This window comes from Rhamphochromis longiceps, linkage group LG16, assembly GCF_057381845.1.
Source record: "Rhamphochromis longiceps isolate RC_006_pf linkage group LG16, R_longiceps_female_GT1.1, whole genome shotgun sequence".
Taxonomy (NCBI): Eukaryota; Metazoa; Chordata; class Actinopteri; order Cichliformes; family Cichlidae; genus Rhamphochromis; species Rhamphochromis longiceps.
In genome coordinates, this window is record NC_140572.1 from 12,942,923 (window position 1) to 13,015,011 (window position 72,089).

At 41.2% G+C, this 72,089-nt stretch overlaps 2 protein-coding genes and 2 long non-coding RNA genes across 8 annotated transcripts; 3 read left to right on the top strand and 1 right to left on the bottom strand.

Moving 5' to 3' along the window:
• Positions 1 to 215: 215 nt before the first annotated feature.
• On the top strand, positions 216 to 25,324 carry akap11 (A kinase (PRKA) anchor protein 11). 5 transcript variants are annotated; one of them, XM_085383659.1, is made up of 12 exons: positions 216 to 517; positions 3,355 to 3,463; positions 4,578 to 4,688; positions 4,774 to 4,827; positions 4,976 to 5,107; positions 7,678 to 7,942; positions 9,142 to 13,498; positions 13,746 to 13,886; positions 17,418 to 17,504; positions 20,925 to 20,971; positions 21,418 to 21,617; positions 25,094 to 25,324. In XM_085383659.1, the coding sequence occupies exons 2-12, from the start codon at positions 3,401 to 3,403 to the stop codon at positions 25,271 to 25,273; spliced, it is 5,637 nt and encodes a 1,878-aa protein (XP_085239785.1). In that variant the 5' UTR covers positions 216 to 517; positions 3,355 to 3,400; the 3' UTR covers positions 25,274 to 25,324. The 5 variants fall into 5 exon arrangements, with proteins under 5 accessions (XP_085239785.1, XP_085239789.1, XP_085239787.1 ...); XM_085383661.1 differs by having other exon boundaries at positions 217 to 517; positions 17,421 to 17,504; XM_085383660.1 differs by lacking the exon at positions 216 to 517 and adding an exon at positions 535 to 772.
• A 5,102-nt stretch (positions 25,325 to 30,426) lies between these two features.
• On the top strand, positions 30,427 to 34,864 carry LOC146650736 (uncharacterized). The gene is made up of 3 exons (XR_014907929.1): positions 30,427 to 31,724; positions 32,329 to 32,387; positions 33,526 to 34,864. It is a non-coding gene; the product is annotated as an uncharacterized LOC146650736 (long non-coding RNA).
• A 13,886-nt stretch (positions 34,865 to 48,750) lies between these two features.
• tnfsf11 (TNF superfamily member 11) lies at positions 48,751 to 57,608 on the top strand. Its single transcript, XM_085385293.1, has 4 exons — positions 48,751 to 49,169; positions 51,628 to 51,663; positions 54,917 to 55,040; positions 55,792 to 57,608. Exons 1-4 carry the CDS (start codon positions 48,966 to 48,968, stop codon positions 56,223 to 56,225), a joined length of 798 nt encoding a protein of 265 aa, XP_085241419.1. The 5' UTR covers positions 48,751 to 48,965; the 3' UTR covers positions 56,226 to 57,608.
• Positions 57,609 to 58,442: 834 nt separating this feature from the next.
• Positions 58,443 to 64,260, bottom strand: LOC146650738 (uncharacterized). The gene is made up of 3 exons (XR_014907902.1): positions 63,708 to 64,260; positions 61,981 to 62,038; positions 58,443 to 59,614 (listed from the first exon to the last, which is right to left on the bottom strand). It is a non-coding gene; the product is annotated as an uncharacterized LOC146650738 (long non-coding RNA).
• Positions 64,261 to 72,089: the final 7,829 nt, after the last annotated feature.

A 72,089-nucleotide genomic window follows, 5' to 3' on the forward strand; every position in this document is an offset into this window, starting at 1 on the left:
AGAAGGCAATATATATCTATGCCAGGTATATGTCAAAATCGGTTTGCTATGATGATGCATTTTATTGTTATTGTTGTTGTTTTTAAATAATACTCAGTGTATGTGTGTGTGTGCGCGCCTGTGTTTTCATTGTTCTGTCTTCAGCGGCAGTGCGACACTTATATATTTTTTTTCGGTGTGCGATTGATTATGCCTCATTCTTGTTTTCATGGGAAGAACGGCAGCACGCAGTAGATGGGGATTTCGAGTCAGGTTTAGGAGCTGTCTAAATTAATCTGTAATTTGCCTGAACTCCTCCCGGTGACTTTTGGGCTGTGTTTTGGCGATTGGGAAGAATTGACATAGTTATGGTATTTAATCACAGAGGTCCTAAACACTGCTGTGCTCAGTGTGACTTGAAAGTTCACGTTTTCATTTTGTGGTCGGAAGAGTTCCAAACGGGTGAATCGTTTACGAATCGCGCATCAAACACAGCGGCTACCGTCAGCGCTGCTGGAGTCCGACACTGAGCGAAGAGGTAAAAATGACTTACTAATAGCAATTGCGACGTATATGCTAAACGAAAAATGACCACAAACTGCTGCCGGTTTATCTGGATGTGTCGTAGCGCTGTCATTAGCTTGGTGGCTAGGTGCTAGCTGGCGACGTTAAGGTGACAACAGACCGAGCGGACCGCGGCCTGGTTCTGCTGCTAACATAGTGATTGACAGCCTGTCAACTAACAAAGAGGTTTATTTTGCTGTGGTCGACAGTCTTTTTAAGTGTGCCCAAGGTTTGTTGTGTACTCTGTATGTCTATGTATAATGTGCCTTTGCTAGCTAGCTGGTTAGGCGTTTGTGTGTTCTGGCCATGATTTCACAGAGCCTGAGTAGTCGTGAATCAGCCTCAGCATCCACGGTGTGTGGCTCTTCTGCGGCCTGCTGCTGCGGGGGGTACCAGCCCCGCGAACTGTAAATTAGCCAGCTTTCTTCCTCCAAAGCACCCCAATGCTTTTTTACGTCTATTAAAAATCTAGCAGTGTTTACAGGCATTTATTCATCCATAAAGACGACAAGCATGCAGTGTTCAGGGGGAGTTGTCAATGCCAACAAGTCATGTTATGCGAAATGTTTACATGTAAATGGTTCGAATAGCAGTTAACATGCAGATCAAGTTATCATTTTGTTGAAAAGAAATTTTACATAGAAAATGGCAAATGTGTTATTTTGTCTATAAAATAACACATTTGCACGTGTTATTTCGGAACATCACAGTGGTGGCTATTAAAGGAAGGCCACTGGAACTGAACATTTGCATTGTGCTGTTCCGAAATGTTTTTAAAAAGTCGAGTCCTGACCTAAAACCAACATCGAAACTAAAATAATTAGTGAAAGTTGTGAGAATTATTGAGTTAATGTTTATATAAACTGCATTGTCATATGATTAGCTGTACAGTAGGGCTGTAATTAAATAGTTGTTTTCGTCCTACCTTTTTCTTCTCTTTATATCAATGTATTTGTGTTTTGCACCACATAAAAAGCACAAGTGCAACATTCCTCAGAACAACATTAAAAAACAACTGCATTTCATTTAGATGAAATGAAGTATGTTTAACTACACTGTGAGCAAAAGACGAGTAGGTTATTGAGGTAATGATGAGCCTAAAGCTGTGCAACATTAAGGCTTAATACTTTGACCTGTTTTGTCTACCAATCAAAAAGTAGCTCATTGTGAATAAATTAAATTTGCTGCCCTCCCATTGCAGTATATAAACCTTAATTTCTCTTCCTGCTAAGAGTGGGATAAATACCCCCCCCCACACACACACACACACCTGTTTTGTCCTTCTGTGGTCAGAGTTGCACATATTTGTTCTGCAGCTGCCATGTCTGAAATGTACTGGCCTCCACGTGATTGTCTTTTTGCAATAATGACAGATATTGGAGAACAAAAAGTCAGTTTATCTCTAACCATAGTGGTACCTGTGCCTCAGTAGAAGCTGGTGTCAGATCTCACAGTGAGCTGTGAGTTTTCTTCTCTCCCTGTCTCTGTTTATCCACCCTTCCGGCCACCCACACTCACCCTCAGAATTTGGCCCACAACCAGATCCCTACATAGCCCTCCACAGGTTGGCTTTGTTTTTTTGGGGGTTTTTTTTTTCCCCCCCTGCCACCCATTTTAGATCATCAGCTCCCCCCACCAGACAATCCTCTCGCTGGCTTGACTTAGCTTCATAATTTTTGTTTTTTGTTTTGTCCAAACATTGATAATTGACTTTTATGAATCAGCCCTGGAGGATTTGTGTAAGCCTAAACTTAGTTACCCTTAATTGTAGTTTTTCCTGTAACATGACTAATGCTGAATCCATTTCGCATTATGTGACCACGCTGGTTGCATAAGGTGGTGATGTAGGCCTCCTGAGTCGATTCTCACAAACTGTACCACTGAATGACAAGTCTGTGAGCTAAACATGAAACATAAACAGATTAACAATCTACTTATGCAAATTAGTCACCGCCATAATATACATCACTGTGGCTGCTTTTGTTGTGAGTGAAGTGGGGTGTGCTGCATAGTTGATTTTTAGGCAGCAGTAGCTGCGAAGCTAGGAGGTCCTGGATCACCAGAGGAAGCCTGTGGCATGCACTCTACCCTCTGGTTCTCAGGATGCAGGATGGGCTGATCAGTAGGACCGCCTGCCTGCGTCTAGACTCAACTAGCCACTTTGGCCCGTACCTCAAAGGAGAGGCTTGGATTTCTTGGGAAACTTTTCCTTCTTGTACACTGTAAATATTTTGCTTCCATCACTCGCGCTCTCATGCTGCTTACCAAATGTGGTCGTCCTGCTCTAAGCGCATACACCCCTCTGTTCTTTTGCCTTGCTGTTTGATCTTTGATGCAGGCCTGGCTGTTTAAAGAATAGCAAAGAGAAAGAAAAGAAGCATTGCCAGTACAATACAATAGCTTAGCTTCACAAGCAGGGTAAGTCTAGGTAAGTCCTGCTTTGAGGCACTTGATTCATGTTAGTGGAACTATCATCTTCACAGCCCACTGACTTTGTTGCATCATGCTTCTTATTTTGGCATCTGTATTTATGTGCAACACTAGATAGGGACATAGCTTCTTGCTAATAACACTGAGACTGTCATTGCTTTGTCATGTGATTGTTGCTGTGGTCAGGGGGGTGGGAAAGTGGAGTGGAATGTAAGCGCACCAGAGAGATCACACTGAGCTGCTCTCTTTTACTTGCAGAGGATTGTAGATTAAAATAGAAAAAGACTTAGCTGTGGTATTCAAAGTGACAATAGAAGTCGTTAAAGACGTTGAACTTCACACTTTAACATATTTTTTATCCACTTTTCTTACTCCTTACAGGTGAAAGGCCAGCCGGCCAACCAGCCACGTACAGCTAGCTGTCACTATGGATGCCTGTGCCCGTATTCGAGGAGTCCCAATCAGGTCCAGATCCTCAGTGCGGAAAGAGGTCTGTCTGTCAGGATGTATTTGCATTTAATTTTGCACACATGTGCAGTACACTCAGGGCTCCACCTATTGAATTGCCCAGTGGCTAAGGACTAGCAGAAAGGTATGGTGAACAAGTTGGTGGGCCAGCCACTGGCCCACTGGGAGTTTCACAGTGCTGAGTTCACCTGTGAACCAAACCAGCTGACTTGCCGCTATCAAGTTGTTTTTCTTGCAGTCAAGAATTAGTTGCACATTAAAGGAGTTTGATGAAGGCTATGACCTTTCAAACATTGCAACTCTCTTTCACAGTTCAAAGACTAATTGATGATTCCTGTGTGTGATTGTAAGTGTGAACAGTTGTCAGCCGCGTAAGTTTTGGCCCCCCAACAGTCTGCCGACCTCTCCAGAGCATACCCTGCCTCTTGTTCTATGACAGCTGGGAGGAGTCAGCATGGCACAGTATTTATTCCACTAAAATGTATTTAAAGTTTTGTTTTTTAAGTATGCTGAGGATTAAGATTATTAATATATACATCTACTAAGAAATTACATGATATACTTAAAGATTCAGCTGCTTAGTAGTCTATTAAGTAATGAATAAATGAACTGCTTTAATGTTACTAGTAAAAGTTTTGCCTCCTGGCCTTGGAGATCACTGCCAGTAAGATGCCTGCTTGGTAAGTGTTCACTTTTTCTTAGCTTCAAGTCGGTGTGATGGTTGAGGAATGAAGACACAAGTATAAATACAAACAACAATGCTATGTAGACTCCACTGGATTTCAGTACAAAACTCAGTAACTATATGTTGCGCTTTTTAAAAGAATTTTGTTGCAAAGATATTTAATTTCCTCTCTTATCCCCGCTTGATTTTCATTGTAGTTTCTAATGCAGTTAATTAATTTTCATTTGAAAATGCACAGTCCTGTAGAACCTTATCAGGCATTTTAAAATAATGGGATTGCTTAGGATCTGCGCGTGTACGAGAAGGCAGATGCACACAGTCAAGTTCTTTTTTTGCATTCCTCGGTGCACGGTGCAGAGATGAATAAAAGTATACTCACTGAGGCTGTAGGCCAGTGTGTACTTCTATTTAAAACAAACAAACAAAAAAAAAGCTGCATGTCTGTTTGCAGACTGTGCGAGACAGTGGGGCGCAGAATGTGAAGAGCCTCTTCAGGAATAAAAAGGAGCTCTGTGGCATTGGTTTAGAGCTGCCAGCAAGAGACGCCACCAGGCTGACAGAGGTATGTCACACAAACGCACCAGTGAAGCTCAGCCATGTTTAAACACATGACACATCAATATTGACCATCAGCTGTGCTTTTTCAGATTCACTTTGTGTGTCTGCCTGATGTAAGTGAAGGAGAAGATGTCACCCAGCAGGTACAACATGTTAGTTATGGACAGTAGGTCATACTTTGATGGTAGAGGACACAAAACTCAAAAACTAAATCTCTGAGTTCTATCCTGGTCTTTTAGTTACCACTTTGGCCTTCAAACTGGGGTGATTCTGAGTGTTCTTGTCCACCAGGCTCTGTCTTCTCTGTCAGGGGGGCTGTGTGAGCTTCTCAGGTCCCTCCACGTCCACAGCATTAAGAACGATGAAGTCCTGCTGCTCAAAGACTCTCGCAGGCTGCCAGAGCACAAGGATGCCGGACCTCAGGTATGTAAACGACCGTTTTTGTGTTAAATTAATTTGTTTTGTCAGCATGTCAAACAAAGCACAAGTGATTGGAGAGAATAGCAGGAAATAAGAGTGGGTAAGTGTACAGCACTTACTGCCTATCCTAGTAAGTACAGTCGATTGGAAAAGGAGCTCTCTAAACTGACGACAGACACTTTCTCTTGTTTAACATTCTGGTGTTGTATCTTTTTAAATGCATAAAATTTTTGTTTTAGCCTCTCATTCTGGTCTTTAAAAATGTATTGACTAAAAGAGTACTGCAATGCTTCACTATGCTTATTCAGACCCCAGCTTAGCTGCATTCCTTTTGCTGTCCTCGGGATGTGTTGGGATCTGAATTTATATGTCAGGGCTCTAGAGTGCGACCAATTTGGTCGCAAATGCGACCAAATTTTTCAGTGGTGCGACTAAAAATAAATATTTGGTCGTACAGGTGCGACCAACTGTTCCGGTAACAAAAAAAAAAATCTCTGTAACTCTCCGTGTGGTCAACAACAGACACACATTATGCCCCTATCGTGGACTAAACCAATCAGAGATAGTCAGGGGCGGGACCTCTCTGATTGGCCGTGGTCCAGTTGAAAGTGCAGGTGGAAGAGAGAGGTGAGTAGCTTGAATAAAGCGATATCAATTCATTAACGGATTCCACACAAAGACCTAAACACGGAGCGGACCCAACACATCAGAATCAGCTTCGTCTTTCTCGGCTTTCTCACCCGACGGCCTGAACACTACACGCTGTCGGAGCTTAGCGATTCTTCGGGTCCGCGCTGTGTTTACGTCTTTTTGCGCTGATTCTGAGCTGCAGGTTTTGCCTCTCTCCAACCAAAATTCACCGAGCCTGCAGCAAAAGAAGCAGCAAACTGCGCTTCACATTTGATCAATGTCGTCATGAATTCCCTCTGACTTTTGCTGTTTTGCTTCCACCACGATAAAAATCACACTTCCTGCACAGCTCTCTCTCTCTCTGTACTTCAGGAACAGTTTCCCGTCTCAAATCTGTTTTCTGCATTATTCATTCGCTTATTACCCACCAGTCTAGCGTTGTTTACAGCGCTTTTTCTTTTTTCACTTAAATGACCTCGGACAAGAAAGCCTAATTTCTGCTGTTCAATACTGAAGAAATTTAAATTTCTTAAAATTATGCAAAATTGCAGAATATTTTTAAGGTTATCTGCTATAAAAAGCCAGACCAGGAAAATCTCCTTCATGTTTTCCTGTGTTTTATTCTCAGTTACTTTCACACAAAGGCATCTGCTGTGATTTTCACAATTCTGATGAAGTCTCATGTGTATCAGTACTGATAAATGATCAGAATTATAATATTTCTGACTGTCTGAGGCTAAATTGAATCAAATCAGGACTTTGAGAACCGGAATTGAATGGATTATAGAAATCAGTGATGATACTCAGCCCTAGTGAGCAGCCTAGGCCTGAGAGAAGTGGATGTACTGTAGCTGTGGGTAATAAGAAAAGATGAAAAGAACTATTGATAACTTTTTTGTTAAGTTAAGGCCTGATCTGTCTGAAATTCATAGCCAGTGCTCTGACACAGTGCCATCAATATTTGAATGCTGAAAAAGCACAGTGTATCCAGAAAACACATTATATGCTGCAGTAAATGCACTGCCCAAGTGTCCCCTCTCCCCATGGCCTTTCAGCAGCAGACAGCAGCAAACAGGTCGTCAGAGGAGGCCAAGATGATGATTAAGTTTTTAACATTTTCTACAATATTGACAAAGCACTTTAAGCACAAGTTTGTTAGTTAATAATTTAGAAATTAATATTGTCTGTATGGACTTCCCCCCCAAAGAAAGTGCACATGTAAAACTGCGGTGTTAAGCGATGCGGTTGAAAAATTTGAGTGCGCCTAACTTTTGTGCCGGTACGCCTAAATTTTTAAAGTTAGGCGTACCGGTGCGCCCATGTCAAAAAGTTAGTCTAGAGCCCTGTATGTGTAGGGTTAATGATACTTGAAACATGTCCAAACACAGTAAATGTTTAATTTTAAGAAGATGTATTTTTAACAACCGCTAATCCAGTTCTAGCAGTTGTTGATTAAAAGTTTTCCCACATGAGGGCTATGTAAGCAGATGTATGAGTCTCTCTCACGCTTCCAAAGAAACACAGGTGTGGGATAGGCTGACAGAGAAGTTGCTTTTGCAGCCGCCACTTTCCTGTTCCTGTGTGCCATGTTTGGGTTCACACAGACCCTGCAGCTCATTCTGTGGCTCTCTCGCCCCAGCTTTGTGAATTAAAGAGTGGGCTAGCACTAAAGGATTTTTGCGTTCTGCATATGCATCAATTTGCAATCAGGACACAGACATAACAATATACTTCCAGCCATCTCCCTCCTCCTGTGAGATAAAAAAAAAAAAATGCCCATGTGAATTTAATTTACAAAAGTGATTGCTTTGACTGTCTGTCTGCTTGCTGGGTAAAAATGATTTTCTTCAAATGAGCTGAAAAATCACCAGCCAAACCATGCTGTCAGCAATTCTCATTTCCCCCTTATTCCCCTTTCTCATGCCATTTTCCTCTTCCTCCAGTATTGGTTAAAGACAGTGTGTGTTCTGAGGAATAGTTCCAGCACCAACGTTTACCCTCAAGCCAGTGTTCCAACTTTGGTGGGCCTGCTGGGGTGCTACATGGCAGGTCTCCGCTATACGCTGGAGCTTCAGGCTCTTCAGAGGGGCGCAGCTGACCCCAACCAGCCAGACGAAGACGACACCAACCAGTCGGTCTCATCAATCGAGGATGACTTTGTCACAGCTCTAGAACATCTGGAGGAGGACGACACAGCAGACAATACCTGTAGGTTTAGCAGCCAATGCTTATTGGCATTTAGTGGCCTCTGGTTTTTGAGTCATGTGCAGAAAAGGATTTCTTTTTATTTTAATGCTCTCATAATGCTTTGTGGTATACCACTTGTAATTTCATGTATAATATAGACATTCCTATATTTTCCAAGTAGCACCAACTGGTAAAAAACTCCATAGTTGCGCTTAGTACGGGGAAGAGGAGAGAAGAGAGCAAAGATGCCCCCCCAAAAAAGTGTGACCAAACAAGGACCCGTGTCTGCTTTTTGGAACCTTGTTTGGTTTTTGAGGGGGAATAAAAGCTCTTTTGCAAGTATTTCTGCTTCTGTGGTCGGCTCTCCTCTGAGAAGGACTTTCGCAGCAGGCAGAGATTAGCAGGCCTGACACACACACACACACACGTCCGCGCGCGCACACACACACAGACTGAGACTGGCAGGACAGTTGAATACTTGAAAATACTCAAATCTGAAAATACTTGAAGATTTTTGCCCTCAAACTTTGGAGGAAAAAAGTGACATTATACAGCAAAATGTAAAACACAGTCTGTTTAAAAACTCTAGTCCCGTGGCAGATATTTCATTTTTGATAATACAGCCTAAGAGTAGATTATTTGTTATTTTGCATATTGTTTTGAAATGTAGGGTTCAAATCAGCCAGAGGTGTGAATGTAAGTGTGGAAGGTTGTCTTTCTCTCCGGATTAGTCCTGCGACAGAGTGGTGACCTGTCCAGGGCGTACCCTGCCTCTCATTCAGCATTGGTCGGAAATTAATCAAACATATAGACAGTGATTACTTAATAGGTCTTCAGCCAAATTGTGCTCAAGGTCATAGTTATCATTTTTTCTACATTCTCAACACATCTAGCCCTATGGGAAGACTTACATAGAATTATTAATATTGTGATTTAATGTGAAACAATTAGAATCTTACAAGAATAATGTAATATGTATTTTTTCCATCCGCAGCACTATGCTGTCATAATCTGTGCAAACTTTAATTAAAACGTCTCTAGAATGTAAATGGTTTCAGTTCACTGCTAGATGGCACTAATTAGCTATTTACTAGTTTTACTTGTCTGTTATTTTTCCACAGTGCCATGAGCACTGTGGAAAATCATCTTATAATCCCCTCTTTGCAATTGTTGCATCTAACCACTTTTCTCCTCTTTCTCCTTCATGTCCATCTCCACAGCTGCAGCTCCATTTAGTCATTTTAAAAGGCGTGATGTGGCTTCACAGACAGTCCCAGCCCACAAGAGAAAAAAGGAATTATCAGGCTCCCGCGTTATCATAAGCTCGTCTTCGAAGAAGTATTCAGCCAAACACAGATCTGGTCCTGACGTATCTGTCACAGTGCAGAGGTCATCGGGTGTGGAATCCCAGTGGACTTACTGCAGTCCTGGAGCTCGTCTCCCCTCACCTTTGATTCATGTCAGTGAATCAGAAGAGTCAGACTGTTCCAGCCCCAGCCCTATCATTTTCCTGGATGAAGTGGGCTACCAGAAGAGCCTGCTGGCCAAACTGGACATTCCTCAAGTGCCAGGGGGGCCCAGAGAGCGAGTTGAAGACTCAGATTCCGAAGTTAGTGAGTTTTTTGATAGCTTTGACCAGTTTGATGATCTGGATGAGCTCAACTCTGAGAGCTGTACTCTTACTCTGCCTCTGGATGCGATTAGTGTCCCAGCAGCACAGAAAGAGGCTGATGAATCTGGCATAAGTACATCATCTTTAAAATATGTTTCTAGGGGCTGCTCAACCAAGGGAATGAATCCTCACCGCTTTGATCAGCCCACTCTCCCAGCCAATGTGAAAAAACCCACGCCCCTGAAACCAGGCTCTCCTTACTCAATTCCCTCTGAGGTGCCGGATTCCCCTCGGCCTGTACAGACTCCCTCTGAGGAGAACGGTGGTCCCCTCTTCAGTCCTTTGAGCTCCTCTGCCTTCAGTCCCCTGGTGGACTCCAGCGGGCCACTGGAATACTTCTGGAATACAGAGGCAGATGGACAAGATGACTCTGAGCTACGCAAACCTCAGGATCTCTGTTCTTTGTATAAGACCTACTCAGACTTTGCTAGCAGTCTGTCCAAAGAAATTCTCGGATCTGTCTGTGGCTACCAGTCTGCTGTCGACATCAGTGACAACAAGAATCTCTCCTGTGTCTGCCACAAGGAATTTAAGAACCCTTCAGGATACCTGATGAAACTCTCAGAAATACAGGAGACTGTGACGGTGGCCAAGCTGCAGAAGAAATCCCAGTCTCTGAAAGATGGTATTCAGAGGTTTGCCAGTGACCTTGTGGAAATGAGCTTGGGCAGCGCTTTGCGAGACCTCCAAAAAGGGGTGTCCTCCTGCACCACCACCTTGTGCCACCTAGCTGCTCGACTTACCTCCTCAGTATTTCAAATGGCCTTCCATGAGATTGGCATGCGACGTGCATATGTACTGAAGGAGCGGGCAATCAACGGGCTGGCCACTTTCCTGGTTGGAGAGGCCGTGTCCGCAGCGCTCAAAGAGTTCCTGACTGTGAAGAAGCAGATTTTCCACAGCACTGTATCACGTTTTGCTGCTGATCTGGCTGAAGAGCTTGTTTTTGAAGGTATAATGGAAGTATGTCAGTTCTCCCACCCCTCAACGCCTCTCACCCCAAGTGATTGGTCTTTTGGCCATGGGCAAGAGGAAGAAGAGGAGGTGGTGGTGGTGTCCTCCTATGCTTCAGACCTTTCTGAGTCTGTCATCCAGGAGGCCTTCATAGAGCTCTCTCAGGCAGATGTTGCCTTCACAAGCCAAGCAGCTATAAGTGTGTCTGTGGACAACATCTGTTATGTCAGTGCAGATAACACCTGCACTCATACCTGCAGCACCTTTGCTAACCAGCAGGTTTTAAGTGTAGCGGTCCCAGCGGAGGATGCTTCTTGTACTGTGAAGAAAGCCCTGTTCACTGTATCAGGAATGGCCAGCTGTATTCCTGTGCCCCAAGCAGGGCACGCCCTCTCCAACCTCCAGGATTCCGAGGAGACCACTCAGCAGAGGTCTAGCTTGTCACATACCCCACCGACCAGCCCCAAAAGATCAACTGTGTCATCCTCTGACAATGCCACGTCTCCACTAACGGCCCTTTACAGTCATGGAACTCAGACCTCTCTACCAGCAGGAGAGCCCTCCCAAAAACAGTCTTCATTCCAAAACTTCTCTGGCAACATGGTGGATATGATAGTAACTGAGGCTTGTGAGCTAATAACTGCCTCTAAAATGAAGAAGGGTTTGGGCGACTGTGCTGACTTCCTCACAAAGACAATCAGGAGCCGCAGGGACTCTTACGATGCTCTGGATTCCCCTTCAAAGCAAGGAGTTGTCAGGGAAAGTTTTAGATATGACTATACAGATTCTGGGCATGTTAGGCTAGGTGGCCCTATGGGACAAGAAAATAATCCTCCCATTTCCTTTCAGACAGGCACTCTAAACCAGGGGAGTTACCGATGTGAGCGAGGCCCCAGGACCAGGGGTGTGTCTGAAACACATCCTGTGATGATGAATACTTTGGAAGTGCCGGGTAATGAGACGGGTGGACAAAGGAGGATATCCGCTACTGTGGATGATTCAGCTCCAAACTCTGGACAGAAGTCTGCTGCGACTCCTGGTACTCCTCCGTCCACCCCCCAGCAGCCCAGTGAGGTGTCCAAGGAGAGACAGATAAAGCAGTTCTCCAAAAAGCTGAAAAGCAAGCTGGCTAAAGAATTTTCCCCTGCAACACCACCTCCAACCCCTCACTATCAGCCTGAGCTGGGCCCGGGACCAAAAGACACCATCCCAGATGCAGACAAGGCAGAGTTTATGCTCAAACTGATGAGATCTCTCTCTGAGGAGGCTGATGGAAATGAGGAAGAAGAGGAGGAAGAACCGGCAGAAGAAGGCGGTGTTGGAGTCATTAACACATGTTCAGAGAGAGGGGGCGGCCGACACACACCCAGCCCGATGTGCGCTCGTGTAATGTCCAACAAGGAAGCTCTCCACTATGCTGAGCGGTTGGCGTGCCACATAGTCTCGATGGCAACAGAGATGGACACCCTAGGAGGGGCGGAAGAGGAGCAGGGAGAGATGAACCAGGGCAGTGAGAAGAGGAGAGACAGTGTGGCTCAGTTTTCAGAGCAGACCCTCAACTCATTGTGGGTGTATGCAGGAGAAGTGGCGGGAGAGGTAATTAGTGATGTGAAGAGGATGGTGAGCTCTGGACAGCAGTGCCCGTATCACAGAGCTCTCAGAAGAAGAAGCTGGGACAGATCTAGCTCCGAATGTTTGCATTACCACCACAGACATCACTCTCAACCCGGTACAGATCAGAGCAGAGACTGGAGGTTAGGAAGGCTGGCTGAGCAGTGGTCCAATGACCTGATTGCCTCGGTCTCCCAGTCTTCCACCTCTGCTTCGAGCACTGTGTCTAGCTCCAGCTCTGGTCTATCCTCTGAGTATCCCAGCTGTGAGAGCGTGACAGATGAGTATGCCAGCTACCTCATTAGGGTGCTGAAAAAGGAAGGGGGGAGTAGGGAGTTAGTCCTGGACCAGTATGCAAGCCGTTTGGCTTATCGTTCTATAAAACTTGGCTTGGCTCACGCCAGTCGTAAAATAAAGCAGAGATCCTCTAGTGCACGTCTTCGTTCCTCGAAGTCTCTGCCAGATGAATGGAAATCGTCTTGTAGTAGTAAAACGTCATCAGCCAAGGATCGAACAGAGATGGATAGAAACACCCAGTGTTGTTGCAGGGACTCTGAAGAGCAGAGTAAGAGGGAGTACATGGATCTAGTCCACTTTGCTGAATCTTTAGCATATAATATCACCTGTGATGTCACACGCAAGCTCCATCTCTCCTCTGTACGGCTGCCAAAGTCTTTCACTGACTCCTGTCTTTATAAAAAATCCAAACTGGAAGACATGGCAGAGAATCTCATCAGGAACTCCTTCTCCTGCCCTGTGTTATCCAAGGAGGGTAAGAGCAAGCACTACCACAGCACAGGGAGTCTCTACGATCAAGGTTACAGTAGCAAGGTGATGCAAGTCATTGAGCATTATGCCAGGAAAATAGTGGATGACACGCTGAAGATAAGCGTGGCTTCAGTTGGCCATTCATCACGGGAGCACCAAGACCATGACAGACACACTCACACACAGAGGTTGTCTGAGGGCCCAGTTCTGGTCCGGGTAATGGGGGAGAGGCCATGTTGTTGCTGTCAAGTCCAGGAGTGTCCATACTGCAGCAAGCACAGCAGGCACCACTACCAACCTGTGCTGCAGAGGAGGAAAAGGGGAGGAGACTGTCAAGCAAGAGTGCTCTCTAGTCTGGAGATTCCAAAAATCCACATCGACCTGGACCACAGGGTGGCATTTGCAGAGGAGATGGTGTCCATGGCAATGGATACAGCAAAGCGCGAGCTGAGCAACACCAGCCTTAATGCTGACAGCGGGATCGGCCATGATGGCACCAGCTACGCCGAGAGCCTCACTGCTGAGATCATGACATCAGCCCTGTCCAACATATGCCAGGCTGCCCTTACCAGGTACACACTTCCCAGTTCACATCAGGAAGAGTGTCTGTTTGCCCCGAAATTCATTCCATGCATACGTTTAATCAATGGCCAGGCCATAAACATGTGTTGTAACCTATAATCAGCTTTGTTTCACTTCTTTTGACAAACATTTTAATGTTTTATTTTCCCAGTTTTACTGCACTGACATGTGACTATTTGCATTGTTAGTGAGGCTTTTTTTTTTTCTTTCTCTCTCCTTTGGTTTCTTTGTATTTAGTGCTTCGGGTAGGGAAACCACTGAGTCCACTGTATCCCAGCAGCTGAGTGTTGGAGATGACAGCCTGGGAAGCTGGTCTAACCTGAGCTTTGAAGATGAGCACCCAGATGATAACAGCAGCTTCCTCCACCTCAGCGACAGGTAAACACACCTAACTTTATATCTATCACCTCTAGAGCACAGTCCAACTTGGTGCTTTAAAATATACGTTAGAATGGGGTCTGAGAACATTTGTAGTGCATTCCTTATTATACACTTATTTATGCACAGCTTTTTAACCAGAATTTGAAAGAAAGAATCAGATTGTGATTTATGGAGTGGCTAGCTACTAGTTACACTCCATAAATGTGTATATATGTATATATATATGTTATACTAACATATAAAGATTTTTTCCTATGGATGATTTTTAGCTTCAAACTTTTGTTTGTGGCAATAAAAAACCTACCTAAGGCACTTTCACTAAAACATCTGAAGAATCCTTGAGAGTAAATAAACTACATACGGGGGCACTCCCCTTGAGAATTAAAGGTTTGGTTGTTTTTTTTTCCCTGTTTTGCATTCACACCCACAATAGGAACTCTAATGTCACATAAGAACCAGCTGGTGGTTGGGTTAGCAACTATAGCAACCACAACAAGTCTGAGAACAAAGTGATCATAGCTGTGTGTCGTGGGTTTCATGATTAGCTTAGTTGGAAAGCAGACATGCAGATTTTGACTTTATGGTTGAAATCACCCAGTTTGTGCTCCTTGAGGTGACATTACCAGTAACTGTCTTTGTGTGTTGTTATACCTTGAATGTGTAATGACACAGAAGTCTCTGCAGCTCCCAATAACCCTCATGATCACCACCAGATCCCAGACTAATAGATCATTTGTGCCTGTTTTAACATATGCCAGTGGCACAGTGGTTAGCACAGTTGCCTCACAGCAAAAATGTCCTAAGCTCAATTCCATCATCAGGTTGGAGTCTTTCTGTGTGTGATGCATGTTGTAGGATAGGCTGGATAGGCTCCAGCCCCCCTGCGGCCCTGTAAAGGATAAGCGGAACCACAAGCAGAAGCAATCAAGAAAAGAGACACAGAAAAGAACTTCATAGAGACCAAATTATGCTTTATAAACTGCTTACTGTATTATGGGAAATCTCCCAGTAGTCTGATACTATAGAAGCATAACTAAGGGGTGGTTCAGGGTTCCTTGATCCTGTAAGCATTAAAAAGGAACATTTTAAGCCCATTTTTCAAAGCTGAGGGTCTGTCTCCAGACTTTGTCAAAAATTCCCTTTTTTGATAGAAGGTAAACGAGGTGCGACAAAATGCGACGCACAGCACATTCTAGGAACTTTGATTGTTGCTGGTTGCCGATACACTGAAAACATCATTTCTCAGATGGTGTAATGTTCAATACCAATTATTTTGTATATGATTTAACCCACATTTAATTACCTAACGTTAAATGGAAGAGGTTTACTACTCAGAATAAATGCTAATATTAATATGGGAGAGAAAAACCCCAAAAATTAGTAGACAGTGGAGCTCTTTAATGGTTTATTATTGCATTTCACTGTTTAGCTAACAAAACTGAAATGGTGCAAGCATCATCCTGAGAAGTTTCCGACAGGTAAGCTGAAATAAACCTTGCTGTACAAACATGAACATAAATACTTATTTATTTTTCATGTTCCAAACTCTGCACCATGGCCAAGACTAAAGAGCTTTCCAATGATGTCAAGGACAAGATTGTGGGCCTACACAAGGCTGGAATGAGCAACAACTGTGACGCACTAACACTAACTGACCTTACTGCTCCAGGGTGCCGGCGTTTTAGTGCTGTCGTGGAAGGAAAGCACCGGTTTGCACAATCTGCATTGAACTTTGTTTTCTGTGGAATGCTTTCAAAATGTTTAAAATCTCAGTTTCTATTTTCTTCAGTCCTCCTGTTTTGCTGTTTGTGCTACATTCTTCTTCAGTATTGTCTAGTCTTGGCAGACGATATAGGCAATACTGCCCCCACAGTTTCCTGTAGTGTATTGCAGTTACAACACATTTATTAGCATATGAAAATGTTAACAATAAAATTCCACGTCAAATAATTTTTATAGTCGTTGCAGCTCTGCTTGGTACAGACTGATACTGCATGTCTTGTATGCAGTATCAGTCTACATGTGGGTATGCAGTAAAATGTTTTTTCATGTTTTTGTGACAGCTGCTACCATTTCTTTTGTCACAGCAAGTAGTATCCTTTTTTTCAGCAGGTTATCTATCATATGTTTCTGTATTTAGTTGTTTCAGAATGGACAGTCTGTTAATGTCCAAGCAGAAGACATTGAATGTAATCTATTGTTCTTAATTGGTTTGGGTTCAGAATTTAAAGCCTGAGGTTATACTTTGATCATACTGTGTCACTTTATGTTTTTGGGTTTTTTTGGAGGGTTTTTTGCTCCCGTTGGAGCCATTTAGGAGTGTTTTCTGCAGTTCATTGTAGATGTAAGGTTTCCCAAAGACAGTGCAGATTGTATGTTTTTCCAAAATCATTTAAACTTGACTGCCAGAGTGCAAGTTTTCTCTGATTTATGTTGCATTATATGTGAAGGCTAAAGGATAAGTATTTTAGATCACTGTCTATGTTACCAAGTTCTAAGTAGTTGTAGGCATGACCGATTTGGTCTTCTTGTCTTGGATGGACATGACCTATGTTTGTGTGTGTCAATTTAAAAAAGAAAAAAAAAGTGAGTGAGTCTGATAAAGTCTCTGGGAAATGGGCTGTTGACAGTTCTGGCAGGGGTTGATATCTCTATGGAAGCAAACCTGACAATGGGTTTGTTCCCAACATGCTAAAAGAGCATATTGTGTTAGCATTAAGTTATTTTGGCCATCAGGGCAAAGTTAATGTGTCATAATATTTTCTAAAGGTGTGTCTTTAAGTGCTCACCTCTCTTCAAGTGCTGTTTCTACTGGAACAAAGTCCACCATGTGTAATTCATAAGACATTTCAAAGGCCTGCTGCTACTATTTCCGCTCAGCAGATGAAATAACGGGGGGAAAATTCCTTTATGAGTTTAGCGAGACAGAGATCAGGCTGACTGACTAGATGAATCACCTCTCAGTATGCCATTCAGACCACACCTGCCGCTGAGGTAATGCAGATTAATAGAGGTATTTTTAGATATCAGAAACATCTCTCCCTTTTAGTTAGGCTATAGCATGCCACAGTATGCAGGTTCCAGCCAGCAAGGCTAATCATTCACTAATTATAGCGAGAGTGTATGTTGTTATGCTTCTGTTGCCAGCTGGTTGTCCCGCTGGAAGCCACATGATTAACGAGATTATGTGAGAACAAAAATGTAATGATCTCACATTTCAGGACTTTAGCAACAAATGGGCCCAGTCAACATTAAAGCTGATTCAGGGAGGTGTACAGTGGAAAAAACCTGCATCATTTGAAGAATCCTCCTCTGTTTTTTCAACCTCACCTGACATTTAAAGGATTACCAGAAATGGTCATCCACCTCCGTGTTGTTTGTTGACGATACATGACAGTAAGCTCTTATAGCAAATGTGATGAAACTGCTTATTACATCCTGATCTTTTGTTGCATTTTGGTAGCTCTCTGTGTTAGCCACTTACTGTGTCAGTGTTACAGCGGTGTGTTACCTGCCTTCTGTGTCCAGCAGTAATGGGAATAGCAGTAGCTGGAGCAGTCTGGGCCTGGAGGGGGAGGCGTGTGAAGAGCACTTGTCATTCTCCCCCTCTGACAGGTTGGTCAGCACCCGATTGGCATGGCTATCCTTGGAAAAGAAATGCACACAAGACATGGGGGTTTACCTAGAATGTGACAAAGAATGAACTGAATTTGCTATGAAAGCACCACAAAGTACTGAAGTATGTGATAGATCCACCAGTGGAAAATCTTTCTTCATCGTATGAAAATGATTTAAACTGCCACTCTACAATATTCTGATTTATACTTTGTCTCATACTAGGAACCACCAGCCCCCTAACATGACCATACTTGAGCTTTAAACATTAATAGGCTTGACATGGCAAATGCTTGTTGATGCTAATCTTAGCATGCAATGTGTTGCTTAAGTTTTGTTGGTTCTGCATTGCTTGCATGCAATTTTTTGTCTTTGTGGGAAATATGTAGTGTTATTATTTTGTCCATGTTGTATTACCTCTGAACAGCCAACCAGTCCCTGAAGAACAACGTGGAGGGTTATTTTTCATTTAATTTCATAGTTTTAGAAACTATAATATATTAACTTTCAAATTAAGTCTCTTGCATGCATTATGACCGGGCATCCATTCCCCCCCCCCCCCCCCCCACTTATCTAAAGTCTAGTCACAGAGCAGGTTTCCTTTTGGAAAATCCCGAGATAGACCCAAGCTAGTGAATTCTAGATATACCCTGTGGTCTCCTCCTACTTGGGTGTCCCTGGAAAACCTCTAAGTTAAGCCTCAAGGCACCTTGATCAAATACCCAAAACACCTCACCTGCCTTAAGCATTGGGAGTACTCTGGGCTCCTTCTGGATGTCCAAGCTCCTCAGCCAGTCTTTTCGCCAAGCCTAAACTCATTTTTCTTGCTTCTTTCCTAACATTATTTTTTCAGTGACCACCCAGAGCTCATGATTGTAAGTGAGAGTTAAAATGTAGATCAAAAGCTCTGTGGCTGGTGCGCCAGTTTACCTGTTTCTCTCACACCCCACATACTTTTTTTTTCTTGTGAACAAAATCCGAAGATACCCAACCTTTTTAGACTAGGGCGGGGTCTCTCCCCAAACTTTGAGGTAGCAATCTGTCTTACTTTGTGTTTTGCCGTTTCATGAATGCAAGTGATTCATGAAACTGTAAGGATATGTAAAATAGTTGGAAATGTCATACAAAGGGAAACCTAAAGCTAATCTTAAACAGGTAGTAGACATGGTGGATGTTTAGAGGTGGCTGCATATATCAGTCTTGCAGCTGTTGCAACTAGAGATACCACTTTTTTATGTCTGATACCAATATCATAAATTTGGATATCAGCCGATACCAATATGAATCCTATAGTGTTTTTTAATCAACAAAACTGTTTTTTTTTTTTAATATTTTGTATAAGTTCATACTCAAGTTAAAAAAAACAACAAAAAAACCCCACAAAAATACAGTATGCACCCAAAATATTTCATAGTTCAGCAATACTGATCAATCTAATAAACTTAGACCTACTCCATCCTCCCTATTCTGGTATTTTAAAGAGTAAGCACCATAACTAATAGGGTTCTAAAACTCCCAGCAAAAAAAAATTAATAAATAAGGAACCGCCCTCCACCACATGATGCTTAATTGACGTAATCAACTTCAATTTGATGCAGTGTGGAAAAAAATGCAAAGATGTATTGCCATGTACTACCCAACTGACAGTACTACCAACCATTTATTTAGTCTTCCTTTCTCAGGCTGATGAATGGATTTTCTTTCAGCTTGTTTAGCAGCTTCAACTCAAAATGTGCTTTTAGAAAATTCCAGTATCATTTCAGCTCTAGGTGCTACCACTGAACGGCTGTATTGAAAATCTAAAAAGCTAACACATTCAGTTGTCCTTTTATAAGATATTATTTGACCGGATATATTAACATAGCCGGTCTGTTTGATATTTGAGACCTCTGAGAACAGAGTATCTCTGCATCTTGTCATTCCCTTATTAGTCCATGATCAGAGCTGGCAATAAATATTCACAGGTTTGTGCATTTTGATAGTCATAACATCAACTAAAGCTGATGGCTTCCAAGATTATATCAAAAGTGCAACAGATTTTCCAATATGAAACATGTCAAAACCTTTAGTTAAACAAAGGTGTTACAGGTCAGAAAAAAGAAGAAAGGATAACTTGAAGCTATTCTGAATCCACATTGATGTGTCTTGCTGATTAAAGCAGAGCACAAGGTTGACTTACAGATTTGCATTTTGTATTAGTTCTTATATTAGCAATTGTGCTTTTACTTTGATTTTAGTTAGTGTAGTTTTCATCAGCTTACAGTGGTGTAAAATGTATAATATATTGTAATTTCTTCTGTCTAGAAATAATGTTTATAGTAACAGAATATAATGTCAGTATATAATGACTAGCATTCATAAAATATTTAATAAGTTTCCGTACTGTTTTAGTGGTAATAAATCCCAAGACGATTATTGGTTAATAATTTCTTTGTGATCTAATTAATATTCAGTTACTTGTTAATAATATAACTACTAAAAGTATTTTTTAAATTCAGTTTATTAACATTATAGTTTTGTTTTAATAATAAGCTATTTTTATATATGTTGCTCACACCCACAGTTACTTGATGTGGAGCGTAGTAAATAGCAGTTTTGTGGCTACCAACAGGTGGCAGATTTCTCAGAGTCACATTTGTGGTTTAGTTCTTTTTAAAGAATTCAAGAGATGTTAAAATGGAGGGAAAAAGGTTTGATTCATGCATTGTGTGAGTGAAACCTCAAGTAGACAGACACACAAAGATTTTCTAACTAGGAAGTACTCCACACCTATAGGTTTATACTGTTCAGGCACCTCCATTGATGCCCATATATATTTTGAGTGCATAGCTTTATCGCCCTCCTTCTTAGTTCGCCTCCTCTCCCTACTTTTTCAGTGCCGTCGCTCCTTTGCAGTCTCAAACAGTGAAACACCTTAAACGGTTTTCCTTTCTGAAAAGAAAATGATATCCTTATATCCTAACGTGCAGAGCCTGAGTGTCTGTAGCTGTGGGCTGTGTCAACAGGCCTGGGTCTTTATCCCCTAACTTATAAAGTGGTGAAATGACTGTTTACCTGCTGGCACGTCACACAGCAAATATTTGCACAATTGACAGAATGGATATCAAGTAGCTTTTCAGAAGGGAAAAATCAACTTTCACACTGATCAAGATCTCCTCTTCATCACTGCGCATTAACTGACAAAAGACACCTGATCAGAAAAGTCAATTTACAGGAATTCAGGAAAGATATACGGCATCACCGTGTCTAAGACGTCTTTTGATCAGAATTGCTTTGGTTGCAGTGTTTGTGTGCTTTGCTTTTGTCAAAGGCTATTAGCTTTAGTGTGCTTATTGCCATTTCTATATCTTTGCATGCATCCTTGTGTGTCCGACCTGTTCTGTCTTCTTACTAACCTGTGTGGCGTTTCTCATCCAACAGTGACAATACAGAGGACAAGGAGGCTGAGGTCAAAGAGGAATCAAGTGGTAAGCACGTTTTATTGCCTGCAGCATCTTTCTTTCTTTAATGTTTTTAAGTAGACTGTGGCAGTGCTACAGGTTAATACTTGGAGTTTTTGGGACATCTAATGGAAAAAAAAAAAATTTTTGTGCTCTTGCTCTTTGCTGTCCGAGACACAGTTGGATTCCAGCTGACTGTGTTAGTCTGTCTGTGTTGTTGCTGGGGATTTAACCACCCCCACATTCAGCCACACTAATACTCATGCATGCACTCCATCCACAGTCAGTCACTCTGCCTTCTGTATGTCTCAGACTACAATTGCCTCCACTTAAAGGGGTCCCCTTATTGTGTTTGCTGTGCTATGGAAACCTGGGTTTGAGCAGATCAGGACATAGTGTTCTAAAGAAGGAGCGCTAGAAAACTGAAAAGGTGTGGCTGACGGCTGAGTGAATCTTTTTTCTCTGTGCTGCAGGGACACTCTGTGTGGACAGGACTCAAGTGCAAACTCCCAGGACTGTGCTTGTCATAGCAAACTCAGATGTCAGAGATCCTGGGAGTGGCCCTAAGCACGTCACCCTCGACCCCCAGCTCAGGAGCATGCTACAGTGGCTGGCAGCCTCCATGGCCGACATCCCTCAGATTCAGCTAAGTCCTGACAGAGAACTGCAGCAGGTGATTGTGGCTATATTCCTCACAAACAGGTTCCCTCTGTGGTCTTCATTAGTCAGCACTAAAACTCTTTTTAAACCACGTCATGTCGCTTCAGTGAAAGAAGTCATTCTTTCCGTGATTGTCTGTTTTGAAGGTCAACAATCCTGTAAAGTTCTGTGCTGGTTCCCACCATACTGTGCTTTGCTATGGAGACAAACAGCTGAGAAGCACCAGCTACTGTGACGATTGAGCTGTAGATTTTTTTTGGAAAAATCACCAGTAATTTCACCAGTTTGTTCCTGTTTTCTGCATTTCAGTAAAGGTCATAGTCATCGCTGTTACCTGACAAAACTTAATGGTATATATTGTTATACAATTTCCAAAGCCTGCACAGCCAGTAAAATTGTGGGGTGATACAGATCCTGATGTTTAAATATGGCCATGTGCAATGTTCATATACTAATTTTACTCTTTTTGCTTTTTTTGTTTTTCTTATTTAAAAACCCTGTGTTTGAACAAAAGCACAATCTCAAACATTTAACACTGTAATATTATAATAATACAGCAAAACATCTGCTACTGGGATGAGATTCTCTTTGCTTTATTTGATGGATTTTGGTCTAATGACGCCAGTATATGGATATGTGACCTACACATATTAAAATGAGCCCCTTTTCTATTAGTAACTACTCTGATTGACTTGCCACAGTTTTCAGGTTTCCATTAGGTCATAGTACCTGGTACTAAGTAATAAAATAGTACCTTCTCGGCCGGGGTTCCAAGCAACACATACTAAAATGTGACATCGTCAGACTGCATGCCACCGATTGGCCTGGTCATTGGCATCACTCGATGGGTCATGAGAACATAAATCGCTACAAAGAAACAAGTCTGACAAAAAGCCACAGATCGAGCAGCAGATTGATCGTACTCGATTTTAATGGAAAACCAGTCGATCTGAGTCGAGTCGTGGTGAGCCGTGGAGAGTCAATCCGAGTAGATACTAATGGAAAAGGGGCTTAAGTGTGTTTCAACTTGGGAACGGTACAAGCATTCAAGAGTTTCGTGTTTCAGGAGTGTGTTACAATGACTGTTTAGGCATTACATTTACTTTAGTAAACATGATTACATTACATCATGTTTAATTTCAAACCCTTACAATTCTAATTTAACTGTCTATTATTATTATTATTATTATTATTATTATTATTATTATTATTATTGTTTTATTTTGTTTTTTGAAGCACGGCTCTCTGCTTAGGTTATATTCAGAGAATTTTTGAGTTCCTTTTTTCCCCAGGCAGGAAGAAGTATTAACTAACACCCTTTCACTACTACTTCAGTAGTCAGCTTGTAAGGAAATCCTAAAGATTCTGAAAGTACAGGGTGGGCCATTTATATGGGTACACCGTAATAACATGGGAATGGTTGGTGAGGGTTAGGGGTGATATTAAAGTCCTGTTTGTGGCACATTAGTATATGTGAGGGGGCAAACTCCTCAAGATGGGTGGTGACCATGGTGGCCATTTAGAAGTCGGCCATCTTGGATACAACTTTTGTTTTTTCAATAGGAAGAGGGCCATGTGACACATCAAACTTATTGGTAATGTCACAAGAAAAACAATGGTGTGCTTGGTTTCAACGTAACTTTATTCTTTCATGAGTTATTTGCAAGTTTCTGACCACTTATAAAATGTGTTCAATGTGCTGCCCATTGTGTTGGATTGTCAATGCAACCCTCTTCTCCCACTCTTCACACTCTGATAGCAACACCGCAGGAGAAATGGCAGCACAGGCATCCAGTATCCGTAGTTTCAGGTGCTGCACATCTCGTATCTTCACACCATAGACCATTGCCTTCAGATGACCCCAAAGATAAAAGTCTAAGGGGGTCAGATCGGGAGACCTTGGGGGCCATTCAACTGGCCCGCGACGACCAATCCACTTTCCAGGAAACTGTTCATCTAGAAATGCTCGGACCTGGCACCCATAATGTGGTGGTGCTCCATCCTGCTGGAAAAACTCAGGGAACGTGCCAGCTTCAGTGCATAAAGAGGGAAACACATCATCATGTAGCAATTTCAAATATCCAGTGGCCTTGAGGTTTCCATTGATGAAGAATGGACCCACTATTGTCGTACCCCATATACCATACCAAACCATCACTTTTGTTGTGCCAACAGTCTTGGAGGGATCCATCCAATGTGGGTTAGTGTCAGACCAATAGTGGTGTTTTTGTTTGTTAACTTCACCATTCACATAAAAGTTTGCCTCATCACTGAACAAAATCTTCTGCGTGAACTGAGGGTCCTGTTCCAGTTTTTTTTTTTTTTTTTGCCCATTCTGCAAATTCTGTGCACCGATCTGGGTCATCCTCGTTGAGATGCTGCAGTAGCTGGAGTTTGTAAGGGTGCCATTTGTGAGTAGCTAATATCCGCCGAAGGGATGTTCGACTAATGCCTCTCTCCAGTGACATGCGGCGAGTGCTACGCTGTGGGCTCTTGCTGAATGAAGCTAGGACAGCCACTGATGTTTCTTCATTAATAACAGGTTTCTTGCGTCCACATTTTGGCAAATCCAACACTGAACCAGTTTCACGAAACTTAGCAAGCAGTTTGCTGACTGTAGCATGGGCGATGGGTGGTCTCGTAGGGTGTCTTGCATTGAAATCTGCTGCAATGACCCGGTTACTGCGTTCACCAGATATCAACACAATTTCGATCTGCTCCTCACGTGTTAACCTCTTCAACATGTCAATGGCTGTGAACAAAGAGAAACTTGTAAATAACTCATGAAAGAATAAAGTTACGTTGAAACCAAGCACACCATTGTTTTTCTTGTGACAGTACCAATAAGTTTGATGTGTCACATGGCCCTCTTCCTATTGAAAAAACAAAAGTTGTATCCAAGATGGCCGACTTCTAAATGGCCACCATGGTCACCACCCATCTTGAGGAGTTTGCCCCTCACATATACTAATGTGCCACAAACAGGACTTTAATATCACCAACCATTCCCATTTTAATACGGTGCATCCATATAAATGGCCCACCCTGTAGAATGGAAGGCAGAGCCTTCAGTTGTCAGGCCTCCCATGAAACCAGGTTCCAGTTTAAATTTAGGACAGAGTCCCTTTCTACAAACCCAGCTTACTGTGGTTCAGGTGACCCTGAACATCCCCCTTAGTTGTGCTGCAGTAGGCTTGGGCTGCTTGGGGACTTCCCATGCTGCGCTCAGCAATTCTCCTTCAATCCCCACATTTCACACTCTGTTTTTATGCCACTATTGCATCTCATTAACTTTTATTTACTCTCTCCTGTAAGTTATGTTTTGTTCAGTTTGTTGCTCGCTATCTCTCCTTTTTCCTGTCACTCCACAAAAAGAGGGAGTTCTTCCTCCCTCACATTGCCAAGCATTTGCTCTTTCTAATATTATGAAGTCTTTTCAATACAAGATAAATGCCTTGAGATGACTGTATAATCAATGTGTCCTTTCAGCTCCCAGCGGTAGTCCAGAGGCTTCGAGAGAGGAAGTGGAAGGTGGGTGAGCTGCTGCACATGCTGCTGCGCTACTGTGATGTGAGCCACAGTCAGCCCGAGGCCAGAGAAGAGGCACTTGAGGCCAGCAAAGAACCTCACTGCATCTCCCTCTTCCAGTGGCTTCTGGAGCGCACCTAAGGCCTCTGCTTTTTTCCCTCCTTGCTCTCCTCTCATTATTTCCAAACAGGGCTTTGCAACCTCTGTGAGCCCCATAAATCTGAACTCCCTCTCACAAATGTGGGCAGCACGTGTGTATGGCATGCCATCTTTTCCCGTTTTTTTTTTTTTTTTTTTTTCCTCCCCAGTTTCTGTTTTGTTGCTGCAGTTTCATCAGTTATCAGGCCTGTATGTGTAACCTGTGTTGATTTAATGAGGTGTCTCCTTTGCTCGCCTACACTCTTGAATCGAAGGCCTCACACCTTGCTGTGCTTAAGCTACAATAAGTGGGGGAAGACCCACCCGGTGTGTTTCCAGAGGGAGATGCAGTGTGTTGGGAGAAAAGACAGACTGGGAATCCCCACAGCTGCTGGGTGGATGATGTCATCACACCCACACCTCACCTCTCTGGTGGTATTTCCACATGTTGAGAGACCAACTGTACACGCGCACATATGCACACACAAACACATTTAGATTATTAGAACCAATTCAAGAGAAAAATTTGCATTTCCTGCAAAAATGCTGTGTGGATGCTGTAACGCTGAAGCTGTCTGCTGAAAATAGCTGAAAAAGATGAAAAGTTGCAAAAATTGTATGGTGGTGAAGAAACTGAAAATTCTGCTGAAAACAGCTGAAGAAGTAGAAATCTTTGCTGAAAAGAGGTGAACTGTTGCCATGAGCAGGATTCAAACCTGGCCCTCCTGGCCTCAAGGCGGCTACTCATCTCACTGACCCAAACTCGTTCTCACAAAAAAGAGATGGAGAAACTGACAATTCTGCTAAAATGAGCAAAAGATGCTGAGATTTGTGCTGATAAGAGGTGAAAAGGCTGAAAATTCTGCTGAAAATAGGTGAATGAGCAGAATTTCTGCTGAAAATAGTTTTTTTTTTTTCTGAAAACAGCTGAAAAAGCTGGGATAAAATTTCTGTTGAAAAGAGTTAAAAATGTTTAACTGTTAACTGAAAGAATTGTTGCCATTAGCAAGATTTGAACCCAGGCCTCCCAGTCGGAGGACTGGGTGGATGGGATGCTTTACAGCATCCACACAAATACATGAACACAATTCCGTTACTGTCTTGATCCACTAGAGTTGTGCTGCAGTAAGTACATTTAGCTTTTCTCTAAATGATTCACTACGCTGCCATACAGAGAGGTTGATAAAACTCTGTTAAGCCCACCTCTGTAGTTTAATGAACTGTGCTGTCATTTTTGCAATGATGATCATGAGCAAATTTATTTGGCCACAGAATAAATAAGAGTTTTACCTAATACTGTAACCCTGCTTCTTCTAGTAGCAATCTACTTGGTTGTCATACTTAGTAAAATATTAAAGAGGAGAATGAGTCATAGTGAGGATTTATTAAAAAAGAAAAGAAAAAATAATCTTTGTATGTATGTACAAGGATTATTTTTCAATTTCTTTTTATAGATGTAAATATAAATATGCCTTATTTTTTTGAAGGTAGAGTATCTAATCCAACATGAAATGCTGCTTTTACTTGTGGAGGAAATGGTCACTTTGGCTTACCGCTACTAAGCCGGGTGACTGATCACCCTCTGCAGTTCAGTAGTTAATTGCGTATGGCGGTCAGCTGTGTCAGTGGCCGTCGTCCAGTCTTGGGGAAGATCCAGTGACGCAGATAGTAGATCGTTGAGTAATTAAAGACACCGGCTCTGTCTGCACGTCGTAAAACCGCAGGCTAGCAACATCTGCGTAGCTCAGGCCTGGACTCACACATTCTGTCACCCACACTCCACAGTCACCTCGAGGAGTCGACGAGTATGAATACCACAACTTCCGTACAGTAACCTGCCCCCCTACCCCCACCTCATCGGTGCAACACACACACACACACCCTCATTACTCACCAGCCCCCACATGCACAGCACTACCAGCTACTTGCTGAGAAGCACTTTTTTTTTTCTTCCCCCCCCCTTTTTTGGATTTAGCCTGAGGAGAGACTGGGCGTTTCCTATCCCTCCTCTGTGGACCTAAAATCAATCTACAAATTAATGGGATACATTTGGATGTTTGTATTTATTTATTGTTGTTGTTGTTTGTTTGGTTTTTTTTGTTATGTTCTGTTTTTCCCCAAATGAGGGACTGAAGGATGACATGATGCTGCAAGGTCGTCAAATTTAAGTTTGAAACACTGTAATATACCACAGTCTCACATGTATTATTATAAAACTACGTGTTGTCGGTGGTGTTTGCCTGCATGGCTCAATCTAACTTTTAAAGCTTAACATTGTTACTCTCCTCCTTGTGCTGGCCTACAGTAATGGTGCAGCAGTGATTCATGTGTGTCCACACTGCCTCACAGTATGCTAGAGGCCTCTGCAGATGCCTTCTTTGTTCCTGCTTAAATCTCTAGGCTGCCATATGGTCATATAATCTTAAAGGTGTTTGTTCTGTATGAATTGTTTACACATTACAATATTAATAGAAAAAAAAACAACAATGGAATACATATATATATATATATATATATATATATATATATATATATATATATATATATATATATATATATAAATAAAAATGGGAGCAGAAATCACACATTGAAGTATTAACCTGAGAGGTGAGGGACAGTATATATATTGGTTTACATTAAAGGAATGTATTAAAAGTCACAGACACTTGAGTGCTTCACTGTATAGATTCTCTCCTGATGTGACTGCCTAGTTTGTAGGACTTTCCCAGGTTTTTCCCAGCACCCTGCCCCTCTTCTTTTATTTTCATTCTTGATCTACTTTACATTCCTGCTCACCCCACATGACCTACAGTAGCGCTAATGTTGTCGTGTTTGTGAAAGCTGAATCTGAACCCGCTGAGACTGCTGTTTAGAAGCAGATGCTGTAAAATCTGTTTTTGTTACACTCGTTCCCATTGTTGTTTTCTGCCTCCCTCTTTAACTCTTATTTTGGGGCGTTTGTACAAGGAAAAAAACAACAAAAAAGATTCGAGAGTTGTACCTTACTTCTTCTCACTTGTGTATTTTCCTGCTTCCTTGTAAGATCCTGCCAAACAAAGATATTTAATAAATTATAATAAGTCATATAACAGTGAGTTCACTACTTGTTCTCCCAGTGGCATTGCTAAATAGTTTGCACATTCTAAGCTTGAAATCAGAAACTATACATTTATTTGTCAAAGCTTGGTGTGACAATAAAGTTTTTCATGTGCTCTAGTTTTGTTTTTGTTTTGATTAATGTCTTAATGGTGAGAACACATCCGTGTATCAGCACGCAGAGTATCGTTTCACATTGCTGAAGTGTTGTATTACAGGTATTACAGGTAAAGTCTGCCAGTTTTCCGAAAAGGAAATGAACATATTTTTTTGGCAGCCATTATGCTCTTTACTCGTGTTGTAAAATTTTTTTGTCTTAAATAATGTCACGATGTATTGTTCTACATCTAGAATTAGCATGAGAACTTTAATTTCAATGTTATTTTATCTGAAGGAGGGGTCCCTGCAATTTCCACCCTCTATTTGTTAACTTCAACAGCTTGTGGTACCAAAAAAAAAGGAAACCCACTTTAATAGAAGTAATTCCTCAAGAACCACACTGCAAACAATCTTTGACCAGATATCCTTCCTGTATATCTGAGCTTGGGACCAGCACTAGCAGTTTGCTAGCAGGAGTCCGCTCGTGTCTCTTCCAGGTGTTGAACTGGGGATCGTTTAAACCTAGGCTGACTACATTAACCACTGCGCCACAGAACCTTTTTTGTTTTTCCAAGCTGCAACTAATCATTTAAAATCAAAAAACAATCTCACTGTCAGCAAAGCACCTTACCAATTTGTTTCAAGCACTTGGATGAAAAGCATTTCTTGGATGCTGATTAAGGGTGAGTTTCTCACTGATGACAACCTTTACTGCTGTTAAACTGCAGCTTCCTCCAGACCTAAAATAAAGGTGTCACTTTACTAGGCGAGGCAGCTCTCCTCCTCATTATCTGTGCTGCATGTCTCAAAGAAAACAGAAGGGCTGTGTATCTATTGAATGATGGCTTCAATAACAGTTCATGGTTATGCCTGGATACGGCAGCACAAAACAACCATTGTTGCTGTGCGATTAGATCGTACCACACACACATGGATAATTGGGTAATGTTTGGTACAATGGCCAGAGCCTGTCAGGATACAGCTCTCTTAGCAGCAGATGAATGGAGATGTCTGTCTGACACAGAGGAAGAAAAAAGACGAAAGAGAGAGGGAGGAGGGAAGGTGGGAATACCTAATTGCAGGCTTTATTGTGATAGATAGGGAGAGGAATGCGTCTGACAAGCACATCTTTGATCTCTTGAGTGTTGGCAAGCCTACTGACAGACAACAAGAGGCTCTTAGACCAACCATAGAAACATATGGGCTGCTCAGCTTGTGGGTGACCTGACTGAGTGATGTCATTTCCAGGAGGTTTCTTGAAATTAGGGAATAACTGTATGGGGGTAAAAAAAAAAAAAAGAGAGAGATGGCATACTGAGAAAGACAGCATCCTTCCTATATTAGAAGTGACATGCCTTTCTATCACTCCTAATATTTCAGATCATCAAACAAATTTCAATATTAGACAAAAATAAGGTGATTAAACACAAAATGCAGCTGTCAAATTATGATTGTATTTATTAGGGCAAAAAAAGCAATCCAAACCTACCTAGTCCTAGGTGAAAAACTCATTGCCCCATAAACCTAATGGGTGGTTGTGCCACCCTTTGCATCAATAACTGCAATCTGAAAAAGAACTCTTTCATATCCTTTTGGAGGAATTTTGGCTTATTGGAACATGAAATTTCAAAGGATCTCAATCTGACTTAAGTCTTAAGTTTTTGTTATGCAGGTCTCACTACCATCTTGTGAACCTTCCCTTTCGCTCTTGTTGCTATCCCTCTGTCACATATCAGCCCTAACACTTGTCTCCACCTACTCCACCCTGCCTGCGTTCTCTTCTTCACCTCTCGTGTGCACTGCCCGTTGTTCCCTGTAATTTAAACTCATCTACCTTAAGGCCCTCTGCTCTTTACAACTTCACTTTCCTACCTGCCTCCCTCTCATTCTTTCACATGTATTTTTTTTCATTCCTCTGCTCTCCTCCACCTCCTCCCTACTCTCACTACAGATCACAATACCATCTGCAAACATCATAGTCCACGAAGACTCCTTCCTGAACTCATCAGCCAGCCTGTCCATCACCATCACAAGCAAGAAGGAGCTCAGAGGCGATCCCTGATGTGATCCCACCCCCATCTTGTACATAAACGGCTTCATCAACATACTTCATCAACACTTTTTAGCGATTTAAGTATCTGTTCATTCGTTACATTTAAATTTACCTTACAGGTGTTTGTCATGATTTGTTTTGCTAATCATTACGCATTAGCAATAGTTTCAGCCATTTATCTATGCCTGCATGTTTTTAATGCAGTCTGTGTCTGGGATGCCTGATTTTACTTCATGAATAAGTCAAGATGAATTAATCCATAGATTTTTTTAAAATTAATTTAACAGTACAAAAACCCATGTAGACTAACACCACCATTTCACAGTATGCCTGTTAATATTATCCTACTTATAACATTTTAAACCCTTTCTTTCTCTTCTCGACAGTGGAAGCTATAGAAATGTTATCGGTTTATGTACTGGATATGTGAGAAAGCAACACCATGGTTAGGTGACACACATTATTCTTACGTACAATGCGTCAGTTTAAGGTGACCACATGCAGCTGGGATGAAACTTGGTTACGGATAAGACTCATGCTAAAACATGACCACAAAAACCTCAATCATAGATTGCAACAGAGATGAGGCCGCAGGAATGTCATTCTGACACAAAAGCAGAAAATCAGATGCTTTTATTAATCAGTTCTGAGAAGTGCACACACACACACACACACACACACACACACGCACACACACACACACACACACGCACAATGTTGTCAGCGTAGCAATATGTATAGCAGTTACTGTGTAGAATATAATCACTCAGCAATGTAGGGAGACAGACAGGAGCCCAGTACCATAATACCCTCTGTCTGTTCCACAGTAGTGTGGGCTGATGTCTGACACACACACAGTCTCTGACATCATATAGGCAGGGTTCTGGCTGGGTGCATCCTCTCGGGTTCCCCCCACTGTGTCGACTTGTAATTCACTGACATCACTTCCCTCTCAACAGCAACAAACGGCTGGGTTGTTGGGAGAGTCCACTGGATGAGGGGAGAGGAGGGGGTACGTTTGACTCAGAGCCATGGAATCCATGATATACTGTACTAGGCTTTGTGCTGGAAAGGGGAAAACCAGCTACATCATCTAGTCTTTTGTTTACTTCAGTCTTTTTTCTTATTGATGCATCTGCTCTTTCTTTCATCACCATGGACTAATAGGTGTGCTTGCCTAATGGGCCAAGAAGCTGAATCACTGAGGTGGGTCTAAGGTCACGCTGGAGAGCAATGAGGCATTTCAACAGATTCTGACATGATAATTCAGAAATTAATTTTCTCCTGGATCGTGAGATCAATTGTTTTTAGGCAGAGGTTGCAGTCTTGCTATCCAAAAAGCTCAGAATCCAAGTGTAATACTGAAAATGTTTATGGATTGGAAGATGTAATCATTTGGATCTTATTGCAGCTTTTCTACTGGATGTCTGAAAGAGGCCCATTCAAACTATTTACATTGCACACAACTTGCTTGCACCTGTCTACATACAGCCACCACCTGTATTGGAATTAATATATTTTCTCATACTTTAACACCTTCTTTATGGTGGGCAATGAGCTTCTTCTCATTGTTTGTTACTGTTTGAACTGATTTTGAAGAAGATGTAAAGTATTAGTTTTTCACAATTATTTTGACTCACATAGCAAATACTTCACTTATTTCAGTGTTTTCCATCTACAACCTGTGATTCAGTAGCTTGTTGAACCACCCGTAGCAGCAGTAACTTGAAGTAATCACTTTCTGCATGACTCTCATATCACTGTGGAGGACTTTTGGCACACTCTACTTTCTTTCTTGTCCTTTCTTCAGTTTATAGAGGTTTGTGTATGTGCAGCTCTCTAAAGGTCCAGCCACAGCATTTCAGTAAGGTAGGTATCTGGATTTTGACTGATCCATAATGTCACCTGCATTGTTTTCTTTCAGACATTCTGTTGTAGATTCGCTGATGTGCTTGGGATCATTGTCCTGGTGCATGACCTAATATTGGTGAAGCTTTAGCTGCTTCAGCTCTGTTATACAGATGTGTTCATGGTCAACTCAGTGCCTGCTAGGTGCCCAGTCGCTGCAAAAACAGGCCCAAATCTGGATCTCTCCACCACCGTGCTTCACAGTTCTTGTGCTGATATGTTGTATTTAGTTTCCTCCAGACATGATAATGTGTATTATGGCCAAACATCTCCATTCTGACCTGCAAACTGGCAAACCATCTGATTTTGATAAGCTAATTGAGTGCATTTGATTACTGTGTAGTGATAACACGTTAGACTTACATGAAAAATCCAGAAACTGTCATTCTGAGACACAACCTAAACCTTGCCTCAGGGGGAACAAGCCACCCTACAGTCTCATAATGACTTTCCTATAATGGGAAAGTTGTGTTAGAGAGAGCATAATAACCACAGGGATCTATCTGCTCTGGTGACCCCTTCGGAAACCTCTTTAAGAGGGTAATATCATTTTCTAATTTTATGAAATACCTACATCTTCACAGGGTGACCTAAAAGGATCCTGTGCAAGAAAGCAACATGGCACAGCAGTGGTTACTCTATAAATTATTCATGACTTTATGCAGAGATGGTATCCTGCTGGTGTATCACAGTCTTTACTTTTCAGCACAGTCACAGTTTTATATTAAATCACACTAAGGTCGAATTTTGCTCACAATTTTGCAGTTAAAGTACTGCAAAGCTCCAACACCTCCCCATGCACACACACCACTCCCAGCCCCCACCGTCTGACTCCCATTGATAAATGAAACTTGGCAGCCTTGTAAACATATTGGATATCCTGTAAAACATATTGGATATCCTGCTGTGATGTTTTTGCTGATGTCATGGTAACACAAATTGCGGCAGACCTCTTTAATCCTTTTGACTTCATGACTAAGGTCACAACTAATGAAAGATCCCATGGAGTCACTGCCAGGGAGTTGGAAATGTTCATTTTTCAAAACGTGAGCACAACACTACCCATGACATTTCCCTGCTATTGTCTGCTTATTTCCAGGAGTGACCACACAGTGATGCTGTAACTATGAGTGTGTGTGTGCATAAGCTGGACAATAACTCCGGCACATCAACTCCCAGGGCACCTCAGACCCTGGCAGAATGAAAACAATCAGCGTGGGAGCGAAGGGATGGAGACAATTATGAAAGAGAGAGGGGGGGAACAGCGAGAGATAAGAGTTTATGTCAGAAGGAACAGCTGAATCATGTTGGAATTGAGTGTTTATCTGAAAATGAGCAGACAGAGCAGACCTTGGGTGGAGGGGAAATATCATAGTCAAGAGGGGCCGCCGGTGTTTCCCAAACCGATAGCTCTGTTTTGACTCGTTGAAGATTGAAAACAGCCGCTGGAGCTCTGTGTGGACCTGGTAACATGGTAAATAAAATTAGATATTATCTGTGAAGACGAGTAGTAAGTCTGTCTGACTCATAAAAACAACAAACACCTCACAACTGCACATGCACACTACACATCGTTGTTCCCACTTTGGAGGAAAGGAAAACAGCAGGAGTAGGGCTGGGCGATATATCGAGTTTTTTAAAAAAAATATCGATATATTTTCATACGAGATATAAGATGTGACAATATCGTTTATATCGATATAGTCTATGTTACGTTATAATTATACTTGTGGAGCCGCAGGTTTGCCTCTTTCGTCCACTTTTGTCTCTACGCAACGTTACTCGGCCTCGCCTCTCCTGCACTGAACACAACTCCGCCTCCCCCATAGCTTCACCTGCAGGCAATGACAAGATGAAAGCGGAAAATCTCCGTTAGCGAGTTACCGTGCGTGGGGCTGGACGGCGTCAACGTGTTAGCGAGCTAACCACGCTAACGACATGCAGCCAGGAGGGGCTGCACGGCCTAAAATCCTTTCCTTTTCTCAAAAATCGACAGTGCGCCTTATGTATGAATTCTGGTTGTGCTTACTGACCGCGAACCGATTTTATGTGGTACACAGCGCTCAGCAATCTGTCAAAAAATGTTTTAATATGACTTTGCTAAGCTACGGAGCTGCACCGCTTGATGGATTGTCGGAGAATTACGGCTACAGAGGAGGAGCCTCGCGGAGTGATACGTACTGTGTGTGTATAAGGACCACAAATGGCACCTGTTCAGAGACGTGGAGCAGCTGTGAAATCTGTCTCTTTGTTATTATGCTCAGCGTCTATTAGTTTACATTTTCACTGCACAATTGTGAGCTTTTTGTTATGCACAAAAACAACATTGTTTTCTTTTATTTATGGACCATGATTATTTAATAAATGCTGATAATTTATTTTTGAGTAATATCTACGCTGTATGTAAATAAAAGTGCCCGTGTGACATCTGGGACACAGTGTGACTAAGAACTCTCTTTTTGTTCTTAACTTATGGCTTTAAAAAGAAAAATCGAGATATATATCTTATATCGCCATCCAGCTAAAAAATATCGAGATATGAATTTTGGGTCATATCGCCCAGCCCTAAGCAGGAGCAGGTTTTCAGTGTTAATCTAAGAGGTGTTGCTTCATCTGCTGTTGTGTCTCTCCTCATTTTCTGTCAGTTCACACCCACTGCTGTATTGACTCAGTAGTGAGCACAAGTTCAGCTTTGAAAGACAACACACGAATGAGGAAACATCTTGACAAATCATATCTTCCTTCCTGATGGCCTCGGGGAGTTCCGAATACACACCTTACCCTGGAGATAACAGTTTGCTGTGGCTTATTTGGGCAAAGCTGAGCCACTCTGATGACCACAGAGAGGAAGTGAAGGTCAAGTCTGGGAGAGCCTTGCAAAATGGCCAAATGAATAAAAGTTGTCTCATGCTGATGTCACGGCTGGTGCACATCGGTGCTTTTCCTCTTCCCCCATTGTCTTCCTCCACCCCTTCTGAGCTTAACTCGACTGCAGCCAGACTGGCAGTTGATCTTTTATTGTGTTGGATTGAATGCTTTGCAAGAGAGATGTGGTTTGGAGATCAAGAAAGTTCTAGCGAACATCCAAAATGTCAGTTTTGCTGTTTATGCTTCATTTTTGCATTACTTTTTACCGTCTTCAACAATTTATTCAAATATCTCAAAATGTTTTATATCAATAAATTTGTGATTGCATTTAGTTATGGAGGGAGGTCTATGCTAAATATCAAATGCAACAATTCAACTATTATCACTTACTAGCTGCCAAAATTATTGTCAGTTACATGAAAGTTTGCAAAAACAGGAAATCTCATTATGATAATTCAATGAACTGCGAGAAATCAGTGGAAATCACAAAGAAATTTATGTTAAACAACTTCTATTCACACAACAGCATAGATCTGAAACACAAATTTATAAATTCCTCCATAGACAGTGAAGTAATTGCTGCAAGATTATTCAAATGTGCAAAATGACAGGCACTTATTTAGCAATATAGCACTGAGACTCAGACTGATTGCAGCATGTTGGCAATCTGGCTCTGTTTATAAATTAGACCACAAACTCTTGTCAATCTGTCTGAGAGTGATTGCAGTCAGTGTGAGTCCTACCATGATTGTTTTAATACCTTCCCACTGAAACTAAAAGTGGTTGCTGCAACTACTGGCAATCTGGAGAAAGATGGAAGAAATATAGGGCAAAAGAAGAGCCTGTTCTTAATTTTCAAATTTCAGGGCGGAGCAGCAAATTCCCTTTTATCATTACAGATCTAGACAAAGCTTACAGTGAGTCATATCATTAATCAGACTGTAGATCTGTAATGATATCTTGTTGAAGTTACTAATTTATAAGATACTCACATACCAAATGGTGATGATGATTTAAAGGCTGTGTGAGAATACTGGACAGTATAAACATATGCTAGCTATGGAATTATAACATTTCCAGTATTATGGAAAAGTTTACATTAATGGACTCATTTGGCTTAGTACAGGATGGGCTCACTGTCAGTTTAGGTCAAAGATAATGATCATCAGTTTAGATTCTTTAGCATCACTTGCCAAATTCCTAAATGACTGGGCTTGGTTGGAAAGCAGCCATGGCAGTAAGTCATGTAACATCAGCTAATATGTTTTAGAATTAAGCTGGCCAAATACTCAAAGAGAAAGCTTTGTAGTCCCTGTCCAATATGAAACAAATCTACCAAATCAACAAACCAGTCTTGGGAGATATTTAGAACTGAGTCATTTTTCCATGCTACACAGCTCCACTAGATCCCATTGTTCCCGCACTCCCACTCTTTATCGGCTTATACTAACCACCTGACTACATTATAATAATAAGCATAATAGTTAATGCTTATCATGGCAGGTTAGACAGTTCTCTAGCTAGCATTACCGTTAAGTATACCAACATGACTAGACATTTAAATAAAGAAACCACCTTACCTTAAGGCTAACATTAATAAAATACTGGCTAATGTTATACAGGAATATTACATTGCATTAACTGTGAAGATCAAATTTAAGCTTATGAGCTTAGAGCTCATTACCTGATGTTAAATAGTGGAATCATATTTTATTTTTTTCAAAGTTTTATACTCACCAGCTATGTTGTTAGCTACCTCAGTTCACATGACAGCAACTCAATGCATTTAGGCATGAAGACATGGTCAAGATGGCCTGTGGAAGATCAACTCGAGCATCAGAATGTGGAAGAAAGGTGTTGTGCCCATACAAGACAAGCTGGTCTGAGCATTTCAGAAACTTGTAGTAAAAAGTGCTCAGTTAGAGTAAAAAAGTACTGCTTAAACTGACCCACAGCTAAAGAAATATCAGAGTCTGAGGCTGGCAGTAGTGGTGCAATAGTGTGGTTAATATTTTTTTGGCAGACTTAGTACCAGTTGGGTAATGTTTAAACGCCACAACCACCTTAGCAGTTTCTGCCCATATCCACCTCTTTATGACCACAGTGTACCCACCTTCTAATGGCTGCTTCCAGCTGCATAACATCAATAATGCCACTCAAATCATCTCAAACTGGTTTCTTGAACACAGCAATGAGTTCACCATGCTCAGATGGCCTCCACAGTCACCATAATCGCAATCCGACAGAGCTCCTTTGGGGTGTGGTGGAATAGGAGATACATATCACGGATGTGTAGGTGTTTTATTAATCTTAACTTACTACTGCACCCATTTATCTACCATATTTATTTAATTATTCTGATCAATTGTTGCATTTTGCTAACTAGAAAGTGGTTCTGTCTTTTATTGAAATTCAATGTGACCATACCTGATAAATACAGGCTAATCTTTATGTCGATCAAAAATCATGACCAGTGCCATTTCTTTTCGTATTTTCACTGGAAAATACTCCACTGGTATCTCTGTTTAGAAAAGAAAACTGTTGACATTTAAGACTGAGAGCTGGGATGAAAGATGGAGGCAGGGCAGGAAAGTGGAAGCAGCTCAGGATGAAAGCATTTAGGAGTGCTAGTGTCTGTATCATAGATAATTACTGGTCTTTGAAAATCATATTGGCATTGGCTTTCCTCTCCTGACAAAGCATGAAGGCTCCATCTGGGTTTTTCTGTCCTTATGAATTTTTGTTGATTCTATGGGAGGTTTGTTTCACAGACCGGTTTGTTTTCTCTTGTTACACATTTGCAGTGGCAAAAAAGTAGCGTATTACACTCTGCTCATCACTTTTCCTAAAAGTAATGTAGTATGTTATTTAATTACTTCCAGGAGAAATTAATTTTTGACATTGCTTGATACATTACTTTTTTAGTCCATAACATGATCTGAATTGCACTGTCACAACTGTCTGCTGTTGGTACCCTCTGGAACATATTTATAATAGCTATAAATACGCCTACCTTTAAGTGGCAATGCTTCATTCATGAAACACTTTAAAATAAATAACACTTTGCTGTGCATTGATCTGTGCTGCAGATTCTGCTGGTGTCGCTTGTCATTTTAGTGTTTCCCTCCACACAGTGCAGAAGTGCCTGCTCTTATAGTCTGCTAAGTCTTTACCCCGACTCTCCCACACTCCCCAGCCCACTCACATCAACTGAAACAGGATCTGCCTAATGGTCTGGAATATCCCTGTTTGGGCTGATCATCACTCCAATTTTCTTTTCAAATATGTAGTTTTGATAAAACCGCAGCCTGGTGTGATGTGAGGGCCGGGGGAGGGGGGGGGGGGGGGGGTGTAAACACTGGGGTTGCTATGGAGGCGGCAGCCCAAAAAGTTCTTGAGCTACGAGCAAAGCAATCAGAAAGGCAATGTGTGTGTGTTTGACTGTGTCCATGTGTGTGTGTTTTATTGCAGACTTGGAGTGACCTTCTTACCACAGAGGATGTGGGAGTGAGGGGAAAGAGACAATTCTTTGCTCTTCGTGTGTCTTAAAAAGCAGTCTCTCGATCAGATAAAAGAGCCCAAAAAATAAACAGTGGAAAAATCCAGCCTTGTTATATCCTTGGTGTTCAGGGTCTCTCTAAAGTCTGAATGACCTCGAGAAGATAAGTTGTTGTCAATCAAATCCTACTACAACAGCTGTGCTCAGGATGCGTGCCATCAGATATTTATGCCAGGCAGCAGTGCAACCATTTCCTCATATCTGGCTTCTCTAATTTATGCATTTCTACCCTTCTGGTTTGAAAAACAGGCTGAATCCAGTGGAATCTTTCTGGTTGCTTTGAAGTTGAAATAGCAATGGGCAGAACCATATTGACCAGACCCTGCTCACTGTGACTCCACAGTCCTGCAGTTTCTGAACCCTGCACTTTAACCCATGACCCTTCCCTCCAATGGGATAAGTTGCCGACGTCACAGTTTCACAAAAAAGTGTGAGGTTGCAGAGTTCAGTATCATAGTGAGTATACAGACACATTTTACTAGTAATGCACTTAAAACCAGAGATAATGAGTTGCTCATAACAATGTAAGAGTTGGCTGGTGGCAAAGGTAAACACCCCGTCTCAAGTTTTATCTTTGCATGCAGTTATATTGGCACTTTTGGGTTTCTCTTTCTCTTCCTCTCTTTGTCTCTCATTCATGTTTCCTCTCATTTTTCTTCTTCTTTGTAGCAGCTACGGGGCTTTTGGCCGTCTTTCAGCATCTGAAAGAGCATCCAAATCCACTCTGTGGCTGTAGGCTTACATAGCAAAACACAGGGGTATGGATATCACTCAAACACACATTCATGCATGTGCACGCGCACTTGAGAACCAGACCGACATGAATAAAAGTGTGGGCTTACAGTCCAAACAAACACACGTTAACCTGAACACTGCTGTTTCTCTACTGCAGCGGCGAGCTTGTGACTCCTGGAGGAAATTGCTGAGGGCACAGGAAACCCACAGATAAACACAGGTTCTCACGGTGTATTAATGAGCCCCTGACTGAGAGATGAGCACTTTATACCACAGAGCCGATACCAAGAGCAGTCGACGGCCAGCCAAGTGTGGGAGGTTGCTGGAGCCCTGACACGGGGTTCGAAAGGTCTCGTAGGTGAAGTCTACGTCGCTGCTGGTTTTGCTCTGACGCAGCATCAGGAGAAACTCCAGTCCTTGTGCTACATTTCAGAAGCAAAACATCAACAGAGGCAGTTCTATACAAGCATCGTAAAAACAAGAGTAATAGTAAGAGAGGGGGGAATGTGGTTACACTACAACATAACCAAAATCATGTGTGTGGTTTTATGAAGTTAGACAGCCCAATAATGATGGAGTATTAAATGATTGTAGCGCCATGGTTTGATGGTTTGAGCGTGGGGGGGTGAAGGGAACATGGGGGTGTGTGGGCACATATGAAAAAGCCAGCCTTCTCCCATGAACTCCTCTGGCACCCAGAACTTGGATTTCGCAAACGCGTCCAACCTACTACAACCACCCCTTCCCTTCTATTGTCACTACTGGTGCCTAAAATAACTCATGTTCCTAAAGGAGGCTCGTTTTCTGCTGGGTTTTCAAATACTACAGTGTTGTTCTGCTGGCACTAGGAAAACAGGAGAGGTTAGGGAGGTCACCCTCTGGGCTAACAGGAGCCACTGCCGTGTTTAGATGCTGCAACAACCACGATATATAACCACTGGACCGTCTGTGGACACACAGCCTTAATGAGGTGGTCCAACCGTAGCATATACCATTATCCCATTGTGCATGTTTTTAGAGAACGCTGTTGCAAGTGGATTATAATAGAGCACGAAGAGGAATTAATAGCATTCTCATATTTTTTTTTAGATGCATAGCTAAAGTGACATTGCTTGGCATTTCCACAGCTAGACGATGCCCATACTGTAGAATCACTTTTTCAGTCACTGAAAGCTGCAGTAATCAACACTGAGTGTTAGAAGTGTATCATAAACTATGTTTAATGGTAGAAGTGGATGCTCGGAAAGGAAAAAATAGGAGAGTAATTTGCCAGTTAATGTTTGGGTTTTAGGCCCATAGTGCTCGTGTTGTGATTCATTCCTCCAATGCTTATCGAGTTACCAGCTTGAATGAGCTTTTTTAGGAAAAAAAAAAAGCTTTGACAAAGTAACATGTCCAGAGCTAAGTTAGTAACAGGCGGGTAAATAGAGTGATACATGTAATAGTTAGGTAGACAAATATTACCCTCTGAGTTTTTGAAACCAAAACAGAGCTAATATTGGCCTTTCATTCATTGGGTGGTCAGAAACAGGACCCAAAGTAAATGTTAGCATTCATCTGTCACTGCTAGATATGGAATATATGTTGTAAATGTGGTCTGCAAAGCAAGTGTCACAGTCACTGTGTGGCTAAAAATCGATTAATATAGCTTTAAATAAATAGTTTGACATTTTAGAACTTGTGTTTACTCTCTTTCTTCAACACCACTATGTAGTGCTGTGAAAAAGCAATTGCCCGACTCCTGTTTTCTTCTTCTTCTTTGTCTGGCACACACAAATGTTTCAGATAATCAAACAAAGTTTAATATTAGACAAAAAATAATCAGAGTAAATACAAAATGTAGATTATAAAAGCTGATGTCATTTATTAGGGGAAAGAAGCTATCTAAACTCACCTAGCCTTGTGTGAGAAAGTAATTGCCCCATAAACCTAATAAGTGGTTGTATCACCCTTGGCAGCAAGAACTATAATCAAATATGTATGGTAACTGTAAATTTGTCATTCTTCTTTGCAAAATTGTTATAATTTAGCAGCAAAACAACCCCAGACCATCACACTACCACCACCATGTTTGATTGTCCATCTTCCAGATCTTAAAGATGTTTTTTCACCTCAGGATTCTTCCATGGATGTCATTTTGGCCCAGTGTCTTTCTTACTGTTGAATCATGAACACGAGGCCTACAGTTCTTTAGATGTTCTTTTGTGACCTCTTGGATGAATCTCGAAAAATAAAGTGTTTTGGACTCTTCTGGCAGATGTGAGAGTGCTAATAATCATCTAACCTGAAGAAAAATCATTACAAATTTGATGAGCTAGATGTACAAAAGAGAAGAAAAATTACACATACAAATTATACATCAAACTTCAGAGCAATTACAGCAATCTAACTTCACCATCAGGAAGGAGAATATTTTCAAAAGTCATGACAGAAACACGTATCAACTACTAGCTGAAAAAGAATTGCTTCATTTATGTCATTTGACAAACAGCTGTAAATTGCGACCTTTGTTGTATCAATGGTGATAGTGTAGAAAGCTTTTGTTTACTGTTCAAAACTCTGGATTGTTATAGGAGGTGCACATAATTAAAAGGCTGAACACTGATTCCCTTCATACAACTGTGGTAAGTGTCACAGTACCTGAATGGTGAGAGGAAATTTGAAATAAGTTTGTTCATGCAGGAAGGCCTATTATGGATATTTGTGGTCAGACTTATGAATCACTATGACACTGTGTTTTTGTATTAGTTATTCCACTGCTGCAATAGTGGAAATCCAGACTTGCTGTCATCTGTCTTCTGTGTCCAATTAATTTTCATAAAAATTCTATCTTTTTTAAACAAGCTTTTTAGATAAAACAAATCGTTTTACTAAGCAAGTTCTTTTTGGAAAAGAAGGGGGAATGCCTGTTTTGGTCAAATCAGGAAGAATGTCTGTTCTGAATGTTTGAATGAGACAAAAATGTGTTCAATGTAAGTATTAAAAATAGAGAATAAACACTTAATGGTTTCTTGTTCACAAACATATGCATGAATTTAAAAGATGTTTAAGCTATTAAAGAACTCCAGATCTAAAAACACTGCTGTTGTCACTGCTGGGAATTACAAATCATTGGAAAGTGTAATCCATTTCTTGAATGTAATTCTTTTAGAAGGACAACAATGACGTCTAGGCAACATTGAAGATTTAAAGTGATGATGTGGTTCAATTTTCTTTTTGGAACTACTTTTCAACCATGACTAGACTTCATTAAAACACCACCAGCCAGTGGTTGTTCAGTCGAAATGTTTGCTCGTTCCATTGCTCGTAAACTCAATTCTGTCATTTTCACTCTGGTCCAATAATTTCCTTACCCATCTTCTTCGAGCCATTCAAACTCTGCTCTCAGTGCTTTATACTAGGGCTGCTCGATTATGGCAAAAATGATAATCACGATTATTTTCACTGAAATTGAGATCACGATTATTTGACGATATTTATTTAACCCTTTAAGACCTACTATAGAACCAAGTCCACCAGAGCTTATATTATTTTTATTTATTTTTTTTACATGCTGTAGTGCCATTTGTGGGAGCATTTCAAGTTGCTATACATCAATACAACTGTTATAGCCCATATTTTAATAATATGTATGCATTAAGTCCATAGTAATTACATAAATTGCAAAAAAGTGCAATAAACTACAAAAAAAATTGAAAATCGCTTTTGTTTTGTTTACATATATTTCTACTTGGAGAAGTTTAAGAGGTTTATCCCTCAAAACTTTAAATACAATAAAGTTGCAAAAAATAGTTTCCCACCACAGGAAATTTATTTTGAGTGTCTTCATAGTTTTATTTTGGAGATACAGCAATTTTTATATACTGCAGGAAAAACAAAAAACAATCCTATGATGCAAATTTGCAAAGAAAACAGCATGTGCATCATTTCACTGTGGGAAGTGTTACGAACAGCTGATAGGAACGGCAAAGCGTGTTTCTGGAATATTATGTTTTTGTTCCTGCAAGCGCTTTTTATGCAGTTTTTGCAAAGCTATATGTGGAACGAAACCGTGACCGAGGACAAGCTGATGGCATCAGATGTAAGTACAACTCCTCCGGTTTCATATGCAAAACAAATTATTGCGCTAGCTTACACGGTTCAGATTCTACAGGGATTTAAAAATAGTTACACAAAACGGAGCGTGCTGCTCTGACCGGCTTTAAAGGGTTAACAATGACTTTAAAAAAATAATATAAAATAGTGTGCAACACCACTGAAGTTTTTTTTTTTTTTTTTTAACTCTTTTCAACCAACGGCAGTCACTCTCCAAATAACTTCTGCTTAGCTTTCCGAGCTTCCCTCGGGTCCTCTTAATCAGCGGTCTCCAACCTTTTTTGCGCCACGGACCGGTTTATGCCCGACAATATTTTCACGGACCGGCCTTTAAGGTGTCGCGGATAAATGAGGGAGGGGCTAATAATCGGCTCAGTCATTTTTAATGATCGTTGAAAGCCCAGATCGTAATCGTGATTAAAATTCGATTAATTGAGCAGCCCTACTTTATACATCATTCTGTCATTCTGCCTATTAGACTGTTTGGCTTTTCAATTATGCTGAAACTCTCCCAGATCAGCGTGTCACCAGCTATCTGTCAGTGGATCACCTCTGACACTCGGTCCCTCAGTATTGGTGCCCCTCAAGGATGTGTCCTCTCACCACTATTGTTCTCTCTCTACACCAATGACTGCACCTCCAAGAACTCGGCTGTTAAACTCCTAAAGTCTGCAGATGACATAACCGTCATTGGCCTCATTCAGGATGGTGATGAGTCTGCATATCGGCAGGAAGTTGAGCGGCTGGTACTCTGGTGCAGTCAGCACAATCTGGAGCTGAACACGCTTAAGACTGTAGAGATGACAGTGGACTTCAGGAGACATCCCTCAACACCCCTCCCCTTCACTATATCAGACAGTCTGGTGTTGACTGTGGAGATCTTCAAGTTCCTGGGTACCACCATCTCCCAGGACCTGAAGTGGGAAACCAACATCTCCTCCATCCTCAAAAAGACCCAGCAGAGGATGTACTTCCTGAGACAACTTTGAAGTACAGTCTTCCACAGGAGCTGCTGATCCAGTTCTACACTGCAGTCATTGAGTCTGTCCTGTGCTCCTCCATCACAGTCTGGTATGGAGCAGCCACTAAACAGGACAGGCGCAGACTGCAGCGGACTGTACGGGCAGCAGAAAGGATCATTGGCGCCCCCCTGCCCTCCATCCAGGACCTGTACCTCTCAAGAACCAGGAAATGGGCAGGGAAAACCATCACAGATCCCTCACACCCTGGATACAGACTTTTTGACCTGCTGCCTCTGGCAGACGGTATAGAAGACCAGGACCACCCGTCATAGGAACAGTTTCTTTCCCCTCGCCATCTCCCTCCTAAACAGTTGCTAGACTGCAACTGCACTTTATGTACATTCTGTGGTATTTATTCACTTCTGCCATCCTGTATTTTATGTATATAAGATTTAGACTGGTTATTTAGGGTTGGTTTACACGCCTTTGTGTATGTATGTGTGCATATGTGCATACTTATACATCTATCTATATATATGTGAATATGTGTGTGTATTGTGCCATTTACATATAGTTACATATTGTTGTAATTGACATTGCTGTGCTTGAGAGTCACCATCTATCGGAACCAAATTCCTTGTATGAGTTTGCGCACATACATGGCCACAACGTGATTCTGATTGTGATTCCAGTGGTGACATCCTACATGGCGCCACATTCATATGGATTTGCCTGGATCCCTTTCAGCAGAAGAAGGAGAAGCCACATTCATCTGTACTACAACCAGTTCTACTCACAGTAGCTTCAAGAAACCACCACTCCTATTGACACAGCTACTGACATCTACTGGTGGGATTTTACACACTGTAACTTCATATGGTAAAAGGGCTGATTCCTATGTAATGCTTTTATACCAGGAGCAATCAAAGTGCTTTATATAACATGACTCATTCACAATGATACTCACAAGCACTTTTTTCACTTAAGTGCTATCTATCATTTTTTTGTTATATTTCTAACATTCAGATACATTCATACTCTGATGGAGGCGTTGGAGAGCAAGTTGTCGTATCTTGTCCAAGGATATTTGGCATGCAGACTGGAACAGCCAGTCCACCAACCTTCTGATCAGTAGATGACCTGCTCGCTCTACCCCCTGAACTTCAGCCACCCACTCATGACTTGTGTTCTCCCAAGTCTAGGACTAGAGTGGAATCACTGACAAGAATTCACAACTATTTACATTGCCCAAACTATAGTATCAAAAGTACTTTCTGCATGTCTCCAAAATATAGGGTTAGTTTGGGACTAAGGCTTGGACAGTCACTGATTAAGAGTTAGACCACAGAGGGTTAAAAGAGAAATAGTTGATCTGCAGTTCCAGATGAAATGGAAAAAAATGTGAAAATGTTTTCTTACATGTTGTTTCATGTCTCCTCCATTGCAGTTTTTACACACAAGCCCAAATGGCATTGAAACCCGCGAATACACATACTCAAATTCTTGCTCCATTATGTTTCGGTCGATCTGGCATCAAGCTGATAAACTTATCTGATATCACTCTTGCATTGATGCCCCCATCCATCTAAGTGGCATCTTTTTGGCATGACATGGGATTGTTTTGCAATCAGATTAATGAAGTCTTTGAAGTTCTTCATGTTAAACCAATACTGAAACTGACAGAGCATCAGGAGGATGCTAAAGCTTGATTCCAGACACCATGGGATGCCCTGCTTGCCTGTGTTGACATATCAGCACTGTCTCGCGAAAATTTTTTGGAAGAACAGACCCAACTATACCTTAAACAGCAGCTTGAAATAACTAGATTATGCAGAAAAAATGCTTACATATGCACTAAAATAACACTTCAAACAATATTTATTACAGAGTAAGAAACACAGGGCTTGACCATAATGTAACACGTGGGAATGAGGCTGGGGAAGATGAAGCTACAGGAAGTATGAAGTCTCTAAAGACGTTAATAGTTTAAATCAGTGCACACTGGAAAATTACCAACCCTAGCTAATGTTGTCTAATGTTGTTTTGCTAAACAATAATGTGAATTTGCCTCTAACGTGTTTCAGTTTAACAAAACTGACAATTTAATAGCGTATTAAGGCATCTCTAAACAAAATTAATGAGAGGATCAACTGTTGTCGATCAACAATACAAAGTGACATGTCTTTATGGAAGAGAAAACAGCAGAATAACAGCTAATTTCCAATATTTTTTTAAGACAATGAATCAATATCACCCCTTGCTTCAGCTGCACAGAACACCCGGGCAGGAAAAAAAGCTCTTTTCCTTTTCCTATCAGGAAAACTGTGGAATCAAAGTCCTGTAAGGCCCGGGTTTGTCCAATCTGCACATACACATAATTCACCATGATGAAACTCCGATTAAAAAACACCAACTCATCAAATTACTACAGGGACAGAGACAACTTCCTAGTGTGATGTAATATGATGCATGTTCACAAAAAAAGCGTAAGAGCTCTGCTTCAAATTCACTTTTTCATCTAAATTTTAGCCTTTATGTTTCGCAAAACATGTCAAATCAAAAGTACATTTCCAAGAAATATTATGCATGACTCAAAAGAAAAAAAAAAAGACTTACAAGCTGCTCTTTACCATAACAAATATACTGAAAAAACACATCTGATTCACAATTCACAAGAAGTGAAGGGTTGCGTTTAGTGGGCTGATTTCACAAGTTTACTGTCGTGGTGCATTTCTGTGGTGCCAACCAGGAACTTACAAAAAAACAACAAAATTCCAATGCAGAGATGTGATAAATGCATGATTAAGAGTTTCTGTGCATTTTACACAAAGGAATGTCTTCAAATGTGACCTCTTTCCTGTGTTACAAGAAACAAAACCACATCACTTTATCAGTTATGCTGGCCCAGCCAGAGACCTCTGTGCACACAGACCCTAGGTTATTACATTAGACTAAAGCAGGACTAAAGCATATGGTTAAACACCACCAACAAGTGAGGGACCAAGAAAAAATCAGTTAGGTAACCATGGGAAATCAGAAACTGCTAATAGAAATAAAACACCAAACTGAATCTCTTTAAAAATATGCTGATAATTTAGAAAGTTCTAATTGTTTTAGCAGTGGTCAGACCCCCAGCCTCCATATACATGCGTCCGGGACATGGTTGCCCAATAGTAATGTGGCGGCAGCAATGAAGCACAGGATTCACAGAATGTTATACTTCATTCAGCCAGTAATCTGCACCACTGTTCATCAGAACTCCCTCTCTGAAAGACATGACGATGGCTGAACAGGACCAAAAAGCACCACTGAATCTGTTGAGCTAATGAGATCTGACACACAAAGACTCACTATCTTAAAGCAGAATGTGTCTTGTATATGTTTGACTTCACTGAGGTGCTGGAGCTTAGTTAACTGTTTAAGTTCAAGAACTTTTTGCCCCTCAGTCCGGACCCATTATGCAACTTCCATAAGTGGATGTGAGACATTGAAGCCTCCCTCTACTGGATAAGGAAACATCTTATATATCCAGTAGGTCAGATTAGACTCTGCATTAAAAGCTATTCTCGGGTTCTCCCTTTTATTCCGAAGGCGTCGGCACAGCAGGCAGCTTTGCCTGTTTTGTTTTGGACAGATTTTTATGCCGGTTGCATTTCCTGTCGCTACCCCCAGGGAACCTTTGGCTCCTCTTGAGATCAACCCAGAGAGCTTTCACTTTTTAGGTGACTGTGTAAACCAGTACACGTGGAAACATAGCGGTGTAAAAACGAGGAAGATCATATCTGAATACTTTTAAAATCACTAAGACAAGTTTTTTCTAAGCAAAGCAGCATTTTTTTTAGTATTTATGTCAAAAATTAATGAATGAATGAATGTATGGCTGAATATGTTTGTATTTTATTTGATCTTTTTCTCGGTTTTCTTTAAAAAACAAAACAGGAGTGCCCACTGATCACTGATGGGTTGGATTTTTTTCTTTTTTAAACCCATCCTCTTTGCATCCCTGCTGTGCGCCTAATTCATGTTCACGGGGTGTAGACGGGAAGGGGAGGATCACACATTAACGCGTCTCCACAAAGGGCCAGACATAAAGGGCTCGCTTTACCTGTCATGCGCTCAGGTCGATCCGGTTGACAGTCCTGCTCGAGTCTGTTTCTCTCCGGCTACCGGAGGATCCCTCTGATTGGCTGCAGACGCAAACGCGCTCTCTCAGCCCACCCACTGCTGATTATAGGGACTCTTGCAAACTCGGTTTCCTTCCTTGCATTGAGTCTGGGACCTGGCCCCGGGGCTGAACGGCACACACACAAAGCGCGCAGCATGGCAGCTACCCACAGCGAGTACAGAGGCTACCTGCGGAACACCGTCGACATCGAGGTGGGGCAGCAGCACCGCTTCCACCCGGTGCAGAGTTCGGAACCCACATACCGGCCGCTCCTATTCGGGACCCTCGCTGTTATGGGATTGCTTCAGGTGGCCTCCAGCGTGGCGATCTTATTACACCTGACAGGTTATCTCCAAGAGGTAAGAATCTCAGAGCAACAGCGTGGTGTGATCTACTGCATAGTTCGCTCCTATACTGCTTTCATTGTGTGTGTAGCTTCACTCAAACTTGGGGTTTGTGTGTAAATATTTACTTCTAAAAGACTGTCAACAATTGCTGGCCGTGAGCGAGGTAGGACCGGGTCCAGGGATGTTTGCGCAACTTTACAATACCTATAAAATGTCAGATAACCTTTCTAGCTCTACATGTAAAGCAACCTGTGAAGATAAAAAGAGAGAGAGAGAGGGGGGGGGGGAAGCAGCTTTCAGATCGAGCCACTTGTGCTGTTCTCCGCGCAAAGCTTTGGTGCACTTTGGTGTTCCTTTGAAGGTGCTGCGCCTCGGCGGCACGCAGTTAAACTGCTGCCTCGCTGCAGAAACACCCTGACTCGCTGATAGCATCTCACGAACCCCCCTTAAAGATTTTTTTTTTCCTTTCCACGAAGATTACCTGTTTTTGAGACGATAACATCTCAGCAACTGAGGCTCGGCTGCGAATCCAAATGTCAGTCTCCATGATGTCTTGTTTGCAAAATACAGATGTTTTCACTTGAGGCTGCCGCTGAAGTTCTTCGTGCAGCGTGTTTACATGCCGTCCGCGAGCTGTATTTGTAATCTGTGTGTGACATTAGCTGTAAACGTTTGAGGATAAGCAGAAACGCAGTGGAGGCAGGGGAGTATGGCAAAGTTCAAGCAGGACCCTGTGGATGTTCCGACGTGCTGCCATGTGTGACAGCGCAGTGACATATGATCTGGGATCGCTCATATTCCTTGAAGACGCGTGTGTGGCATCTTGTAGGTTGCGTGTCTGCGATGATGTGAAATAATAATAATAATAATAGTATTAATAATTGTTTTTTTCTACTTGATGGCGGTTTTAGAGTTGAATAATCGTCGTGTTTGAACAAGCCGAGAGGGCAGACCGCATCTCTGCTCTGTCAGGATGCACTAAGTTCACCTGGCGAGCATCTCTCTTCCTCCTTTCTCCCTTTTCCCATCTCTTCCACCTGTTTATGTGTGAATTTCGGGGGCGTTTTACAGGGCTCATAAAATCGTAATCCTATAAAAGTAATGGTACAAAAATTATGGCAGGTACTAATTATGCAATATCATACAGTTCATCAAAGTCTATATAATCTTAATGCTGCAGCTGGAAATGATTTAAAATACTCGCACTGTTGGATAGCTTTAGCTCTAACAACACAGCTACATATATTTGTACATTTATTGGAGAAATTGTATAAGATAATAATTCAGTTCAGTTTTAATTATATAGCGTGGAATTACAACAGTCGCCTTAAGGCACTTTATATTCTAAGGTAAAAACCCTAAAGTAATACAGAGAAAATCCTAACAATCAGATGATCCCCTATGAGCAAGCACTGGAGGACAGTGGGAAGGAAAAACTCCCTTTTAACAGGAAGAAACATCCTGCTGAACCAGGATCAGGGAGGGGCGGCTATCTGCCAAGACCGGTTACAAGTGAGATGAGGAAAGTATAAGTAATAAGTAACTAAAGTTTTAAAATAAACAAGGTGGTACCTCAGGGATACAGTGGAGTATAAAGTAGCATAGCATGAAAATACTGAAAGTGGTAGTTTGAGAGCCAATCATATTTCCAGAGGGGGCCAGTGCCACCCTATGCCTCCATTCTCTAGAGACACCCCTGATTATTATTTTTTGGCTTGTCAATAAAGGAACACTAAAGAAAGGCAGGGTTTTTATTATACAGATATGGATTTAATTCCATAGCCGTACAATAAAAGTGTGTGGAATTGTCTGAGAAGATGACAAGAGGGGAAGGCTGTCTTAAGTACCCAGCAGCACAAGAGGCCCTGTGGTTGGTCAGGGCTTTTTTCCGATGACAGATGCATATAGCAGCAGTCTGTGTGAGTCATCAGTATGGTGCTGGGCCATCATCTGACCACAACACCTGTAAAACTTCCTGGAGATGGTGAGGAGACCTGGGATCGGCACAGTGTCATGCAGAGATAGGAATGTGCTGAAGAGACTATTTTTAATTTAAAACAGCTGATTGGAATGTGAAGGTTAAAGTGTGTTTGCGTGCATGGGAGACTATTGGTTGTTATTACACACAGATAACAGAACAGCAGCAACTGAGAGCCAAAGCTCAAGTTACAAAACAGACTTTTTTTTCCCCTCCTGTTGCGGTGGAATGCAGAATGACATGCGGAAAATAGCCTCCCACTCTCTTGTACTCTCGCAGACACACACACACACACACACACACACTGATGTGTACTGTATGCGTGAGTCTTAATCTCATCTTACAGGACAGCCTGTAGAGCCTGAGATATTTCTCCTATCTTGACCTGTCAGAGAACCATTCTTGAGATAGATTCGGCTCATTAAATATGATGTTATCACTGCATTAAAAACAAAACAAAATCTCTATAACCGTTTTTGTTTCTTTCTTCAGGTAGATTTGTCCACAACTCCACATCGGCCCATGGAGGTGAGTCTGACCCCTGGGTGACCCCAGGCAACATGCCCTCTGACACATTCCACTCAGATATTGTGCATTTTCACACGTCCCTCCTGCTGCAACATTATACACATGCTACACGCACACATGCACTTAGTTAATCAGACTTGATCATCTGTAGATTTTGATTTCCTCCAATCAACTCTGAAATTGTCATTAAAGTAAAGCTTAAGAAAGAAGTAGTTACACTGCTGCTAATTAGAGATAATGCCACAGAGGCTAAAAGTAATCTGCTTTAAGAATACGCCAACGCTTGCAAGGTATTTCCTTTTGTCACTGCAAAGGGGGAAGTACATGTTTTTTGTTTTTTTTTTAACAGAGAAGAGCCTAAAGCACTTGGAAAACAGGATAATCATGTGCAATTTCTGCAGTGACAGGAGTTATGATTTTCCCATGGGTATGTTTTTCAGTGCACACCACAGCTTCTGTAAAGCAAGCACAAAAACCCTAGGTGGTCACACAGGCTGGAGAGAGGTCAGACCACAGCAGGAAAAACACCTCTCTGCCTTTGATATAGCATTGAATAGCTTCTTGGGGTTTTTTCCCCCCACAAGTTTGATTAATCTTCGATGTAGAATGTAGTTTACAGCATTGGCCATTACTGAGTCACCCATTGGCGTCAGTGGTCGCAGAGTGTTTGTTCGATGATCGGGAGAAGCACGAGGGAGTTGTAAAATGGAAATTCTTAATCGCTGAAGTCATATTTTCTAATCCCTCTATAGAAGTTGCCGCCCATTTTTTTTTAAAGTAGAGCAATAGCAAAAAAACAGTCCAGGAAGTAAAATAACACTGGGTTCCCATAATGTTTTAATTTCCTTTGAAATTATGTATTTGTGTTTGATATCCCTGGTGGAGTGCTTGCACAAACCACCCAGCCTGTCTTGTACTGAGGAGTTCATTGTGTCAGCCCTGCGGCTGTTTCCCATGTAGCACAGGAAGACATGCTGGGAGTTTTTATGAGGTGTCAGGATGACAGGTCCTCATGGCCAGTGCTGTGTTGTGTCGGGGTCAGCACCGAGACTGTTGGTGATCCCTGCAGACTATAGAAGAGAGTTGGTGCTCTCAGACCTCATATGTACAGCTATCGGCTCATTTTTGATGTGAGACAGGATGTTCAGGCTTGGCCTGCACTGGGGCTGGGCCTGTGGTCAGTAAGATCTGGGGAGTGGTGAGAACACAGTGCCATGAATCAGACATAGCTCATGATCTGAATGTTTAGAGATCTGTTTTAGGAGTCAGATGCAGTACGAAACACAAAGAGACAATCTGCTTTGGTGGCCAAGTTCTGAGTGAGAGGACTTTTGTTCTAGTGTAGCATCACAGAAACCACTCATCAACATAATAGACATGGGGAAGGATGGATGCGGTGTGTTGTTAAAAGGCTGAACTGAAGCCTGCATTCACTGTGGTGTTGCAGGACCAAGCATGTGCAATCCAGTCAGCCTTAGCTGCATGAATATTTTCTAAGCACGTCTTCATCGTGTAGCAGCTTAGCCTGGTGCAGAGTGGCTGCCATCCTGCACACTTTACTTCTAGGTCCCTGTGTCGCTCAGGTAGCTGCCAAGCTGCTGTTAACTTTGTTTAAATAATCTCTTCACTATGGTTAAAGAGGCATGACTTGGTCTCACCACAAATCAAGATAGATCCCACAATGTAGGGCCAACTGGGAGAGCATTCACAATTGCTTTGTAGCCTTGGCAAGGCCTTGTTTACCCCTGTCTCATTCCAGGGCGCTGCACTATAAACATGTTTGTGCAGCAAATTGTTTTTGGGGGACAGAGACTGCTAATCTTAGCTTGAGATCTGTGCAAATTTGTCTAGACTTAGGCTGTGAATAAATACTTAAGAGCAATATTAGAGCGTTAAAGGTGTGACGTTGCCAGACTGGCTTTGTACTGGAGTTTATTTGGAATGTGCAACTGTGCTCATGTGTGGTTTCACAACTGGTATGTTTAAAACTTTCAACACTCTCCTTTTCATTAGATTTTTTTTTTTTTTTAAATCTTGGCTCAGAGTTGAGGTGAGATAATCCTGCCATTATACCTGCATTCTTCCAATCAGAGGAAACTGCTTAAAAAGTTTAATAATCTTCACCCCAGTGTTTTGCGGCAAAGCCCTATCTGTTACACAGAGCATGTGAATAAATACTCAATTTAAAAACAAGTGATAGTGGCATAACACTACACACTAACACTATATATATCTATGTCTATCTATTTATCTATATATATATATATTCCACCTTATCCCTGGGATGTCTTGAGTAAGAGCAGTCAGAAAACAACACTCACACCTGATATTTTAATTTCATGCCAGATGTGTAGGAGAGTTGGCAGCTCCTTTGCAACTGTTTACTTGCTTGGAAACCATGTTTTCCTTGACTGTATATGCTCTGTCTTGCCTGAGGACAGCCCGGTTCAGACAGTGGATGGCGGCGTCATCGCGGCCTTGAATAGAATCAGCAGTCAGTGACTGAATTCAGTCCAGACACTATTGCTGCCAAATCCCTGAGAAGAACAATCTTTCTGAAAGTTTACACTCACCAGGAGGTCACACACATCTTCAAGTATACACACATGCTCAGCTCCATGGAAAGAAGCAGTTATTCAAACAGACAGCAGAATAAAGCTGTGGGTAAAAAAATGTCAAAATCTTTTTAAAAACATTACAGCTTTATAGTGGGCCTATAATCGGATCTTTATTTTATGTCATATATATATGTATATATATATACTGTGTACTGTTCCAGTGGTCAATGTTTATAGTAAACTTGGCTAAAGTTTCATATAGTGAGGTCATTGTATGTACAAATAGTCTCTCTTAGCCAAAAGTTCAGGCTCCAGACTGCTCTGTTTCAGTCATCTTTTTCTACTCTTAGCTTTGTATGATGTCATCAAGAGTGGATGCACTTAATACGGTCATCACAAGCACTCATCCTCACCCACCTTTAACTTTCTGTTTACTAGAGGCAGCCAATCACAAGAAACCTTGCTCAGCTCACATGGCTCGCTTTCAGACCGAAGATTGACTGAGAGGCTGTATACTGATAGCATCATGTAATAGGCCCTGCTTAGTTCTAACCATGCTGGTGCAAGTTAATTGTGACTGATTATATGAGAGGTCGCTAAGTTCAAAACCTCACGATGATAAGCTCAGGAACACTTTCATGTTTGATCTGTAAATCTGTCAGTTTGTTATGTCAGCTTTTCCACTTTTTCTGCAGGAGGTGCAGACAGAGCCAATGCTGAATGCACTGAAAGATCCAAAGAAAAAAGGACGATGCAAGAATAAAGATGGCATGGCTTCAGCCCATCTACCAATCAGAACGGATCAGGATTTCTCAAAGAGTGAGTCTTAATCGAAATGTCTTTTTTTTTTTTTTTTTTTACAGTTTCACATTTATAATAAATAAAATGTAAACGAAATATGTTATTTGCCCCATATGGGTTGATATAACTATTATATATAATATATGATTCATATTGTATGCATCATCCAGTTTAAAAAAAAATCGCCAAATGAAATGATTTGTTTTTAAACACTAACCAAAGTGCTCAACAAATGAAACATTAGCTTGCTACTATATGGCATATACTTGTCCTCTGCCTCATCAGAGGCTTCTCAAATAACTCTCTGAAGCCGTTACCAAGATGCCCCATGAGTGGCGAGACTTGCTCATACTTTTCCATTATGTTTTACTTTCTACTCATTGTAAACTGTGTAAATCTTAGTTGTACAAAAATAGCTACAGCTATGGTTGAATTCATAACTTTTTACCCTTGTTCAGTAGTACAGCATTAAACGTCCTTTAGAAATTACTTTGCATTGGGATACAAAGATGACTTCCTGTTTTAAGTGTTGAGTCTCTTGATGGTGCTATAATGTTAATGCTTAACAGAGTTGCAACGAATATAAGTTTTACAATAGAGAGGTTAAGTTTTAATGTTGTGACCTGATTTACTGAACCTTTAGTTTGAAACTAGGTTAGTTAAACTAGATTACTGCAAATATAGAAAGGATGTTCTTGATAAACAACAAAAGTTCTCTAAAGGTGAAGTAATTCATCCAGTTTTTCTGTTGTTCTTTGTCATCACACAGAGAGTGAGCTGGCGGCCATCACCATTGAATGGGATGATACACATGCGCACCTCCATAACATGGGTTACCACAAGGGGAAACTGCTGGTGAGGGAAGCCGGTTCCTACTACGTTTACGCCAAAACTTGCTTTCGCTATTACAATTTCAAAGGGCCAATTTCAGACGACAATCCCCCAGTGGATGTTAAAAACACCCAGCTCTTCCAGTACTTGTGCCATGAGAGCATCAAACACAACAGCAAGGCTGTGGTATTAAGCAAGATGGGCAGCACTATGCGGTGGAACGGCACAACCTATAATATGTACTGTGCCCAGCAGGGACGAGGGGTCCAGCTGGATGTCGGAGATGCCTTGTTTGTCAATGTGTCCAACGCCTTCATGCTGGACCTGGCAGGAGAAGCGACGTATTTTGGGGCCATAAAGTGGGGTATCTGAAACTTAAATACATGGGGAGCGGACATGCTACTGAACATTTGATATGCCAAAGAACCACTGTTAGTGATGTTAATTTGTCAAAAGAGTTTTTTTTTTGTTTTTGTTTTTTTAAAATTGTTTTGTTTTTTGTGTCACATTGTTTTGCATCAGATAGCCTTTTTAGACTCTTATTATGAGGAAAAACTTATGCAAAAGGTAAACACCTTTCAAAAAACAAACTTGTCTTTCCACTTTCTGTTTTTCCTTTCCCAAAAAGCAGAACTAGCACTCTCTACTTCACCCAAAATAGCACTTGAGTTTTATTGGACTTTTTTGTGGTTTGTGTTGGGGAATTTAAATACATTCAGTTTAGATTACAACATTTAGACTTAAGGATTGACATGTGTTTATGCACTAATTAAACGATTCACAAGGGAGCAACTAAGGAAGTAAGTTTGTTGGGAGGAGGTGCAGCAAGAAAGGATTTATCAGTCCTGATTGTTGGAGAAAAATGTCCAAAGAGAGAATTGGAGTTGATAGAGCATCTGCTTGTACTTAGCAGATTATCATAGGATAAAAATAAGGCCTTGGTATAAGTGTTTTCTTGAAAGTCTTTGGAAGTCAGATCAAGGCAGGCAGTGAAGCATCCTTGCAGTTTAGCATCTTTAGCGGATAGTGACAGTAATAGGTAATTTCACCCAAAAATTAAAATTAAAATTTAGGTTTAGTATGAGTTTGACTTGGGGCCATGGGGTTGTTGCTCCAAAAACATTTATTATCCATCTTTCCGCCCCAAGTGGTCATTTGAAGGTTACAACATGACAATGTCATAAATGACATGTTTGTTTCATTTATGACGATCAGCAAGTGAAGCAGATAGCAGGACTGTCTGACCATGAATGACAGGAATAGACTCCTGTCTCTTCTTTCACTAGACGGACCAAGTTGAGTTTGGTTCATCTTTAACTTAACTTTTTTTTTTTTTTTGTTTGTTTTTCATTTGGCTCTTAGTGAGGTAAATGGGAATATGCACTAAATATTTATTTATTAGCTAGAAAAGTACAGAGACGGGCCACTGTTAAAGTGACCTTTCGGCTGTAAAATCATTTATATTTTATGTCTGTATGACATTCATTAAGCAGCACTTAGAGGAAATAGTAGGCACGCTTTTTGTTATTAAAACACAGGGGCTTCCTTTTAAATTCTATATTTATGTATCTCGATTTTTGACAATTCTGTGTGTACTTGCCTAGCCAAAAGCAATATGGTTATATTGTTTCTTCTACAAGATTGTAGCACACCTGTAAGACCTTCATCTGTTTTCATCTGCTAGATTTTTCTATTCAGTGTTCTTTTTATTTATGTTTGTGTATGTTTTAATAAAAAAAACCTACTTTTTTACAATTGTTTCAAGTGTATTGGAAAAGACCCGATCCAGGCTGTTGTTTGGTGTGGCTGAACTTCACAGGATTAGCTGCCTCAAGCTGTAAGGTGATGAACAGGCCACCCTGACTGTGATATGATTGCAATGTGAAATTTGATCATCTCCAAAATCTTTGGAAAATTCAACACCGCTGTTGCCAAAGAATGATGTCACGTTGTTCCTTTACCTCTGCACACCCGGTCACAGTGGCCCACTAGAAACCGCCCACTACTGCTAACTCACAGCAGATATTTGGAGACCCGGCTCGAAACGACCTGCAAAATAAACAAGAAACAGCCTGTATGTAATATGTAGGAGTCGTTTTGATCATCGTTGTAATGGGTCTCCCATGAAGCCCTGCGGCACGCAAGAGAAAGAGAAACTCTTAATGTTAGACCCAAAGCCAAACAATTCCTCTATTGTGTGATCTTGGGTGTTCACCAGCATATGGCCAGAGAATGACTGGGGTTCACACGTTTGTTCTGCATGCTGGGACCTCACACGACTCTCAGCTCATTGTTCAAACACTACTTACTGAGGGTCTGAAATGAAATCTGGGGGTGGAATAAAAATACTTGGCTGAGGTGGGTGAGGAGCTAATTAGTTTTTGAGTTTTGACTTGATTGGCATTGCCGTATTTCATTTCTGACTGCGGAAAGTATAATATAGAATTTCCCTTAATGAAAGTTCACAGAACAATAATACATCTTAAAGGCAAAAATGGGAATGCTATTTTTTTTAGAAAGCTGTTTTATACAAATAAACAATACTTGTACAAAGTTTTGCAACAACAAAGTAATTCAGCTGTGCTCAGATTTAACTGAAGCCATAAGTGTAAACAATGGACTTCCGCTGTGTGCCACCCTTTTGATGTGACTTGATTTCTCAATTCTTGGCTCTTAGCTAAAACCATTAAAATGTGTTGTGTCAGTAAACATTATGGATAGCCTGGCATTCACTGGACCCCCACCCTGAGCATGCATCCACGCACACATACACACACGTGCGCGCGCGCACACACACACACACACCCATATATGTACGCTGACAAAGAAGTCTCGCCTGCTGCGCTCAGAGGTTCATAAAATAGGTCATTTTTGGTACACGTGGAGAACTTATTTCATTACTCACATATTTTAAAACGCAAGGGGCCACAGCAACCAATATTAATGTCATATAGGTTTCAACGTACACTACAGGGCACAAGCTGCATCGCTTTCTTCTATTTTCCCTGGTGCCAGTCAGGGGTGTTTATAGAATTTTTTAAATGGGGAGGCACTGGGCCAAGAACCAGTCAGGATGAGGGCTGGGTGTTGAAAATGAATCAGATCACAAGGACTTTCATAGATGTGAGGCCTCCTGCCTCCATAAAGTCACATTAGGTTGCCATGTAGCAATATGGCAAAACTAGGTTCAACCACAGAGTAACAAAATACAAGGCTGTCCAGCTGTACATGAGTTTTATTGTACTGAGTGGTTGTTGGTAAACCCCCCCCCCCCCCACACACACACACACAAAAACAAAAAACTATGTCTTAGACATCACTGTGAGTCAAAGGGGGAGTCCATATTTCAACTTAACAGCTTAAGAAATGTATTTTCTAGCATCTTGCATTAGTTATATGAGCATGCAGACATAATGTTTTAGTATTTGTCATTATATAGTTACATTTACAATGATGCCCTGAAGATGACAATGCTGTTTTTCCCAGAAAGGGAATCCAGACCCCATGTGTTCCCATGTGAATAAAAGTTTGCGGAGGCTCTTGGGTTCAAATCAAATTTCAGACAGTGGTGGTGCCAGCCCAGACCCTAGCCACACCCCTGCTGCCAACAGGTTTTCACATATTCCATGACAGTGTGTCGCAGATGAGCTCCAGCAAACACAAAGTGGATTTTATTTCCATCTTCTGCCGTTTTACGATGCATCTCCATCAGACGTGATTTCAGAGTTATTATTTCCCCATGGTTCAGAGAAGAGGTGGAGCTGTTGATTCAGAAAAACAAAGTCATGTGCTGGAAAATATATCAGGGTGTTTTCCCCCAATAAGCAGCACCAGAGGCATCGGTACTGAAGTTAATGCCATTAGCTAAGTATGGCTGCCTAGTTTTATGAGGCTTTGTGGTTTGGAGGAAATGGAGCTCTGAGAAGTCCGTTTTTACCGAGCAGCTGCAGGGCTTTGTTCTGTGCAGGTCGCTTGGCTCTCTTACATGCACTGAACTATCCACGCACTTACACAATTGCACTATCAGTATACAAATTTGTGCCTACTACTGCCCTTCCTGCTTCATGCACGCACACACACACACACACACACACACACACACACACACACACACACACACACACACACACACACACACACACACTCACTCCTTTGCTGAGTCAGCACAGTCAGCTATTTTCACAAGCTGGGCCCTCGCCCTTTGTCTTCACCCCAATATAGCTCAGATGTTTCAGGCTTTTGATGTCTGATGTTTTTACCGCTTGGCTAATACTAACATTAGTGTTATTAAAACAATAACAGAGTGAGATTTACAGGCTATACTGCAGACGCATGGGCGTGAGATAGCTGGAAGGGTTATTACTGTAACCAGGCCTGTCATCTCCTGCTTAAGCTGTCGGCAAAGTATGTGTGTCTGTGTGTGCCAGACTGTCTATGTCTCTGTGTAGGTCAGCAGACCTTTGAGGGGTCTTCAATTAAAGGGAACCCCATAATAAATTAAAAAGTCAAAAGGTCTAAAGGGCATTGTAATGGGTCAGCTGGTCCAAGTAATAATGGATTGCATTTATATAGCGCTTTTCAAGGCACCCAAAGCGCTTTACAATTCCACTATTCATTCACACACTGGTGGAGGCAAGCTACAGTTGTAGCCACAGCTGCCCTGGGGCAGACTGACAGAAGCGAGGCTGCCATATCGCGCCATCGGCCCCTCTGGCCATCACCAGTAGGCGGTAGGGTAAAGTGTCTTGCCCAAGGACACAACGACCAGGACAGAGAGCCCGGGGATCGAACCGGCAACCTTCCTGTTACCTTCATAACCATTACAGATGAGCTTCCCAACCGACCGTGGCTCAGGGGGCGACTGTGATTGTGATCGGCATTGTACCGATTGCCCAAGTACAATGTCAGAACAAAGAGATGAAGTCCATGAGTCCTCTCTATCCTTCTTTCTTTTCTCCCCTGTACCAAATGCTAAATTTTGCAATTTTCTATGGAGACTCTCAAAGGTAATCCCACTTTGGCTATAACTGAGACTCCAGTGAGCTTGTTAATAATCGTTTTTGACAATTTTTCAGAACCATGGAGAGCAAATCTAAAATTTGAACCCCCAAAACGAATGCCTTATTAATGCCTTAGCAAGCTCAAAATAAGGGAAATGTGTTATACGGCTAAGGTCCTTCAAGAAGCAGGTCATGCAAGATGGGAGCCATTTTGGTTTCACTATTTGGCAGTCATTTTGAAGGTCCTAACTAAACGAAAGGGGAGAGAGCTTCCAACAGACCTATGGCGACATCAAAACTGCAAGTAAAGGATTACATGTTAAATTTAATCAAAAACCAAACTTAGAAAGATTTTTCCCCCCAAACACAAATTTAATACAATTCATACGTTTACTCTACATGTGCACAGATTCACAACATGATGACTTCAGTAATGGCTCAGTCCAGAGTGCCACGATGAGCAGTATCTCTGCTCTTCCCACTGGAGCATGGACAATTGCAATGCAGTCAGTATGTAAGCCAAGAAAAAGCACTAAAGCACTCTTGCATCTACACTGCAAAAATGAATGGAGAGACATGCATGGCACAACACTGCAGAAAATATACCAAACCTTTTCTGTGCGCTAATACAATGAAGCCAATGCCGAAGTGCAAAGTTAAACTGCAGTTTCTCAAAAGGCCACTTACGGCTGAGCCTCTTTTCTGCTATTTTTGCGCTCGTAATGCCTTTCAGAGCATTTTTAATGGACTATTTGACAAAGACCATGACTTACTGTGTGCTACAGACTGCCAAAGAATTTTGTGCTTCAGTTATGATGAGTTAAATTCTATTATCTAAATTGTTTAATGCCTAGCACTCGCTAGCACTACATGACAACTTAGTGCACCTTCTCAACCATACAGTGTATGTGTCACATTGGATTAGGCAGGATTCAGAGCTATGCAATCAAAGGGGCATTTATTTACAACACCACGTGAGTTATGTATATATATATATACAGTGATCAAGGGATGAGGGCTCCAGGGGTTCCAAAAAAGGGGTCCAGGGCAGGGGATAACAGGCTCACACTCCTCTTTGTACCAGAGTGACACAAACACACTCAATCCGATCCCATGCAGTGACTCACTCTCACTCACGCTCATCCAGGTCAGGTCCAAGGGAAACAGGCAAGGACCCAGGTAGATCTGTACAGGGAGATGGAGACAGCTGTTAGGAGAGAAACAGGAAACACAAAGAAATTTGCTACACTAACAGAGGTAAGTATAACAATCCAGCGAGGAACAGTCCTCCACCAGGGTCCTAAGTACTGGCTGGAACAATCAGAGGAGATTAGCAGCAGGTGAGAGTAGCGTGGATGTGGAGATCAGTCGGAGACCAGCTGCCACCTTGGTGCGAGGAGTGAAGACAGCACATCGGGGCAAAAATGGAGGACCATGACAATATGGTCCCAACTAAGCGTAAAAGATATTATTTGCACCCAAAGAAGAGCTTTGCAATGTCCTTTAAGAAGCCTGGAGAACTATTCATGAAGACTGCTTAAATAAATTACAAGTGAGCTTGTCTGAGAGAGTTTAGGCGTTTAGGCTGTGTCAAGGAATAAAGGTGCGTGTTTTTGACTTACATACTGTATTCCCATGAATGATTTACATTTTTCTAAAAGTCACTGAGACCATTTCCAACGATTCTAGAAGGAAAAGGATTGAGGGGCAGCTCAAACTTTTGCACAATACTGTTTGTGCCCAGAAATATCTAGCAACATGTTGACTGAAAGGTGCAAGTTACTACTACTTAGGTCCTCCTTAGCAAGGAACTCAACTTCCAGCTGACAAGTAGACCAGACTGTGGTTATACTGGGCAGCTTCCAGGTGTCAGAGAGTGTGTAACTGTGCCCAGAATATGCACATCTGTGGCCGCAGGGGTCAGTCAAAATAATGAGTTTCCATATGAGCCGTAGTTTGAAACTAACATTAATCAACTCCAAGCACTGAAAAAGGCCTATTATTATATTGCTTGTCATAAACAAACTCATCATTGTGTTAAGAAATACCCAGTACTGAGTTCAATTTACTGCTGGCACAGTAGAAAAGCCACCAAGCAAACTGAGTCTGAAAAGCCTTGAGCCAGCAGCTGACCATTGGTGGTGAAACCAAAACAAATATGTCTCAATCCGAGCTCTGATTTATGGAAGCTTTTGGGAAAATTTGAAGTACTTCCATACTAACCATTCCATTGTTAAAATGAACTAATAAAATACACCAAAACATTACTATTGTAAGCAGATTAAGAAGAATTACAGTTTTTTTTAAATTGGTTTGGTACTATTTTCACAACTAAAGTGTGCATTTTCAAATCTCTCAGTACAAAACTCACATTTGATCACATTTGTATATATATATATATATATACACATATATATATACATATATATACATATACACAGTGTTGGGAAGGTTACTTTTAAAATGTATTCCGTTACAGAATACAGAATACATGCCCCAAAATGTATTCTGTAACGTATTCCGTTACGTTACTCAATGAGAGTAACGTAATCTGAATACTTTGAATTACTTAATATATTATCGTGCTTTTTACAACAACGTGAATGTACTATTGCTGTGTGATTTATTACTATTACTGAAGGTCCGCGACTCCGAACTGTAGTAAAGGGACCTCTGACTAATACGGCGGGGTCCCTGTCGGCTCGTAGCCGAAAAATAGCTTTACTTTGTTGTGTGGGTCAATTTTTCTTGCGAGAGACAGAGAGAGGCGTTGAAAGACTGCTCCAACGGAACTTATTGTTTTCGGAGGAAAACACGAACACGGTGTACAGTCGAGTCTTAATAGCTTACTTACAACTGGGCTCGTCAGGCACTCTTCTTGGCTGTAGTGGTTATTATTATATTTACATGTTTCCAGCTCCCGTTTTTCCTCGACGACAACTCGTACCTTTCCACTCGCCTTTTTCTCCCTCCTCGCGCTCACAGACATATAACGTGTATGGCAGTGCATTCTCCCTGCAACACGGACTATACTGCCCATGATGCTACATTCTTTAGAGCTATGCTTGTAGCATTCTGCCTGTTAGCTTAGCACAACAACAACAACGAAAAGGCGCTCTCTCACCCAGGAAACACACAGTCGCAGAAAGAGAGAGAGAGCGTCGCCCTGTAACCATGGCAACCGTAACGCTGCCGCCTGGAACGAAAGAACGTAGCTGTCAAACAAAACCCAAACAGTCCTGACCCGCGACAAAATGAAACAGGAAAGTACCGCAGTGTAATCCATTTATTTCAACAAAGTAACTGTATTCTGAATACCACCTTTTTAAACGGTAACTGTAACGGAATACAGTTACTCATATTTTGTATTCTAAATACGTAACGGCGGTACATGTATTCCGTTACTCCCCAACACTGCATATACATATATATATATACATATACACATATACACATACAGTGGGGCAAAAAAGTATTTAGTCAGCCACCGATTGTGCAAGTTCCCCCACTTAAAATGATGACAGAGGTCAGTAATTTGCACCAGAGGTACACTTCAACTGTGAGAGACAGAATGTGAAAAAAAAATCCATGAATTCACATGGTAGGATTTGTAAAGAATTTATTCGTAAATTAGGGTGGAAAATAAGTATTTGGTCACCTCAAACAAGGAAAATCTCTGGCTCTCACAGACCTGTAACGTCTTCTGTAAGAAGCTTTTCTGTCCCCCACTCGTTACCTGTATGAATGGCACCTGTTTGAACTCATCATCTGTATAAAAGACACCTGTCCACAGCCTCAAACAGTCAGACTCCAAACTCCGCCATGGCCAAGACCAAAGAGCTTTCAAAGGACACCAGGAAAAGTATTGTAGACCTGCACCAGACTGGGAAGAGTGAATCTACAATAGGCAAGCAGCTTGGTGTGAAAAAATCAACTGTGGGAGTAATCATCAGAAAATGGAAGACATACAAGACCACTGATAATCTCCCTCGATCTGGGGCTCCACGCAAGATCTCATCCCGTGGGGTCAAAATGATCATGAGAACGGTGAGCAAAGATCCCAGAACCACACGGGGGGACCTGGTGAATGACCTGCAGAGAGCTGGGACCAAAGTAACAAAGGTCACCATCAGTAACACACTACAACGGCAGGGAATCAAATCCCGCAGTGCCGGACGTGTTCCGCTGCTGAAGCCAGTGCATGTCCAGGTCCGTCTGAAGTTTGCCAGAGAGCACATGGATGATACAGCAGAGGATTGGGAGAATGTCATGTGGTCAGATGAAACCAAAGTAGAACTTTTTGGTATAAACTCAACTCGTCGTGTTTGGAGGAAGAAGAATACTGAGTTGCATCCCAAGAACACCATACCTACTGTGAAGCATGGGGGTGGAAACATCATGCTATGGGGCTGTTTTTCTGCCAAGGGGACAGGACGACTGATCCGTGTTAAGGACAGAATGAATGGGGCCATGTATCGTGAGATTTTGAGCCAAAACCTCCTTCCATCAGTGAGAACTTTGAAGATGAAACGAGGCTGGGTCTTCCAACATGACAATGATCCAAAACACACCGCCCGGGCAACAAAGGGGTGGCTCCGTAAGAAGCATTTGAAAGTCCTGGAGTGGCCTAGCCAGTCTCCAGACCTCAACCCCATAGAAAATCTGTGGCGGGAGTTGAAAGTCCGTGTTGCTCGGCGACAGCCCCAAAACATCACTGCTCTCGAGAAGATCTGCATGGAGGAATGGGCCAAAATACCAGCTACTGTGTGTGCAAACCTGGTAAAGACCTATAGTAAACGTTTGACCTCTGTTATTGCCAACAAAGGTTATGTTACAAAGTATTGAGTTGTATTTTTGTTATTGACCAAATACTTATTTTCCACCCTAATTTACGAATAAATTCTTTACAAATCCTACCATGTGGATTCATGGATTTTTTTTTCACATTCTGTCTCTCACAGTTGAAGTGTACCTCTGGTGCAAATTACTGACCTCTGTCATCATTTTAGGTGGGGGAACTTGCACAATCGGTGGCTGACTAAATACTTTTTTGCCCCACTGTATATATACACATATATATACATATACATATATATACACACACACACACATACATATATATATATATATATATATACACACACACACACATACATACATACATACACACATACACACACACATACATACACACACATACATACATACACACACACATACACACGAAAAAGGGAGAAAAAACAACAAGTCATTTACATAAGCACAATATATTTTTTATTTTATCTTTATCACTTTTACACAATTAATCAAGCCGGTCATTAACATTGGGCCATAAATTTTCATCAACATCACAATGGATGTCTTCGTTGTTCAGGCACCGTGGGAAAAATTTCCTGGCATGACGAATCCAGGCTTGACATTGCTCAGGAGTTATATCACCACAAGCTTCACACATGGCTTGAAGAAGGGAGACATGCTCATGGGGATGGCGATCATACACCTTCCACCTCCATGTAGAGAAGAATTCCTCAATTGGGTTGAGGAAAGGGGAATATGGTGGAAGATAGAGTGTCATGAAGCGAGGATGTGTTTGAAACCATTCCTGAACCAGCTGTGCATGGTGGAAGCTGACATTGTCCCACACAACAACATAGACAATGTCTTCTCCCTGACAGGCCTGCTCCAGTTCATTTAAAAAAAACTATCAGGTGTTCAGTGTTGTATGACCCTAGAACTGGTCTACAGCCTACCACACCATCTTCAGATATAGCTGCACCCATTGAGCTGTTTCCTCCACGTTGTCCAGGGACTTGGATGGTAGCCCTTTGTCCAATAAGGTTACGTCCTCTGCGTCTAGTTTTTGCCAGATTGAAACTGGCCTCATCAACAAAAATATACTTGTGATGATTCACAGCAGCGTCCAGCTCCATCACCCTCTAAAATGATAATTTAGTTAGTTTTTTTTTTACAACTAATAGTTGTCAGTACTGTTACAGTAATTGCATGCCAGTTTAGTGTTGTACCTGAATATATTCTGAACGCAGTTGTTTCACCCAGACATTGTTCCTCTCAAAAGGAACCAAGTAAATTTGTTTCATGGAAACCTGGTGCTTCTTCAAAACTCGGGCAATCGTTGGAAGGCTAATTGATGGCACATTGGCAAAGGTGTCATTGTTGTTCTCAATAGCCTGTTTGATTTCAGACAGCCGTATGTCATTCCTTGCCCTGACCATTTCCACCACAGCCAACTCCTGCTGGTCAGTCAAAACACGTGGGCGACCACCACCAGGTTGTCTCCTGTTAATTCTGAGGACAATCATATACTGTCAATATTGAAGTATTACAAATTACATTACTGTAAACTGACAATTACATGTTGTTCATCTATACAATAGAGTACTATATTTTAGAAGTGAAGTTGCTATAGCAGACATACCAGTTTTCTTGGCGAAAAGTTCTGATGATAGAGCTGACAGTTGACCTTTGTAAATTAGGCTGTACCAACCTGGCAGCCTCAGCCATGGTAAAGCCTCTGTTAACCACATGGTCAACAATGATGGCCCGGACTTCATTAGAGATGATGGTGCGTTGTCTTCTGCCTACATTTCTCTGAAGACCACCTCTCTGTTGAGGAGCACCACCACCTCTTTCTCTTTGCCTGTGCCTGTGCCCACCTCTCTGTCGAGGAGCACCACCACCTCTTCGATGAAGGTTTCCTCTCCCTACGAGTCTATCCTGCTCCATATTTGAACAGTGCAAAGTCTCAAACACAGTTCTACTTATATGGTAACTAATTGTGATCATCAGGGGGAAACAATTAGCAATTAGTATTTCTAGATTGAAAGCTCTTGCAGCAATGTGTAACTTACAAATGACCAGACAACAATCAGTCAAGTTAAAAATCCATGGACATAATGAAGGATTCATTGATTAAACATTAAGATCAGTTGAATTAAATGATAGACAAATGTATTAAACTGAATAATAAGAGGTGCAAATCAAAAATTTGATAGTGACAACATTATGAAAGGCAGTAACTGTGAACAAAACATTTATTTAGATGAAACACTTATTTTGTGTAGTGAAAAGGATATTTTGTCATTATGTGTATTGTACTGACACAATTGGAAATATGCTGAAAAGCACTTTGAATCACCTTGTTGTTGAATTGTGCTATACAAATAAATTTGCCTTGCCTTGCCTTGAAATGTTTGAAAAACGTGCACTTTTGATGATCTGTTGTGATATAAGTACTAAGAGTTTTGAAAATGTACCAATTGCTTGTGAAAACTGCGCCAAACCAATAAAAAAAAAAACTGTAATATAGAACTTATGTCGAGTGTTAAAAATGAGTGTTTCTATGTCAAATCTGGAGGTGTTACAATGGAAACATTAACTCTTGACCTCTTAACTCTGAACTCCTAGAGGGGCTATGACACCTGAGTAAATTCACAGACTCCGCCCCCAGCACGGCTCCAATCGAACCTGAAGTGAAGCCGTTTCAGAACATTTTGCTCTACATATTTGAGTTGTTTGCCATGCTTGGTAAGTCATTTTTTCAAAAGATTGTTTCAATTATTATTATGAGCTTTTACTTCTGTGGCTCTTTGGAGTTGAGACAAAGCTGTGTGAAAGGCATTAGCCATGTTGCTCGGTGATAGCATAATATTCTGTTTTAGCTAGCTGAAAGGTATTGTTTGCGGGCAAATACCACAGCCTTGAAAAAAGCTTGCATGTGAATTTTCAGTCAAACTTTTGGTCTAATATACACCTAAAACAATGTCTAGAATGTGAAATGTTGGTATAATGGTGCTACTTGAAGCCTGAAAATGATCACCCATAAAAAAAAAACAAAAAACGAGCAAACAGCAGTAGCAGACGTCCTGACTGGATTCTACGTTAGCATAGATCCCTCCAGAGTTTTGTGCACACGGTTTAGGTAAAAATGAAAAAGGTTGAGGTTTTACATTTAGTTCAGTATTACCTGTTGCCTGTGTCCTTGTCTTTTGGGAAAATACTTTACACAAGTAAAGTATTTAAATTAACACTCTCTGGTGTGGACCCATATAGACACTTTAATAGTGTTGAAATCAAATCCGACAGTGTTAATTTGGACATGCTGGATTTGCTGTGTGGGGTTAATTTTAGTCGGAGATAACGGATTGATTTAAATTCTGAGAAAAGAGTAAAATTTAAATGTCCTTGTCCTTTATCAGTTGCTCACAGGTTTTGTTTGTTTTTTGCTTTGTTTTTGGTTGCTTTTATTTCTTTTTGAAACATTACATAAACATTTTAAACATATACAAAACAATTAGACTTAAAAATAATCAAATTTACTGCAATAAATTTTTGGGGGAATTTAAAAAATCTGCATTGACTGCAAGCGTTAAAATCAGTCAACTGACTTTTTTTATTTAGCTTTTTAAATTTTTCACATTTTCTTTTCTTTTAATAAAGACTTAATTTCCTGTCAAATATGGTGGGTCACCCACTCTTTGTGGTTGTTTGATTTTAAAATGTGGACGGGGGATTAAAGACTAATTGAAAGCCCAGAAACACCTGCCATAAGGTGACTGTGCATTCATCACTATTGACCATTAACAGCATTGTTTATTTCACAGTAAGTATTCTACTTTTCTTTAGATTTTTCTTTTTTCCAAACTATTTTAGTGAGCAAAGCAATCTCATTCAGTGGTACCATTTGCTAACAGTTAAAAAGCTAACAGCTAATAAGCTAATGTAGCCATTTTACTAAGTTAGCTGACTGACTGAGACTGATTTTATTTGTATAGAAAGCTCCCAAAACGGGTATGTCAGCAAAAGTTTGGGCTGAAATTGAAAGCTTTCACAATGGAAAAAGACTTGTTATGAACCTCACGCTGAGATTTTGAATTCTAGCATAAGCACACTTGGTTTTACTTTTTGGTTTCCTCTTTCTTTTCTCCTGCCTTACAACTCAATCCTCAACATCTTTCGTCCACCATATCCACTATCCCTCCTGTGCACATATCCAAACCATCTCATCATCATCTATTTGTCACTTTGGTTCAGTGACCTCATAAATTATTGATGTCTAGATTACAAATCAGATGTTTTTACCTACCCATATGTAGTTGTTTTCAAAACAACTACAAAAATACTCCTACACCCTAAAAGTTGCTGGAGGATACTTGGAGACATATATGAGAATTTGTAGAATCTTCTGGGTCACCGCTAATATAAGCGATTTTTCTGATAAAGATGATTATGATGATGAATGTAGGTGTAGAATTAGTAGATTCGTTTGTAATCACTCTCTCTTATTCATTCAGGAGGAGCCTGTTAAGCCAGATCTGAGATGATGCAGCAACCCTGGTTTTAGTAATCCATGATAATCCATGAAAGTTTTTTCATTACCAGCCTGTAAAAACTCATTCAAACTGACTTTGTGGAGGTCTCCCAGAAATGCTGATGAAATTCTTGGTAATGTTTGGAGTGATCTGTGCACTACATCTGCTATCACGATTATTACCAAGGGACTAAATAACACTGAGTAAAGTAGTCTGGAAGCTGGTAAATTGTTCCCCAACTTAGAGACTCGAGAGTGTGAATCACTGTATCAGTGCACAGTGTCTTGTTTTGTTTTTTGTTGTTGTTTCATTTCATGTTTTTGTTGCAATAACTGGACTACAAGAAAGTTCTTATAGTCATTGTTTTGAAAATGAATGTTAACCAAGCACGTATTGAAACATAACAGAACCATAACGGTGGTATATGTAGACTTTAGAATTTTAGAGTTTCAAGAGTTTATTAATCTGCTATTGAGATATAGTCATGTCTGTTAACAGTGCAATGTGTTATTGGTGGAAGTCAACAAAATACTGTTGAACTGAAGAAGTGTACTTAAGATTGAAATTTAGCAGTCCTAAAAGCCACTGAGGCAGTCAGTTGCTTTAATTTTTCTACATTTTGTGTGAATGTTTTTGAGTTTTCAGTGCCCAGATCTTTACAAACAGTTGTGAAAAATGAATATTGAGTTTTGCTAAACTGAAAAAAAAGTGACTCTGTTGTAGTCATTCTTTTTAAGCTATGTCAACTTATTCCCATGGGAGACAGGGATGAAAACTTGAAGTTCCGGTTATTAAATATTTTTGAATTTAATTATTAAATGTATTACTTTTATTTTAGTCAAAAGGTACATTTTGAATGTAATCAAAATATTGGAGTTCTGATAACCTTTTAAGTTCATGAACTTAACAAACTTATGGCAATTGGTTGCCTTTAAGTTCTGCTAACGTCTTCAGGTTTACAGCGTACACAGTCTTGTTGGCTGCCTCTTGGGTTGTGCTTATTATGAGTTTGTCCTTAAGACATGAAACAGTTGCTGATATGATCTGCTGTGTCGGTTTCGTTTGGCTGTAATAGTTACATTTTGTAGTGCTAGCATGCCACAAGCATAGATATGAAACTTACTCAAAAGAGTCAGAGGACTGTCGTCAGTCACTGTGTCAGTTTTACAGCAAGTTTACCATTGGAATCCAATGGACCAAAAGAAATGCAAAATGAGAATTACAAAGCCGCTCAAAACAACCCTAAAGACACACACACAAAACCAAAACACAAAATAGAAAAAAAAAGCTTAAATGACCATAACCAGATGCAAAATCACAAGACATACATGCTCGAATGCAACATAACCACAAAGAACTTCCAATAAACTACAGATAAATGCAAAAGTAGATGAGTAGAGGCTATTGGGGTATTTTGCACAAATGTCAGTGACAGTTTTGAAATGTGTCCAAGCAATGATTGTTTGTGCATCTGTTCTGTTAGAAAGAACTTTTGGTTAGTTTGCATTGACCGGGAAAAATAATGTGACATAGATTATTTCAAATTAAAATAAATATAAGTTTAAATTTGACTGTAAAAGAATGTTCATAGTTTCTCAAATGCTCCCCCAGCCCCTAAGAGTTTCTAAATGTGCCCCAGACTACTTATTTTCCTTCTCCTAACTTGCCTTATGGGTATCATTGAAGTTTTACCTAATGCAATGTTTTCTTTTCAGTTTTTATTGTAGGCCCACAAATTCCCATTGCTCTGACTAAAACCCTGCACTACTCAGGATTCTAATGGCTGGTTATCCCACAGATTTGAGCATTGCATTTCAGAATACACCCAGAGGAAGAGGGAATGTCAGTACAGTTAAAAACAGGAAAGACTGTGGTTAAACTTACACTAATACACACAGACAATGAAG

Excerpts from the sequence above, each read along its gene's own strand:
- akap11 (XM_085383659.1), top strand. The coding sequence starts at position 3,401 with ATGGATGCCTGTGCCCGTATTCGAGGAGTCCCAATCAGGTCCAGATCC. Across the intron at positions 3,464-4,577 it reads GATCCTCAGTGCGGAAAGAG|ACTGTGCGAGACAGTGGGGC; the intron begins GTCTGTCTGTCA and ends GTCTGTTTGCAG. Across the intron at positions 20,972-21,417 it reads GGTCAAAGAGGAATCAAGTG|GGACACTCTGTGTGGACAGG; the intron begins GTAAGCACGTTT and ends TCTGTGCTGCAG.
- tnfsf11 (XM_085385293.1), top strand. The coding sequence starts at position 48,966 with ATGGCAGCTACCCACAGCGAGTACAGAGGCTACCTGCGGAACACCGTC. Across the intron at positions 49,170-51,627 it reads TGACAGGTTATCTCCAAGAG|GTAGATTTGTCCACAACTCC; the intron begins GTAAGAATCTCA and ends TTCTTTCTTCAG. Across the intron at positions 51,664-54,916 it reads CTCCACATCGGCCCATGGAG|GAGGTGCAGACAGAGCCAAT; the intron begins GTGAGTCTGACC and ends CTTTTTCTGCAG.